At 33.2% G+C, this 72,089-nt stretch overlaps 1 long non-coding RNA gene across 1 annotated transcript; it reads left to right on the top strand.

Moving 5' to 3' along the window:
* The first annotated feature begins 2,829 nt into the window (after positions 1-2,829).
* LOC146997946 (uncharacterized) lies at positions 2,830-17,160 on the top strand. Its single transcript, XR_015040162.1, has 2 exons — positions 2,830-2,987; positions 16,206-17,160. It is a non-coding gene; the product is annotated as an uncharacterized LOC146997946 (long non-coding RNA).
* The last annotated feature ends 54,929 nt before the right edge of the window (positions 17,161-72,089 follow it).

Raw genomic sequence — 72,089 nt, forward strand, 5'->3', positions numbered from 1 at the left:
TCTTCAGAATAGATATGAAGTATTTGTCATGATGACCTGTATTATGTGATGGCATATTTTATTATCATTCCTAATAATTTCTATTTTTTCCGTATAAACTCAGAAATATATATTTTAACTATATCATGAATAATAATTTTGCAGAAATTCATAACATAATTGGTGCTTCTGAGAAATGTGCATTTCCTTATATTAATATATGATCATGAGTAGTGCTTAGGAAACATCAGGCAACTATAATTCAAATATGCATAAGGAAACACCAAACTGTAGTAATTGTATGAATTGTAGTAATGTGTGAATTTATATTTGAAAGTTTGAAGCAAAGTTAAGACTGCTATGTATAATTCTTCGAATCGAAATGATACCAAGAAACGATAATGATAATCCATACATAAAAAAATTATAAAATATCAGACTCTTCATAATTTCGATTTCTATGAGAAAACATCAAAGCTGTAACTTAAATTTATGAATTTTTATTTTAAACTCAGGAGCAAAGATAAAACTATTATCGAAATCGAAATGAGTAATAAAACAATCAATGTTTAGATTTCGAATCATAATCAAAGCATCTTGTATTACACAAGAGGTGAAAAGAAAAAAGTATGTGCGGAGTGGGCGCTCTCGGTTGAGCAATGTTTAAGTTTACAGAGAGTTTAAACTAAACGCATTTGCGTAACAGCCCTAATAGGCCAAAGGCCTGCAGTGCCCGAAACCTACTTTCATGACCGTGGGGTCCGGGGTGCGTAAGCATATGCCCTGAAAAAGTGGTCAGCTTGTCGCAAGACCCCCAGTGTTTAGTCCCAAGCGAACTTGGTACTCATTTTATCTATCCAAGTGATGGAAATCAAGGGATGAAAGGCTGACTCGACCTTGCCCAACCCGGGAATCGAACCCCGGACCTGTGGTGCTGCTGCGCGATGCGCTAGCCACTGCGCCACGCGTCTCTTACAGAGAGTTTAGTGTTGCCATAATTTTTTCATATATTTGCTATATTGTTTATATTTGGGATGTAAATTGATGAGTATATCCGACTATCTTCATCTGTAAAAACTGTTACTGCAAGCAGTTGTGAAAATGGTTCCAATTTTTTTTTTTTTTTTTTTTTGTTACACTTTTGCTCTTCTTGCATGTTTATTCACAAAAGTTATACTAATCTTTAAGACACAAAAACAATAACTCAGTGTTTGAAATCACTAGAAAATATCAAAGTGATTAGTTTTATAAGGAATGTTATTTTAGTTTTAATCTAACCAGTTTTGTTCATTTATTTGCTGAGCTTTTTCTATCCTTCCTCATTTCCATTTCCTTCCAGAATGTTATTTTAGTTTCGCGTGATAAGCAAAGTAGAGTAGAAAGACTCTATTTAAGCTGGCGTCTGAGTTACATCAAACAAAGTGTCTTCTGCCATTCGTCCAAGTTTTTTCATTGATTTAAACTTGTTATTTGACACCGTGCATTTTAATTGCCGGTTTGTGTATGTCGGTGGTACGGCTAAAGGACCAACTCGCGTTAATTACCTCTGTGCAGCTTTAGTTGATTATTTAATTAGTTTCAACTTTATATTTCTGAGTTGCATCCAAAAGTATTGGCGAAGTTTATAAGCACTAGGAGTGCCGTCTGTAAATACTTCTTGAGGGTAATAAAAGGCTCTTTTTACCCTTCGTACGCCTTGTCATTGATAGAGTTTGAACTTAGCGAATAGTCGCCTGACAGTTCAAGTAAAGGTTAGGTTTGATTCGGTTTATTTAATTACAGCAACGCCTCGAGGGCTATCTGCCGAAGGGGAGGGATGCCTTCCTGCAGGACTTTCTAAGGGAAACTGGCTCGTGAGTTCATGTAAAGATCTAGCCAACAACGTAAAGTTTTAGCTAGAATCTTACAGTTTAATTATTTTTTGTATCTTAAGATGAGAAGGGCAACGAGTTGTAAAGCAATTTAAAACGGAATCCTAAGTTTTATGACATTTATTTTGGAAAATATGTAAGACATTATTTTTATACATATAAGATATTATGGATTCATTAAAGAAATGAAGACTTGCTAGTAGAATTATAAAGTATCAAGCGATCGCAATCTATCTTTTAAAAGCTTTTATTTAAAATAATCCCTTAAAAATGTCTACCACAGGCGGCTGTGTCTGTCATACACCAGTACACTACACATAGCACGGATGCCTAGATGTGATTATGTAAGAGTAATGAGGCACAAAAATATATACAGAATAGTGGCTGGAACGTAATGATCCAAACCAACTGCATTTTTAACATCCATGTCTTTTAAACTTAATCACGTATTTTAACTTTTATAAGACTGCAAATTTTTTCTTCAGAAGCAGAACATTTTTAGTCTTATTTATGTTCTAAAAATAGTGACTTCAAATTTTAAAAACTGTAAATCTACAAGGAAATGCTGACGATTTATTTTACCCTGTAGGGGAAAATATTGCGTTTGTTTAATCGCCTAACAGAACATTTTTCTAGTGAGTCAGTTTGCAACAATAAGAAGTTTCAAATTACACACTTTCACCAACAGCTTAATAATTTTCGTTTCCCAAGCAATCAGAAATAATTGCAGCCAATTTTGGCAAGTAAGATGCAATTTTGCTGACAAACCAGGTAATTTATGAAAGATGTACGATACGATAAACGTAATTCGTGACAAAAATATCTTCCGAATCGTTCCATGGAAATGAAAGTCGCCTTTTGCAAAAATGTGTGGAAAATCTTGCTATTTCCTTCTTGCTGAGAGCGGGAAAGATGTAAATCCTTACAACCAATCAGCAAGGAACAAAAGGAAATGCATTTTTGCAGAAACAGGAAATCCTAAATGTTTCCCCCTTTAGAGGCCCTCAAAAAGCGGATTATTGGACGCAAATAAACACAAACTTTTTGCATCTTTGTGAGAGAAACACGGGTAAACAGATACGTTCTAAATAATTTTAGTACGGTGTCCCTGCAATACATAATACTCGCATGCGAATGGTATGTTTGATTTTAATAATAATATAAAAATTAAATATAGTCTATAATCATAATGAAAAAAAATCTGTCTGTGATTTATTTTGTTTCTTTTTAATTAATATTTAGTCAAAAATGTTATGTCCATCCTTCTCTTTAATGTTCGAAATACTCTCAGAGAATTTAAACTTTTTTAGTAAGTTCTGGAGTGTGTAGTTATGCTTTATGATATTTTACTTCTTTATTTTTAATGCTCAAAATATTAGTAGAATATTTTAAATTTTGGAATATCCAAATTATTCTTTGGTATAATTATCATAAATTTTATGATCTTGTACTTGATTGATGTCATTTCAAAACATTTTCTTGAACATACCAGAAACATCGAGTGTCTGTGATATTTTTATATTTTATTATTTTTTCCGATATATAAAGTACCAGAATTTCGTTTGAATTAGTTTGTTAAATTATTCATTCAATTCTTTTGCTGATTCAATTACATTTTTTGCTAAAGTATCAAATAAAGTTTTAAATCTAAATCTGCGGATGAAAATTACAATTTTCTGTATTCTGTCTTTAAGAAAGGGGATTTATGTCTAAATTATCATTCTTCTCTAAGAATACTACATAGCAAGCTGTTCTGAAAAGGATATTAATGCATATTTTAGAAACAAAATCCGAAAAAACGATATGAAATGAATTGGGCTAAGTTATATATTTTTATAAATTATTTAAATTATTATTTGAAATATATGCAAAGGAAAAAACCAAAGTTTCAGATAAAGATTTTACTGGAAATAAAATAGAGTATTGATTTTTTTCGATAATAGTAAGATTTATTATTTACTTTTTACTTCCTTGTACGAAGTAAAAAGGAAGTATTGTAATCGCGAAAAGTTTCAGGCAGCATATTTCAACGAAAATATCCATTTTAACCGCTATCGAATGCAATTTAACGATGTTTTTGCCTGATATCTGTACGTAAGGACAGAATAAAATACTCTTTTACTTCAAAAAAAATATATATATAATTGCTTTAAAATGAATTCTGAAGACAATCTTTGGTGGCATCTCTACGAACGTATGTATGTACGTGCGTACGTACGTACGTTCGAGCGTACATACGTATCTCGCATAACTCAAAAACGAGTAACCTCAGAACGTTGAAATTTTGTATATAGGACTGCTATAACATGTAGATGTGCACATCGTATTTTGGTTGCAATCGGCCGCACCAAACGTTTATAAATATATTTATATATATATCCACTCTGTTATCCGGCTCAGTGATCTCAGTTTCTTTACTCTTATATGTTTGTAAATTGTATATTTTGTGCTTTAAAAATGATTGAATTATGTTGTTTTTATCTTCCGGTTAAGGATTTTATGCCTTTAGTAAATATGTGTGCAATATTTTTATAATTATCAGCAATTTTAAAGTTGTTTAATTGCCGCTAAGTCTTTTTTTAATGGCGGCCATTGATGTTTACATTTGAATCAAGAGACTGGTGGATTTGTTGCCAATCTAGAGAAACTTAGCTTCGCAACAACAAAGATACCGCATTCATTTATTATTGCCAATTAAATCATGCTTAATTCTTTCTGGAATTTTTTCGAGGAAATAAGTGTTTGAGATTTACTTCGTAATTTTTAATATAGATATTTTGAGTTTTTATGTATTTTTGCCTTCTCGCGAAGTGAGAACTGAATTAATTAAATGAGAAATACTCAATCGTCTGTGAAAAACTGTTTCTTTTTTTTTTGTTTTGTTTGCTTAATTTCTTTTTTACATCGTTCTAGCTTTATTATAGTATTTGAAAAGAACATGTGGCAACGATTATATTATTCTTTAAATGATATACATTTTGTGCATTCTGAGTTATAATATGAACGAAATATAATACTGTTAAGTGAACCTTGTGCCCAGAGTGTCGCTATGTTAAACAAATAGAGTGAATTTTAAAGAATGCCTTTATTCTATTGTGGTTTATGCGCTGTCGGCGAAGTAGATTTAATTAAATCCAATAAGTTTAAAGAAATGCAAGAAACAAATGCGTATAATTTAATATTCCGTACAAGGAAGTCTGTGGTGTACACATCAGATTTTTTTTTTTTTTTTTTTTTGTTTGATGCTCTTCGGATTATTATAAAAAACATCTTATCAAAGTGGAAATTTTTTCTTAAGAATATTAATTTCTTTAAAATTGAGTATCTATTTCACTCTGACCAAATGAAAACTGAAATACTTGAAAATTTACCTTTCTTGTTTCATGTGAACATGAAGTTGAAGTTAAATATTAATTTTTAAATGAAAAAAAAATATAAACTATAAACATTTGGAATAAAACTAATTATACATGTTTAGAATGTGCCAATATATATATATATACATATATTATCGCAATCCTTATGAACTGTTGGTCATTGTATAGAAGCATTTAAATCCCTTAAAATGTCAGGATCTTTATCTTTCTATAGGATCAACAATGATTTTATTGTTTTCAGTATTTAAATTTACTTTTTATCAATTTAGCATTTCTAAATTAACAATTCCAATTTAATTAATTACAAATTCCGATTTTTGGTGCCCACAATAGTATACATCAACTATCTAAATTTTACATCACACTTTTTAAGAAATAATTTTTCATTTATATATTCTCCACTAAATTATATATATATAAACAAGAGTTTAGAAGTTTCAAAATTAAGATAATTAAAATTATTCCATTTTGTTATGTTGCTTAGTTTTTGCTTCAGTTTTAATATATATTCATCCTGTTAGATAATTTGCCATCGTTTTTTATTTAAAAATTATCTCTTATGTATATATACATATATATATCAAAATGCAATATTTCCAGAGAAGAAACTTTAAAATTCTTATTTAACTAAATAATAAATAAATAACGTTGCTATTTCAGAGATTTTAGTTTTCTCTAACCATCATATCTTACATGAAGGAGCTATAAAATTATCGTTAACCATGTAACAATTTAAAAATAGTTAAAATATGAAAGCGTGAAATTTTCAGAAGTGCTTAAATTTCAGATATTCAACGGCTCTAAATCTGACGAATCCATTTAAAAAATAATACCAGTAGAATGTCTCAACGTATACTTGAAAGGCGTTCTCGAATGTAAAAGAGATAATTCAAAATTAGGCAACGTAATATTACAGAATTTCTTATACTGTAGCAAAACCCTGCGTAGCAATAACTTCGGTGCAAAACAGTTGAGCGGAAGGAAAAGTTATTTTGTAACAGAATTCGAAACTTTTCCCCATTTGAATCACCATCTTGGATAACCATCTAGTATTACCTCAAAAGCATGCGACCGTGAAGGATTAGCTCCCTCGTTTTCCATTTCGGCATAAGTCAGTTGCCAACTAAAACGTCTGAGATGTTTTGCTACAAATAGGTGTGTTAATTTAAAATCCCATTCTCCTCGAGAACTGCAGTAATGACAGTTTCTAGTTTTCTCCAACCTTTAAGGAAACTACTTCAATATTCAAAATTTAAAATGGCATGATAAAGGAGAAAAATCATGGTAGGAAATGAAAAATAAAATTTTCGGACACACATCAGCTGGCTGTCTAATGTGTTAAAAACAAATATTGAAGTTCACAAAAGTACATCATTTTAGACGGTTCACGTACTCGAGTTGTCTGTACGTCTAGCACCCATGTTTATTTTATGACTCTTTTTAAGCATTTCAGTTATCATCGTTTACTAAATAATACAAGCATTGAAACATAAAAGTGTTGAATGAATATTGCGTTTGTGTTGAACATAATTGCATATACTGATAAATATAATGTATGTTAGTTGATAAGTATAATGCCACTTCTATGAATTTTCCACTGCATTCCGAAATTTACTTTTTTTTAAATCCAAATACAAAATCTTTCCCTTACATAGCGTAATTTAAAGAAACATATCTCTGTTTTTTATAATATGGTGTACAGGAGAGGCAGTAAATTTTAAGCATACGTTTATATGCTGGATGACAAACATCTAAATTAAACATTTATTAAATATGTTCCAAACCCCTTCCATTCACAAGGAAATACATATGATACATAGGATATCAAAATGATATATTTATTGGTAACTACTTTGGAAGTAAAATTAATTTAAATTTAACTTCTTGTGCATGATCTTACAAAATTCGAATATTTAATATGCTTATTAATTTACCACCGGCATGCTTATAAAAATGAAATCGGAAGAAGATGAATTTCGAAACCTCCTACCCTTTCCAACGGTTTGGTTTGGATTATTTAATTATGGCAAAGCACTGGAGAGGTATCTGCCTAACGGAAGGGACGCATTCGGGCACGACGGGTTTAATTTATTATGGCAAAATTCACTAGGGCTATCTGCCTAAGGGGAGGTATGCCTTCGTGGAGAACTTTCTAAGGGAAACTGGCTCGTATACACGTTACACATGTAGGGAACCACGTAAGCACCCATGCAGACAGCCCGTTCACCTGGATTGGAACCCAGGTCGGAACTGCCAGTGTTCAGCGACTTAAATACTCGGCCCCTGGTGTGTCCGCTTTCGAATGGCCGGACTCCTACTTGGCAGTAATTCAACTATTAATTACTCTACTTGGAGTAATTCAACAAGAATGATCGGCCACCTCTTAGTCATCTTAATGTAACATTGTGCAGAATGCACCACAAAGACATGTTGATCCACAAAAAGGAGAAAAGATGTATACATGCAATCAAGTCTAAAGCGGGAGTCGAAAAAACTGTGCCTTTTGTTTCGGGCTAACAGAACAGTCACTGTAGAACAGTCACCGCTAGCGCCACTGTACTGTCTGAGGCGACACAACTCTGAACTTGAGCCATCAAAATCAAGTCACTTCTCTTTTTAAATAAGTTATCTTATTTACTACTTGTTATCGAGCAGCTTAAATACCGCGCTATTAAGTACAATGAATCAAAAGATTCGCAGCATGTAATGAATGACAGCATGAGTAAGACACTCGTGAAACAAAAGTAATTAAACTTATAAAAAGGAGGGATATAATAAATTAAACAGCAATCATTTGAAATAAAAATTGCATATTACAAAAACAATGAACTGTTCGGTACTATTCCGTTTTGAGGACCGTAAAAAATTGCAGCAAAAATGTATGCGCAAAAGCGCCAAATCTAGCAAACGCGCCTGTTTAACAGCGCGCCAAATCTAGCGTACGTGCTGATTTCAAATTGCGTTAAGTTTAGATATTTTTATATTTCTTAAGACGCCATTAAAATACTAGTTTAATTTTCAAATCTTTTTTTTTTTTTTTTTTTTTTTTTTTTTTTTTTTTTTTTTTTTTATATATCCTATGGATTTAATAATCTGGGAACTGCTCATGACGAAAAGTCTGCAATAAAATTTTTTCAAAGAAACGGCATCATTCATTATAGAAAATTATGATTGAACAACCAACGAGATGAATTTATGCTTTAGCGATAACTCGGTAGCGAAATAGAGGTTCAGGAATCCATTCAGTTATGTTTAGCCTTTTTTAATATAAATTATAATAATGATCTGAAATAGTTATTTACCCTTATGCTTTCATTCAGTTATGTTTAGCCTTTTTTATATAAATTATAATAATAAAAAAGTATTATATGAAATTAACCTTTCGTCTAAATTAAATCATCAATCTTAGATAGTTATTTACTATTATACTTACTTTCTTGCGTTAAGGTTGCCACAATTATTTTTGGCAGCACTGGCATCAACAATAGTTTGGCGATTTTTTACGGTCCTCAAAACGGAATACTAGTACAAAATATTCTTTTCTTTTACAAAGTGTCACTGAACAAGCCAAATTGTCACTGAACAACTAGTTTTCAGAATTTTTCGCCTTTAATATTTAATGTTTACTGTCTCTTGCTTAGAAAACAAGCATTATAGCCCTTAAAAGGTGTAAAATATTAAACCACAGTTTAATTTCAAATAATATTTTATAATGCAAAGGCAATGAAACATTCTTTACCTTTACAGATATTTTAACCAAAGAGTCAATGAATAATTAGTTTTCAGATTTGTTCACTTTTAACATTTAATGTTTGATGTCTCTTGCTTAGAAGGCAAACATTATAGCGCTGAAAATGCGTTATGATAATAAGTTTCTTCTTTACCATGATAAGTTGATTTTCTTTTTAAATTAAAAAAAAAGCAGATGATTACATTTTGCACAATTCTCTTTGAAAAGCGGCCAACAGACTACTATTCCGAGTCTTTTCACACAAATATGTATAAAAGTTATGTTCTTGCATGATGGCCGCCTTTAAATAAGCCTTATTTTCATGGATGGAAAAAAGTTCTCTTGGTCACGCATCAGCAACCATTTTGTTTTCTGAATGTCGTAAATTTCGGAAGAAATCTAATATCAGAAAGTTCGAAAAAACATGTATTTATCTCACCATGCGTGAGACTGTTCATCATTTCCCCGCCTTTCCGCAGTGAAGTGATGAAAAGACGTATGTCACTTCAGACAGGCTGGTTAGTTTTATAACGAAACATCAGGCGTTGTTTATATTTTCACTCTTACTTACTGCATTTCATGCCTTGACTCACAAATATTTGGGAAATTAATGATTTAATGCTTACTATGGCATTTCCAATAAGAGCGTGACATTAAGTCACGTGACCAACTTCATCTACTCTGACGTATCTCCGCTCATATTCGTCAACGAGGAATCTTCGAACATACAGTATGGCAGATTACATCGCTCCAAAGCACCAACTCAATTATGGGCATTGTTAATTAATCTTCTGCTTTTAGATCAAAAGTTGAAATTAGTATCTACACTGTTACGAAATGTACAGGCGCGGTAAGATGGCTTCCTCGCAAAGCAGTTTTAGGTTTGCCATAAAATGGCAAGGAAAGGAAGGGCTGCCACATTTGGCGAGAAATCTCCCATTTGGCGACAAATTTGGCGATGTGCCATGGATTGATGGAGAACCTTCTGGAACGAAGTCTTACCGGTTTAGCCCAGAATGTTCTCGAACACAAGCCGAAAGCTATATAAACCCTGCTGGTCCTCAGTCAGTCAGTAGTATTGAGAGGTGTGCTTCATCAAGAGGGCGAGTGAGTGTGCCTCGTCTAGCGAGTCAATTCCTGCGGAGTCGATCGAGTTGACAGCCGGGCAACGAGTGCCGAGTGGGTCGTCGAGTGCACTTAAGGAATCTCTTAGTGTATCGCGGTTAGTGCATCGTCGAGTGAGCGTGTTGAGAGCTCCGCGATCGACTGAACCGAAGAGTCGAGAGCCGTGCTCTGTGTGTCGTCGAGTGCATCGCGAGTTGTAGCGTGGAGAGTCTCGAGAGTACGTGGAGTTCCGAAAACGACCAAGGAGAGTCGAATGCTGTACTCTCCTTGGTCATCTGGTGCTTTGCGGTGAAGCTGTATCCACCGTGGTAGCCTGATAACCTGAAGGCTGTGTCGCTGATTGTTCCAGCTTGTTTATAGTAGTTCATCGACGACTGTAAAACGTGTTTTAGAGCTGTCCTGACAATACTGGCAAATAAAGTGTGTTTCGATACTTCATCAAGTAGTGTCGTCATTATTCACTGCAAATCCATACGAGCCCGTAACGAACGTACCGAAGGAAGAAAATAACGTAACAACTGGTATCAGAAAAACTGTCAAGTAGCAGACGATAATTTATACTTCCAAAAATATAGTTTCAGTTAAAAAAAATTTCCGAGCAAAAAAATGTGAGAAAGCTTTCTATTCATACATGAGAAAGTTTTTGAATGAGATTTAAAATTTCATTCATCCACTAAAAACTTTATCTGTGCTTTCTCGAATGACAGTTGAATAACTGATTTACTTAGCTAGAAAAAATAAGAAAATTTCTATCAACTAATTATTTGAAAATTATTTCAGGTTAGTTGACTTTAAACTAGTAAATTATTATTTGCTTGTATGGAACCAAACAAATAGTAAATTACGAGTAAATTATTATTTTCTGTAAATTATTATTTGTAAACTAGTAAAATATTATTTGCTTGTATGGAACCAAACAAATACAACCGATCTTCAAAAAGGAGTATTAGATTAACCAGCTTTAAGTGCAATAGACAAAAATAAATATTTTACAGACAGACAGTCAGGGACTCGGGAAAAATTTCCGTATAATATGATAAATTTGAATTTATAAATGTTTTATTACACGTATTGGTCAAAATATCATTGATTTAGATTGCTTAGATAAGCTGCATCTTGCTTGTGTAGAACAGACGCTTTAACTAAGCAAGTTTCAAAACTTTCTGAGATATTTGATTCTGAATTTCTTTTACTGGGTTAATTTCAAATCGTCGCTTATAATAAAAATTCAGGAATAAAAATCCAAATACTATGACAAATAAATTCTACGTTAGTTGGAGTTAAATCTCATTGGCTATTATTAGGATAATCATAAACCTCTTTAACAAAAATGTACCAAGCCCATCATTTGGTTGCATATAGATAAATGTTTAAAATATTAATAGTTAAGATCCTTTTGAGTTACATTTCAGTGGTTCAGCAATTCCGTGAGTTCTGCATGAAGTGTAGACGTTCCTTGAAGATCAATTTTGTAATTATTTTGCTCAAAAATTATTTGAAATGTTTAGCGAATTATGCATGAAATATCGAAGTTTTACTTTTAATATTTATGCATTAGCACAACAACATGTAAAGCACAATGTAAAACGCATGCACATGTAAAACACATGCACAACAACATCTATACAACACTATTTGAAACTATGAGTAATTTGTATCATGGCTATCCAGATTAAAACTCTACAAATGTTTTTTCGAAACTGCTTTTATGATTCTTGCAGTCAAAAAATATGATCTCTTATTTATATTATTTTTATAAAAATCGAACAGTAAAATGCACTTCGTGTTTTATGAGGTTGAACTTTCACGCAAAATGACGACAAGCCCTTGACATCTGAGAAGATGTCATGCTTTCGATTTTTGTGCGAAATTGTAGATAGTCTCAAAAGATTATCGTGCAGTCTATGTACACACCTCATTAATCGAAGAGATCGAAGTGAAGATAATACTTTTATTCTCATAATAAAACTGTTGGCGTTATCTTAAATCAAAGTTTTACAAAACTGCTTTTTCTCAGAGCAGGAAGCAAAATATATGCTCTTGTCATAGTGTTATATTAATGAATTTGCTATATCATGCAAATAAAATGCAAAGATACTTGCAAATAAAACGTAGCAGAGTCCCAGTTTTCTAGGTTCTTCTTTCAAAGTCATGTCGAGCTTGTTAATTCATTTGTATATTAATTTTTTTATGCTTTAAATTATACAAATAAAACAGCGCAGCCCATAGTAATACAAATAGAACAGCAAAGCCCATAGAAGTAAATTAATTTAAATGAGCAAATGAGACTCAATGTCGAATGTTTTTTGTTATGATAAAAAATATAATTTATTGAAAGAAAGTAAATATGTGAACCGTATTCTTCTAGTTTAAGGATATAATCTATCAGTTATAGTCATGCTAGTATATTTTGTAATACAAAACACACTGACTACCCAAAGCACTTGAATGTTTAGAACAGTGGTCTTCAAAGTAGGGTACGCCTGCTCCAGGACGTGTGCAAAATGATACTTGAAGGTACGCCAAAGAAGTAGGATTACGAACACTTGAGAGAGCGACATGTATCACGTGAGGGCGATGTTCTGTTATCGGTCGCTGTGTCCAGTTTCAGTACCGTCTGCGAAACTCAACATCATAAATAAACTGGCTTTGAAACACATGTCCATACACAAATATAATATAATATATTTAAATATGATATACAGTACAACTTATAATTATTTTCATCTTAGGTATATGCTATCAAAAAAGTTTGTAGATTGCTATTATAAATCATTACATTGCTCTGGATTGGAACATTTATAGAATATATTTATCCTGAAAGAAACTGTACAAAAAACCATAAAATGATGCTTTCTGAAAATTGGTTTGAAGGCTCTAGAATCAGTTTCTTAACGGCAATTCGTTTCATTTATGCATGGGCTTAGAATTAACTTCCCCTGAATTTTGTCAGTGTCAGTTTGGTAAATCATTGCATTGTTGTGGATTGGAACATTTATACAAGGGAAGTCTATGGTCGTGCATTAATTCCTAGAACGTCAGTTAAAATAGGCGGCTTTGGTATTATTGTCGAAAGATGGCTGAAGTCTGTTTGTCTGTTTCCCTGTCGAAAAAATAAGGTTTGTTTCATCCTTCCACCCCAGGGGATGTGCGGCGGAATTTGCCACGAAAAAAAAAGAATGTTTTAGTTGCTCTTCCAGAATTTAGTTAAAGTTATTGAAAAAATATTATTGAGAACACTGTGGTATACTCAGGCTGTGGAAAAGGTAACATTGAAAAATTAAGAATGGCAAAATTTGAGCATTTCTGCATTAACCACAAATATAATTTTATCGATCTCTGCGCACAAACTATCGAACCCGCTACGTATACTGTTGAAAGGTTATGTCGTAATACGAAATAAACGTCAACGCGGCACTGACTGTACCCAACTAGATTCTTATTGAGTATGGCTGAGGGCAAAAGCGTCCTAAAATGTTCCCAAGGCATTTTCATGCCTCCGCATTAATCTTAATTCTCTAACAGACACTTTTTCTTATTCCTTTGGATTTCGTTCAATTTACAGGTAAAAATATATTCACGGATGCCCCTTGGCGAACATTGGTGATTTTTGGCGGTACATGGATACCGAGTTTGTGCAATTCTTAGACTTTTTATTTTGACTTACTACCGCTACACAAAGCCAAAATAAGAAGTCGAAGAATTGCGCAAACTCGGGATTCATATACCGCCAAAAATCACCAATGTTCGACAAGGGGCACCCGTGAAACAAAGACAAAATAACAACTCAAAGAATTGCCTAAACTCGGTATCCATGTACACATCGACCTATTTTTACTTAAAAAAAAAAATCAGAGAATTGCACAAACTTGGCATTGCGCACTCCCTTTGTCCATGTGCACATCGACCTATTCTGACTTGAAGAAACATCAGAGAATAGCACAACCTTGGCATTGCGCACTCGCTTGACTTTATCTACGTACACATCGGTCTCTTTTCGCTTAAAAAGTCAAAGGAGAAGCCAACAAAAAATATATAATCTCAGTAAACTACATTTTAAATCAAACAATCAAATAACACAAAAAAGAAAATTCATCTTAGCACTAGACGAAGGAAATATCCACTTACCTTGTTTAGAAATTCGCCGGTCAAATAAAATTCCTTAATAGCATCCAAAAAACTTCTTAAAATTATCTGAACTAGAATGTGTATACTAGCGTCGCCACATAAATTCACAAAGATAAGAGTCAAAAACATCCTCCGTAGTGCCGATATCCTCCGACGTTCGACCATATGCATTTGCTTGCTACAAACAGGACACTTATAATGGCTACTAAGTAAACCTTCATTTACACATGAGTCAATCAATGCTCTTTCCCTTTTCGTCGTTCCAAATCGTACAGAAACTTCAAATTAATCTTACCAAATTCAGCCATTATACCGTCTAAACCACAAAATAAGCAATGTACTACCTAACGAACACACACCACAAACCCTTGCTAATCTCCCAACACGTCATAATTGGGTGTCCATAACATTCAACTACTCAGGTTACCATAAATGAAACAACAACTTGGCGATAAATGAAGCAACAACTTGGCGATAAATGAAACAACAAGTCAGAGATAATACAAGGGACACCCTTCAATCTACACTAACGAATTTACACTAAACATTTCTAATTTTACGAATACCTGCTATGTCATTTTTTCCCTTATTTTTTTCTTCAACTTAGCCGTATCTTCAATATTTTATTTATACAGTCAAAAGTCGTTAATCCGGACTCGTCGGGACTTCGGCGATTCCGGATTATCGATTTTCCGGATTATAGATCATCAGTTTAAATCTGGTAAGATTGCATGCAGAAATTATAAAATTGAAAATATGAAACCGTAATTTATGAAATAAAGAACAATTATCATCTAAAGGGTATCAAAATTTACAAAAAAAAAAAGCTTAATATTTATTTGTTCACTTTATTAAACATTTCTTTCAATGTAAGTTGTTTAAGTTGCTTCGTTTTTTATGTGATAATACATTCTCTTTAATTCTATAAACAGACATAATTTCTTGTTCAGTTACAAAGTTCCGCTGTTCAAGTCCTATAATTGCTGTGTCTACCGACTAATTTGTCAATCGAAATCTTTTCGTTTTCAATAACCTCTGTCACTTTCTTCGCTATCGGAAGAGAATTATAATGACGAGGAATTTGATTTAAATCATATCAAAGACGGAGTACATCGAGATGAAATACTACATTTAGTAAGGAATTATAAGCCAAATAAAATAAAAACATCTGCCGTGAAGATAAGGATAGTGCTGACAGATCAACTTCCAATTCATTGCGCGCCGCGGCGTTAAAGATAAACAAACGTTAAAGTTTAGATAAACAAAGGATATGCCTTTATTCATTTTTTGCAGCAATTCCACTTTTTGTTTAATGGACTTCGAAACATACTTTCGCTTTGTAGTTCCTTTACACATTAGTAAATATATATCAGAAATTCTATTTGACATAATCGAAAGTTCAAGCTTACTTTCATAAAATTGCTCTAGCAGTCCGCAAAAAATAATAAGCCGGATCCAATTCGAAGATTAAGGAACAACGCAATCTGCAACATTAACTGAAATAGATAATTAGATAATTTTAGCTTAGCTTATACCTTCCGTTATACATTAAACGCGCATTCGTAAACGTATTTTGCGCACCCGCACACGCATATTCGCAGCCGTAAAGGTCTTACGTACATGCGTCAAAGCGACGCATGCGCAGAAAGTTTGTAGTTTTGAGGTCCGGATTATAGATCATTCCGGATTATGCGTGTCCGAATTAACGACTTTTGACTGTATATCGAATTTATTACCAGATCATCAACTTTTGCCGATATGTGAATCCGCTCCCGATAACAGAAGAGTACCGAAGAATGCTGAGAATTATTTGTTTGCATAAAAAGCAGTATAAAATTTAATAATAAATTTTGGCCGTTGTATTTCAGAACACACCAATTATATAAGTGTTTCTGTAAGCTTTCAAGTGATTTTCACCTGAATAATAATTTTCATGCAATTTACTTTAGATATGTGCTACTTAAGTAATTTGATACTTCTTTTTTTAATTTTTAGATTAACATGGCTTTTACACGAGGTATTTGCTTAATTCTTTTCTTTGCAATCTTGGCGATCTCTCAAATAGCAGTTGTCCAAGCTGGTCATAAAGGACATAATAAAGGACAAGACAACTATGACCTTATGGTAACTGGTCTAATCGCCAAAATGCTTCAGCAATCCGGTGGAGGAGGTGGCGGAGGAGGGCATGGAGGTTTCTATCCTATTTACATCCCTGTTCCTATGCATGGATAGAAGACAAAGTTTCTCATTTGCTGCACTTCTGCTGGATTTAAGCCAAAGAAGATCAGTTGCTGAATCATTCCATTCATATGCACTTAAACGCTTGGATGATTAATCTTACCAGCAAACGTTGCCTCAAAATAACCACTCAGTGATACAAACCATTTTTTTCTACAGAGTGGTCATTGATAATGTAACAAAACTAGCTCTTCTAATCCTATCTTTTATATTTTCCGTGATTTAGTTTTTGAAAGAATCGAATGCAATATTCAGATGCAGAATAAGTATTCAATATTGTGAGCGATTCAGCAGTTTAATGGATCATATAGTTACAATTCAAATCATAGCGATCGCTTGCCTTTTTCTCTTCACTGCGAGGGTAACTGAGGATTTCATTCTGTAATTTATTACCTAATATTTTTAAATCTTGGATTCCATAAAAATAACAATTATGGCCTTCCTTAGCTCATAAAAGTTAATTTTCTTGCAACCAGCATGGTTAAAAGTTGAGGCTTATATTTAATGAAAGTTATATTGTTTGTATTATTTTATGTACAGAGAGTTTATATATATAAAGCATATAAATAATTCTGTAAATAAGAAAATTATTTCATTCTCATATATTGCTATCATTTTCATTTTTTCGTGCAATTTGCATTTAGCAAAATGAATCATTGTAAATATGTACCATATGAATATTTCCAAATAAAATTATATTAATATTTGTCAAGTAAGTGGTTTTTTATTAGTAGATTTATTTTGTTCTAGGAATAACATTAAAAAATTATGGAAATAAATTTAACAAAGTATAGTGGAACCTCCATTAACGGGCACTCCAAAGTAGCACATAGTTCCTGGATCTTTGTGTTGTCAAAAAAAGAAAGGACATGATTGTCCTATTTAGAGAACAATTCTTAAAACATACAAAACCATTGTTCTCGTTAGAGTTCTCTAGATTCGACTGTATGTTGAAAAATTACATTAGTACCTATATTTAAGAAATGAACGAAATATTTTCGTTTAAAAAGTTATTGTATATTACATTATATTAATATTCGTTAAATACTATATTCTTCATGCCCAAGAAATTTAAAGAAGATTGTTTGACTAAATACCTCTTGAATGGTTTGTGGAAGGCCTGCCATTTTTTTAAAAGCAAAGAGGGTTCTTAAACTGTGACGAATTTAGCACGCAGTACCTTTTAGTAAAAATATCCAAATTTTAAGTTTTTCTCTATATATTTATTACATTTATATATATATATGCGTGTGGTATTTTAGCAGTCGTGGACATGAATGACGAAGCTTGGCATCAAAGCCCGGCATTGCTGTGGCTGGGTGTTAGGCAGCAGGATGATGACGCAGAAGTATTTTGCTTTTAATTGCACATCTTTATTCAATTCCAATGGCAGAAAATCTTTCTTTTAGATGAAATGACGTCATAACTATTCTAACAAAGGGAAGAAAGATGAGAGAAGCGCAGCAGCGTAGTTCTTACTAGCAGAGGGAGAGAACAGCTTCTGACGCAAAATGGCGCGAATTCTCTATTGATAGAAGCGGTTACGTAATAAGCTCGAATGTACTGGGAAATACTGGTCTAGGGGGAAGATCCTGAATTGCAGAAAGTTAGTTAAAGGTTGCTGGTTCGCATAGAGCAAAGCCGTCCTATTTTTTTTTTAATATTTTACATATATATAATGTATATAATAAATAATATTAAATATAATATTACATACATAGATATAATTTAAATACACGTGTACATACATATTTCACATATTTCTTCTTTGTACACGATTTTTACTGCACTTCGAATGCAAGTCGAAAATGACACCAAAAATTGCAAATTTTGAAATTAAATGGTCGACTTTTATCGTACGGGTGTCAAGCTTCTTACAATTTTATATTTCCATAATGAGTGTAAAACTTTCCCAAATATTAGTCTAGGAACCCGTAGATCGCATTCAAAATTAGTTTTCGTTATTTGAAGAATTTTTTTTTAATTTGACATTGCCAAAACACGAATATTTTTGTTATTAAAACACTTCTGTAATTGGAAGTGTATGACTATGACGATGATCAACGACTGCAAAAATAAAGGCCGAGTAAGGACTTTTGGTACTTTTCCGTTTCGCCGACGCAAATCTCGCCAAGCTGACTTTATTGGCGACAACATACAGTATACACATTAAAAAATGTTAGCTCTAATAAATTTTTATTTTGAAGGCATAAACATTTTAATATCGTTTAAAATTTTGTAAAAATACTATAAATAAAGACAATAAATTTGTAAAAAGACATTAATATAAGAATTTACTATGCTTTCATGGTACAACATATTGATTCACCGTTTCATATCACGTGACCCCAAGTGATCTCATTTAACGTAAACTACGTTACAAAAATCTAATTGTCTCAATAATTATCTACAATAATTTGAAGTTAAATCTTAATTTGGAATACAAGTTTAAATGAAAGAATTATTTCAATTCGTGTACGAAGAGCTTACTCAGAAATTGTGTAAAACTGCAGTGCATTTTCATTAGAATTGATGAATTTAACACTTAACTTTGCTTTTCCTATATTTTAGCCTTCGGGTGAGCGATGTGATTGCATCCTAATTGACTTAATTACCGCGAATGACCTTAGGGCATAAATTTGAACTATCTGGTAAAAATTCTATGTAATTGTATGCTAGTATTGAGAGAAACAATCAATCTGATAAGAAATGGCTGTGACTTGTTTTGAAAATGAAGCGTAAAAGGTTACAGAGAGGATATTCCGTTTGCCATTGGTTGTACCATTTTTGGCGACTTTATCGCTTGCGCCGGCAAAATGGAAAAGTACATCTTAAAAGATAACTCCAATAGCTTTACTTTTAGCCAATTTAAACTCGTTAGCAGAAGAAGAAAAAAGGAAGAAATATACGCAATAGAAAATTTTTACCCACTTTAAATAAACAAATATTACTTGCACATTTTAGAAGTTTATTTAATTCTACCAACTTTCCTAATAAACGTATTATATGGTTGCATTCCTGTAATAATAAATTTCGTATGCTTCTTGGTGATTACTTTCTTTTTCAATGCACAAATATTCAGCTCAATAAAAACCAAGTTCCAGATTATTTTAAATTCAGACTCTCTAACACCAAAATTCCACACCACAAAATTTATTCTACGATTAATTTCCTGCATTCACAGTTTGATAATTTACACTTCTTTCATATTATCAAGAAATGTCAAGTTTTCTTCGTAGCGATTAATACCAAGTGGGTTGTTACACTTAAATTTCAAAAAAACTTTGAGCGGCTTGCTCACCAATCACCATGAACTATATAATTCTACAGAATGACACTGCAGATTGCCACAGTTGCACAACATTGCCACCAGCACATAGTTACTTGCAACTCTGAAATCATCCAAGACGCACAACTTAAAAATCTCATGAGCTTTCAAAATACAGACCACTAAAGTTTCATTAGCAAAAGTATTTGCATCAGCAAATATAGGAAACAACCTCAAAGAATTTATTGTTAAGTCTAGCTCTCAGCTTATTTCACCAAATACAGCTTTTTGAAGTGAAGGACGATTACAGCAAATAAAACTTATGATTAATCAAGTAAACTTTTACAGCAATTTAACTTGATCTCACCTCCTTTCTAGAATATTAAAGCTTTGAAACAAAAATTTACAATCACTAAAATAATTATTCACACTTATTTGAAAATTTTACTACAAAGTATTATTAGCACAGAACTACTAAAAGCTACAGCTTAGCAACTTACTAATGCTACAGAAACTTCAATAATCAACAAAGCTTTTCATAAAAGACTCAAAATTCCTATAGTACCAGGCTGTAGCAGATTTTCTAACCTTTAGGCTCTTCCAAAGTTCCATAAAACATCACTAAAATTCAAATTTATTGTGAATGACACTAATGACTACAAGAAAAATAGAGAATATTTTTTTGCACTACAGCTTAAAAACTTTGTAATTTAATATTCGCTACTACACTGACTAAGAATAAGTATTTGGACACCTGTGATAGAAAAGAAAAACTAACTTTATTCAAAATCAATAGTTGGTAGAGCCTCCACGAGAGGTAATTACAGCGTGGACCCTCCGGGGCATACTTTCCACAAGTCTTTGTATGACAGCTAGTGGTATTTTCTTCCACTCGGCTTGGAGAAGACATAGAAGTTCCTTCACCGATTTTGCACGGATAGTGCACCCCTGAATTCGGCGATGCAACTCGTCCCAGAGATTCTCGATAGGGTTCAGGTCTGGACTCTGGGCAGGCCAGTCCATTCGATGAACTCCATTGGCACCATACCAAGCCTTGGTTAATGTCGAAACATGACAACTGGCGTTGTCGTCCTGAAAGTAACAGAGTTCCAACCCGTAAAACTGCCACAAGGTAGGAAGCACATTGTCATCCAAAATAGTGCAGAAGGCATCGGAGTTGAGCTTAGCATGAATGGGGACCAAGGGTCCCAGCCCATACCAGAAGAAACATCCCCAGACCATAATTCCACCTCCGCCGAACTTGACTGTTGGCACAATGCATTCTGGCAGGAGACGTTCTTCAGGTAGACGCCAGACCCAGACCCTGCCATCCGAACGGTAAAGGGTGAACCTTGATTCGTCACTCCAAAGAACCCGTTTCCACTGATCTACGGTCCAATTTCGATGCGCTTTGCACCACATTAACCGAGCAGCGAGGTTGGACTTTGTGATCAAAGGCTTATGGGCAGCAGCACGACCATGAAACCCAAGCAAATGTGCTTCCTTACGGATTGTATTCATTGAAACAATACTCCCGGATGCCTGTTGAAACTCCTCGCGGATGAGGGCCATCGGTTGGGTGCGGTTCTTCCGAATTTTTCTGGACAGCACTCGTCGGTCTCTATCTCCCACTTTCGCTGGTCTGCCGACTCGGGGCACATTCCGACAATCACCGCTCACCTTCCACTTCTTAATCACATAAGCCACTGTCTATTTTGGGTACTTCAGATCCCTAGATATGTCCCTTAAGAATCGGCCACATTTGTGATACCCGATAATTATACCTTTCTCGAAATCAGAGAGCTCCGAACTGCGAGGCATCTTGCATGCGACTAAAGCCGATGCTGTTTTCTACACGATATATACCGGCAGAGTCCGTGACGTACCTTAGGACCGCAGATATCGTACCTTAGGACATAGGTGTCCAAATACTTATTGGTAGTCAGTGTGTAAGGATCTTAAGTTTTACTAACGTTTATTTTATTTTAAATCTTTACTATCACTTCTTATTTTCTACTTCCGGCCAGAATTATAAGCGTGAAGGAGTTTATGCAAAGTTGTCTGGCGAACGCCAAGTATTTAAGTGTGGCCTTTTTGCCAAGCAGAAGAGAGGAAGCCGTGAGTTCGAAGCAGACCGCTTACCTTAGAAGTTACGCAGTTGCTACTTTGCCTTCCAGGCCAGAGGTTTTAATCCTCTTGATAAATTAAACGTATTGTAGTGTTCACAGTCTCTGTGCTACATACGCTTTCTGTTATTATAAGGCCAATCTTATTCTAAAGTTAAATTAGAGTTTAGTTTTATTTTGATATCTTTTAAGTTAGACACCGAGTGGAGGGTCATTGTATTCCGAAGTACGGAAGTCATTGTATATAAAGAAAAAATAAAGGGTTTTGTATACCCTTCGTCTGTATCCTGTCTACTTACTACAATTAGTGAACATAGCTTTAGTAAGCTCTCTGTTCTAGTCAGGTCATTGTATGTTTCCGAAGAAGGTTAGAAGAAACATTGAACCTGATAGTGGCGCCCGACGAAGAATAACCATGGCCGAGTTTCAAGAAGAACCTGTGCTGCCTGCAGAAACAGCTCAGAATCCAGAAATGCCAGCTGCCGCCCTGGAAGGATTTGGGTATATTGTCCAGACCATGCGCGCTTCGATGAAACCAGAAGCAACGTTTAATGGAAACTCACAGGTAACCAGTTTTTTGGAAAAATTGGATGACCACTTCATGCTCTACCCCGTGCACGAGTTTCAAAAAGTTACCTTAGCTACCAGCGCTTTGAGGGGCCAAGCGCTTAACTGGTTCAAATGTATCGGCAGAAGTCTCTTGGGTCAAGCAGGAAGTCCCACCTATACCTACGAAAATTTCAAGACTGCCCTACTAAAAGCCTTCCCTGTTGTAAGGGATCGTGCGAAATTAGAAACAGAACTTTTCAGTATATATCAACAAAGAATAAAAAACCTCTCCAGTTTTATTTTAAGAAAAATTCACGTTTTCAAGCTCTTGTATGGAAACCGTCCGGATCCTGAAATAATTCAAGTGATTTTGCCGAGGTTACTACCCCAAGTGCAAGACTTTATTGAATTGAGAAATCCGACTACACTGGAAAAATTATTTGAGCTAGCAATCCAGTTTGAAAGTAGAAGAACGGCGGACGTCGAAAGAAGACGCCAATATCAACAGCGAAACCAATTTGGTACGCCAAGACTACAGCAAACTCAAGCACATGGCTACGGAGAAAAAGCGAATCAGTGGGCAAGGAAACCCGAGCATTCAAAAACAGCCGGCGAACGTCGACAGTTCAATAGCAACCCAGGAAAAAAGTCTCAAGGCCAGTGCAGAAAGAAGGAAAGCACCGAAAGAAAAAATAATTTAAACTAAAACGGATTTCTGCGGACGAGAGGGTGCGGAAATCCGAAGGCCACGAAAACTCCTCTTCCTACAAGTTAAATACAGTAATGGTGAAAAATTTAACTCTTCCGAAGATTGAAGTCTTGGTAAATAATATCCCGGCCACCGCACTCCTGGATACCGGCGCGCAGTGTTCCTGTGTGGCAGAAGTCTTTTTTAGAAAGTATTTTCGCAAATACCGTATATATGATGCAGATAATACAACAGTATTAGCGGCGCAAGGAGAACAATGTAAGTGCGTAGGTAAAGTACCTTTGTACATCCGTATCAAGGACGAACAAGTAAAGGTGATGTTTTTTATAGTAAAGAATTTGCAAGCACACTTAATACTAGGAATAGACTTTCTTTCAGACGCACAAGCTACACTGGATTTTAATGAAGCGTCTCTTAAGCTGACGATGAAACCAGTGCGTGTAGAAAAGGTTGAACCGCCGAGGTTAAATCTTGACCACCTGCCTAATGACGAGCAAGATAGAATCCGACAAGTGGTAAGTGAATTTGCTTCCTTATTTAGTGATATTCCAGGATTTACCCAGGTTACTAACCATAGTATTGACACCGGAGATGCATTGCCGGTTCGTCAAAAACCATACCGGTATGATAAGAATAAGGAAAAAATTATAGAATGGCATATTACCGATATGCTACGTAAAAAGATCGTAACGCCTATCTCAAGTAGTTATGCTAGTCCGGTGGTTTTATGTAAGAAAAATAATGATTATCCTTTGGAGCATCCAAAAAGGTGGAGATTCGCTATTGATTACCGTAAATTAAATTCCATAACGAAATATCCGGTATATCCGTTACCGATTATAGAAGAAATTTTAAGGAACATAAAATCAACCAAATTTATGACAACTTTAGACTTAACGAATGGTTATTTTCAAATAGGGATCAGGCCTGAGGACGTGCCTAAGACTGCTTTTATAACCAAGTCTGGCACTTATGCATTTTTGCGAATGCCGTTTGGCCTTTCAGGCGCCCCAGCAACATTTCAGCGATGCATGGACATTGTGTTAAGACCTGTTCTCGGAAAGTCCACATTTATCTATTTAGACGATATCATTATTACTAGTGATAATCTAGACCAACATGTACAGGATTTAAGACAGGTGTTTTCTTTATTAAATGAGGCCGGTCTAAAAGTTAATGTCGAAAAATGCAAATTTGCAGCCCCTGAATTAAAATATTTAGGTTACAAAATATCGCAAAAAGGGATCGAGACAGATGAATCAAAAATAATCGCTGTACAAAAGTATCCGACTCCAAACACGGCGAAGAAGCTCTCTTCTTTTCTAGGACTTTGTTCATATTATATGTCCTTTATAAAAGATTTTGCGGCTATCGCTGAGCCATTGTTAAAATTAAAAAGGAAAAAGGCAAGATTCTCGTGGACGGCCGAAGCCAATAGTGCTTTCGAAAAATTAAAACAAGCATTAACGCAAGCCCCTGTGTTGAAATTTCCTGAAAAGGATGAAAATTTAGAAATTTCAGCGGATGCTTCGGATTATGCGGTAGGAGCGGTACTTTCGCAAAATCAGCAGCCAGTGGCATTTTTTAGCCGAACTTTAAATCAAACACAAAGAAACTATTCCGCGACCGAGAGAGAGGCACTTGCAGTTCTGTTAGCAGTGCAAAAGTTCCGAGTCTATTTTGGAAAGACGCCGATAACAGTATATTCTGATCATGCGGCGGTAACTAGATTGTACTCTGGAAAAAATTTATCCCCAAGGTTAATAAGATGGGCACTCAAGCTGCAAGAATATAATCTGGTAATCAAGCATACCCCCGGAAAGGAAAATATCGTAGCAGATGCCCTGTCACGAATTAAATTAGACGAACAGGGTAATACCGTAAAAGTTGCAATGCTGACAGCGTGTACAATAAATTCCCGAGAAACTGTAATAACCGAACTGGGTAAGGATCCTGAGTTTGGAAGTATTTATGAGTATTTGAAGGATCCTGAAAATTTTAGCCACCAAGATATTGTGGCGATAAGAAATAGGGCGGCCCATTACGAACTAATAGATGGTCTATTATTTTATACAAAAACTACGAATTCCAACAACGAATTTCGACCTGTTATCCCAGCTAGTCTTAGATTAAATATCCTGCAAGAGCTCCATGACAGCCCTTTAGCTTCTCATGCTGGTATTCGAAAAACTACTCAACGCGTACGCGAGGCAGTCTACTTTCCTGAACTGCAAAAGTTAACAAGGGCGTATGTCCAGTCCTGCCCAACATGTCAAGCCGTTAATTATATTAATTTCCGCCCGGCCGGGTTTCTAAATAGTATTAAATCCGAATTTCCAAATGAAATAATCGGCATCGATTTATTGGGCCCTTTCCCAAAAAGTCAGTTAAACAAAAGTCGCTATCTCCTTGTTATAGTTGATCATTTTAGTAAATGGACCGAAATTGTTCCCTTAAAACGAGCCTCCGCGAAATTAGTTACCGATTCTATTTTAAATAAATATATTTTAAAATACGGGGCGCCCCTAAAAGTTATATCGGATAATGGTTCTCAATTTGTAAGTAATATATTTGAAGACATGTGCCAAAAACTGGGCATACGTCATTTAAAAATGGTCCCGTATCGGCCGCAATCAAATATAGCGGAACGGGTCAACAGAAATATAGTGAAAATTATCCGTAGTTATGTTAAAAATTTTCATAAAAGCTGGGATAACTATGTCAATGAATTTGCTTTCGCCCTTAGGACCGCAAAACATGATACAACGGGCAAAACTCCTGCTGAGTTATTTCTAGGCAGAAAGGTTATAACACCGTTAGATAAACTATTTTATGTGCAACAAAGAGCCCCAGAATTTAAAATGGGTGATATAGAAAAACTAATAAAAGAAGCAAAAAAAATACGGAAGTAGCACAAAGAAAACAAAAATTGTATTATGACTTGAAACGACGGGGAGTAACTTATAAAGTAGGGGATGAAGTACTAAAAATTAAGCATTCACTTTCTTCAGCACCAGAAGATAAAACTGCCAAATTTTTTCCACGCTTTGAAGGACCATATGTTATAGAAAAAATAACTCACGCTGTTGTAGTGTTAAAGGCAAGAAATGGTGAAACCTGTTCCGCAAACATTGACCAGATAAAACCATTCTATGACCGTAATAAAATGCAAATCTTTTCAGATCTTTTGCAGGATCCGTTACGGCAGACACCGCAGGTACAATTTCCAGAGGTGGGAAAACGACAAGTACAAGGGCAAGCCAATGAGAGACAGAAGCAAGTGAAAAGAAAATTGCCCCGCGGAAAAATTGAAGGTACAAAGAAAAAGAAGCCGTTCCACCGTCCAAAAAACAGAGTGCACGAACACCCCCAGAATGAAGAAGGGAGAAGGACGACGTATGTGGAAAAGACCGGGAGAAAGGACGGCAACTATAACCCGGCTGTGAAACGGAAGATTGACTCATCCGACAGAACTCTCCGCAGCAAAAGTCGCCGAACTGCGGAAGGGCCATCAACGGCGGAGGAAAAAGTACAAGAAAAATTTGAACGGCCAACAACGAGGTCCAAGCAGGATCACGACAGAAGTTTCCCGGTTCCACCAAGACCAGCTGCCTTCAAACGGCCAAGACCACAAGCAGAGGACAGAAGGAAGATGTTCAAGGGTGGCCGTAGTGGTGAAAAACGGAAGCTTCCAGAGGAAAGCACTGAAGGGCGAGCCCGTACAAGAAGGAGGATCAACCAAGCTACGGTCTGCAGCACCTTTAAAGACTGGGCCCAGAAAAGGATGTCTGAATATTACAAAGATAAGTAAAATTTTATGTTACTTTACAAACTTAAGTTAATCTTTCATTCTTACTGCAAGTGGCAGATTTCAAGAAGTTTTACCTCATGCGAGGTCTACCTTTATCGCCAAAAGGGCGAGAAATGAGTTGTGACCGATTTTCTTGTTATGTTTTTCAATTACTCGCGCGTAAAACTAAAGTTGATGTATAATAGCGTTGTATAAAGACTTAAATATTGTAAAAAGTTATTGTATAAATTTTATTTAAAACATTCTAACAAGAAAGAAGTTTTAGTCTGAAAGACTTTTTGAAATGTAGTATTATTTCAATGTAGAAAGAATTGGCACTTGCTTTGAAAAGAATAGAAGTTAACAATGTACTACTAATGTATGTTTTCAAATGTGTAAAATTAACGGCATCTTGATATGTTCTTGTATACATGTGAACTGTTATTTTGAATGTTTAGAAATACCGTGATATGGTAAAAGTGAAAGTAATGTTAAAAATTTGTTATTCGTGTGACTGTAAAGATTAAATCATGGTGAATATGTGTTAAAGGTTGAATGATGTAGTTAGGCTCTCTGACGCTACACTTTAGAGTTAGCCACTTTCAGAATAGTACCTCAGGGTCTAGAGTTGAAATTAGGGTGTGTTAAGAGGTCTCGTATGTTGAATTTTAACACGTTAGTGTTTTGATTGTAGGAGGAAGTGTTGAACACATAGACAGAAACACATTCGTGTTTGGTGTTTTTACAACACATGTCAGAGAGCACGAGGAGAGATAATTAAAATAGTCATGAATGAAATAAGAATGTTAAGAAAAGTATATTCTATATGTTATTTTCAATGACATTCTGTAACATTTCATTAAACTAGTTTTCCTTCCAGATCTCTGGAAGGAACCAGAATTGAATAAAGCTCCTGTTTTGATGCAGTACAGATGAAAAAGAAAAAAGATTGTTGTATATTCCGGGAGCTGCTATTGTAACAAATTTCTTTCTTTTAAAATTTTCTAGTTTCTAGCTAAGTTATGATTGTTAAAGGTTGGCCTCGCGTTAGTTTCTAGAGCTAAAAGTTTTCAACAAGGTCGTTTTAGACCTCAGTTTCAAACTAATTAACTCTGGCGGGAAGTATGTAAGGATCTTAAGTTTTACTAACGTTTATTTTATTTTAAATCTTTACTATCACTTCTTATTTTCTACTTCCGGCCAGAATTATAAGCGTGAAGGAGTTTATGCAAAGTTGTCTGGCGAACGCCAAGTATTTAAGTGTGGCCTTTTTGCCAAGCAGAAGAGAGGAAGCCGTGAGTTCGAAGCAGACCGCTTACCTTAGAAGTTACGCAGTTGCTACTTTGCCTTCCAGGCCAGAGGTTTTAATCCTCTTGATAAATTAAACGTATTGTAGTGTTCACAGTCTCTGTGCTACATACGCTTTCTGTTATTATAAGGCCAATCTTATTCTAAAGTTAAATTAGAGTTTAGTTTTATTTTGATATCTTTTAAGTTAGACCCCGAGTGGAGGGTCATTGTATTCCGAAGTACGGAAGTCATTGTATATAAAGAAAAAATAAAGGGTTTTGTATACCCTTCGTCTGTATCCTGTCTACTTACTACAATTAGTGAACATAGCTTTAGTAAGCTCTCTGTTCTAGTCAGGTCATTGTATGTTTCCGAAGAAGGTTAGAAGAAACATTGAACCTGATAAGTGTAGTAGCACATAACATAACTATAACTATTAGCTGGATTATCAATAATAACCATCATATTATTAACACTATTCATTCGCTAGATGTACAAAATATTAACTGCTATGACTTTGAAACTTTGTATACTTCGCTTGGATTAGAAGAAATTTACACTAGCCTTTTTTTTACAGAACTTTTTCCCAATATACTCACTGTACTAGACTTTAATAAATGCAAAACCCTCCTTAATTACACTATTTTTAATAACTTCAGAAAAATCTGAAAATCAGCTGTTTAAATAAATCAAAGAAATACCTATGGGAGCACATATATCGTCTAGTCTTTGTAACTTCTAGTTTATTAAAGAGTTTAAATTCCAGATATCTTTAAAACAAGAGGATTTAATTTCCCACACTATTACTTACAGATACATAGATGGTCTAATTGCTTTTAATAATTTTAACAAAATAGAAAATTCCAAAACTTACACAGATCGCTTAATGCTTAACAAGACGAATTCCTTCCAAAAAGTTGTCAACTGTCTAGATCTAATACAAATAGTAAATTATACTCAAATTCAACTCTTTGACAAAACCCGTAGTTTTAGTTTTACTACTAAGAAATAGATTGATTGGTCTTCTAACATTCCCCCCAAAGTGATTAATAACACAATAATTAGTCAAATACATCGAACTGAGAAAATTTGTATAGATTCATTTAATATTCAAAACGAAATTCTACTATTAATTAATATTCTACAAATAATCAGGTGTCCAATATTTTTTTTTATTTTTGTCTTACATAAGCAGGCGTTGAATACTCAGTCTTTTTACTGGTAGAGATAAGATAATATTACCCTAAATCATTTTGGCCGATCAATTCAATGATTTGTAAATTTCTGTAATTATTGTAAATAATGTTATATACTAGTTTGTATTCTAGCCTCTTTACTTTTATTAACTAAATGAGCCAATTTCTTTTTTCTAATAGACTTGTTTGGAGGCTGATACAAGTGAAGATTTTCTGCATTTCTATATTTATTTTCAGTTTTCAAACCTTTAGCCAGAAATCAATTAATTTCATTTGTTTGTTACTGTCTGAAGATAGTTTAGCTTAAAACGTTTCTCGACAACATTTATGGTAGCCCGAACATCCTCTAATTTTACTCTTTTTTTAAAATACGTCCAATAAGCTACATTTTACACCCACACTTCCCCAACACCACTTTCTCTTAACATCCAACTTACAGCAAATCCTAATAGCGTTCCAATGCAGATCCATCGAACTACGCTGCCCTTTTACTGTCCACTTAAATTTAGCATTTATGTAAGTTTAATTTATTTCTGGCCATCTTCATGTATTATTTTTGTTAATATAAAAGACTTTTCATTGTTATAAAAATTTCATGTAGACACCAAATGACTTCCTTGTACGGCCTATTACATTAATTATATGCATTTCTCGCTGCATTTCGTTTAAACTTATTTCTCCGAGTTTCATTAGAGACAAATTTCTCATTCAATCAAATAAAGTTCTCACTTCGCCGCAAGGCAAAAATACATAAAAACTCAAAACATCTTCATTAAAAATTGTAAAATGCAGAAAAACATAAAGCACCAAACACCACAACAAAAAATTAAACCATGAGAGTTTATTTTTTTCTACAATTAAAATTAGAATTTCTAAGCAAAACACAACAAATTCGTTTAGCGTGCAAGAAGACAAATTTTCCGGTGCACGAAACTGAACGTTTACTTTTTGTTCCACTCGGCAAAAAGACGCTGAAGTTGGTGAACAAATTGACTTAATGCACTGCTCTACTATGAGTTTCAAACGTAAACAAATGGGGGCTTCGTTAGGTTTAGTACCACTTAAACAACTTTTAAATTGTTGATAACTCTATAAATATTGCATGCAGATCAACATAAAAACCTTATCCGGAACAGAAGAACAGCATAATTCGATCACATTTAAAGCAAAAAATGCACAATTTGCCAACACGTAAGAATAAAAAATGCTGATCTCCCCCAACCAGGAAACAGGGTGGGTGTATATATATATATATATATATATTAAACAAATTTTAATTTTAATTTTAACAAACACGTATAAAAGTAAAAAAGCAAATTAAAAGCCAAAATAAAGGGGAAAAAAAGCCAAAATAATTTTTAAAAAAAATGCGTAAACATATAAAAGATTTAATTCTCTAACTAATCTACAATATCATTTAAATTCAGAAGCATAAGCAAATCAAGTGCAAAACCAATCCATGAAAATAAATTCACTAATTTAGCAAATTAAAATTAAAATTAAACCAAACAATTTCTTAAAATGCATAAGTGAATGACTTGAGTAGGCAGGAGACAGACTTATCAAGGGGAAGTTGCCCCCAAACCTAACTCTTCAATCATTCAATTCGTGTTTCGTCATTCATGCAAGCAAGGGTAAAAGTCAAAACCAAAAGTAAAAAGAAATACCAATAAAGTGGTACCCTTAGAAATTAACATTTAAGATTAAAGTTCGAAAAGGAAAAAACTAATGAATTCTTTTGAGAAACAAGCAAGTAAAGTCAAGTATTAAATTAAACTTTAATTTAAAAAAACTAAATTTTTTAAAAAATAAAAAATCTAGAAACCAATGTATTTTAGAAACCCTTGTCTACAGAAACCTCTGCGACATGAATATGCATATCAATAAAAAGAAACTAAAAAAGAACTAGACATAATCCATATAAACCAATAAGAAACAAAAAGAACTAATTCACAATTTTTAAAAACAAATATATATTTAAAAATATAATTTCATATTTAGAAAATACTTAAATACTACATAAAAAATTTTAAAAAATACATAAAGCAAGTAAATAGTAAGTTTTAATTCTAACTTACCTACTATATGAGTGTTGGGGTCTGCAAAAGTGTTTTTAAAGAGAAGTAAGTGTATTTTTCAGATTATATAGATGGCGCTTATGTAGGAATGATTGAAGAGTTAGGTTTGGGGGCAACTTCCCCTTGATAAGTCTGTCTCCTGCCTACTCAACAGTCATTCACTTATGTATTTTAAAAAATTGTTTGGTTTAATTTTAATTTTAATTTGCTAAATTAGTGAATTTATTTTCATGGATTGGTTTTGCACTTGATTTGCTTATGCTTCTGAATTTAAATGATATTGTAAATTAGTTCGAGATTTAAATCTTTTATATGTTTACACATTTTTTTTAAAAATTATTTTGGCATTTTCCCCCCTTTATTTTGGCTTTTAATTTGCTTTTTTACTTTTATACGTATTTGTTAAAATTAAAATTAAAATTTGTTTAAATTTAAATTTCATTTCTTGCAGCAATGGCGCAAAGACTATTTAACTAAATTTGTATTTAAATTAAATTTATTTAATTAAATTCAATTTATTCTTATAAAATATATATATATATATATATATATATATATGTTTGGTGCGGCGGGATTCCAACCTAAAAGGGAGACATACAACTACATGTTATAGCAATCTCATAAGCAAAATTGAAACGTTCTGAGGCTAGTTGTTTTTGTGTTATGGAAGCTACATACATAGGTACGTATACGGCGAGATACATACATACTTACAAACGCACGTACAGACATCACGAACAAAATCTCTTCTGAACTCATTTTAAAACCATTTTGCAATACTTTTTGGGGAAAAGAGTCCTTTATTCTATCCTTACGTACAGATGCCACTCAAAAAACATCATGCAAATGGATTTGAGAGCGGTCAAAATGGATATTTTCTTTGAAATTATAATACCCAAAGTTTTCTCCAATTATAGTACTTCCTGTACGTATGTATGCACCTCGCGTAACTCAAAAACGAGAAGCCTTCCAAACGTTGAAATTTTGTATTTGGGACTGTTATAACATATATTTGTTCACCTCTATTTTTAGCTGCAATCGACCACACCAGACATATATATATATGTCGCAATTAATACTCAAACCATAGAAAGACATTAGTCCATTTAAGACAAAAAGAACTAGTTAAACAAAATAGCAAATAATCTTGAAATTAAAGTTTCTCATTAAGAACACAGTAATAGGCTTTTTAATTTACTTTTAATTACTTCGTTTTGAATATATGTATATATAACCCACTCTATTCCCCGGCTCTGTGAGCTCAGTATTTTCTACTCTTATATGTTGGTAAATTGTATATTTTTGTCTTTCAAAGTGATTGAATAGTGCTGTTCTTATATTACGGTTAAGGTTTTTATGTTCACATTTGAAACTCTTAACGGAAGAGTGAATTAAGTTAGTTGGTGCACCATTTTCAGTTACTTTTTGCCCAATGAGACGAAAATTGAACTTTCAGTTTTGTGTACAGAAAATTTGGTCTTCCTGCCCGTTGGCCAAATTGCTTGTTAATGCGTACAAACTCTAATTTTAATTATAAAAAATTTTTCTTTAATTGTTTTTATTGTATTTAGTGTTTTAGGTTTTTCTGTATTTTACAATTTTTAATGAAGCTGTTTGAAATTTTATGTATTTTTGCCTTGCTGCGAAATGAGAATTGAATTGATTGAATGAGAAATATACCTCTAATGAAATTCGAAGAAATAACTTCAGTAAGTTCAGTAAAAAAAGTGTATAATTCGATAGGCCATACAAGGAAGTCATGTGGTGTCTAAGTCAGACTTTTTTTATTTTGTTATTATTATTGTTACCAATATTTCATCTGTTTAGGAAGATTAAAGTACTTTATCATGACATAAGCTGGCAAACATTTTCCAATTATATTCCTTAAAGAAGTTTTTTGCATATTTGTATAAAATTTATCAATTTAATTGTCTGGTCTATGCCCTCAAGAAAAGTAGACTGCACGCAAATGGTTTGAAGATTAACCTCTAAAGAAAGCACACAATTTACTGATTCATCCTGTATGAAAAATTAGCATGTTGTTACACACGTTTTCAGATGTTGAATTCCCTGCTTCAGTTACGCTCGATAGCATCTCAAATCCGCCGTTGATTCTACTTTCACGTATGAAACACGTTCTGGGATAAAATGCGTGTTGTCTCTTGACTTTTCAGTTCACACAAAGTTATGCTGTCGAGGCATCTTTAATATAAGAAGTAAACTACATCTACACTAGAATAAAAGTAATTTCTAATATGATATACCATAAGTCTTTCTTTAACTGTACTTCAATTCTTTAACTTCAATTTTTTTCAATGAGTATCCAAACATGCTCAAAATTTCTCTTTCGCCTGAATTTTCGACTGTGAAATACAAGGTGTTTATAAAGTCCCGGACCCATTTTGATGTTTAATAACTCATAAAATAATAAAGATAGATTAAAATTAATAACAAAAATGGTTAGATAGACTCAAAAAGTTTCATGACCCTTGTCAATAAACTTCCACGTGTGAACCCTTCGTCGCACGGAGAATATCAAATCGATATTCAATTTCACGCCAGGTACCGGCTAGCATTTCGGCATCTACAGAGGCTATTGCGGTTGTAATTCTGGCTTTTAGGTCATCCATGTTCGACACTCTCACTCCTGTAAACGTTGTCCTTTACAAATCCAAAAGAAAAAGTCCATGACATTGCAATAGTTGCCAAAAACAAAAGAGAGAAAAATGCAATTAAAAAGCAGACAATATTTAGAAAAGTACAGATATTTAGACTGGAAAATGAAATTATCTGAAATTAACCACACGCGCAGACGATATTTACAAAAGTAAAGATATTCAAACCTGAAAAGGAAAATATAGAAGTCATTCCATCAATAAATGCCATAAGTTTGTTTATATCTTCATTATTTTATGAGTTATTAAACATCAAAATGGGTCCGGGACTTTATAAACACCCTGTATATAGAGATAAATCATTTTTTGAAGAACTATGTTCTTAAGTATCGTCTATTACAATTATACCACCTCAGTGTGAAGGCGATCCCTCGCATTTTTCACTCTGAGTTCCATTTTTACTGCGACTACATACGTTGTCTTAAAAGACTAAATTGGTTTTAAAACTCCCTCTCTCTCTCTTCTCTCGTTAGTATCGCCCAGGGCTTCGAACCGGAACTGAACCGAAAACCGGAAAAAAAAACGTTATTTTGGTCAAACGGAACCTAAAAAAAGTATCGGTTTATATATCTTCAGTCATTTTGTTACTGCAACCAACTTATCGGTATTTTCTAATTTAATGTCAACCATATAATTATCATCATTACATGTACATTGCTTTTCGATTTCCTGTTTTGATATTCACTAGTACTTTTCTTTTTCAGTTTCGCATGAAACTGCTTGTAGAAGACAGATTTAATTCAGTTGAATGAACTAGAAGTATAGATGATTTTTTAAGAAAAGTATCATTCTGAGTTATATTTTTCGCATCTCAGCATGCGATTATCCACGGATGTTTGAGTAGACTGAGTTAGGCAAACCAGCTACTCAGCAGGAAGTAACCAGTGCGGCACCTCCCTAGAGATTGTGATGTATGCGTAATAATAATACGTGTCACTGTCTAATTGGTCAGGAGACGGAAAAAGGCTAGTGACAGTCGGTATTAATTCATTGAGAGTAAATATGCAATGGTCAACTAGAAGCAAATAGTCAAATTTTGTTTTCCACGTCACAAAAAGTCCAGGCTGAAAATTCCATTTCAATCACAAACGACGAAACACAATCTTTTTCTGAAAGCGATGAAAATGAAAACGATTTGGAGACTTTTTTTTTAAATTAAAGAATTAGCAATAAAAACCCATAGATTCCCTATTTTTACATTGTCACTGAATTCATTTTAAATAATTTTGACAATGTACGAAGGCTCGATATATAAAACATAATATTTTTGATTTGTGGGAAGATAATAAAGTTACCTATCCGCACTTGTATAAGATTGGAATGGTGGTTTTGGCAACTCCAGCTATACAAATTAGCGTTGAAAGGGCGTTTTCAGGTTTGAAATTTATTCTGCGAGACAACAAAAGTAACCATGTTAGAAGATGCATTAATAATTAGAGGCAATTTTCATATGTTAGATAAATAAATAAACATCTTTTTTACATAATTATTGCAAGGCCAAGTGTACGATATCAAGCGACGAGGGTACAGATGATCGACGTAACCATGAACCTAGTTGTCAAATGCGATTTTGATAATGGATAATAATGCCAATACTCGCCATTCTCTGCTCACCTTTCGTATCGTACATGCTGGTTAACTGTATCAATTCACATGCCAATTAAAAAAAGTACAAAATCTTCTACAGTTTGATAGAATTACATTTTTTGTTTATGATAGAATTATATTTTTAGTACAAATAGGAATATACATAAAATAAAATTATTCACTTATTTTAATGGAACGAAAACCGGAACTGAACCGATAAATTTTTTTTAGTTGAACCAGAACGAAAACAGAAACGTAAAAATTACGGTTCGAAGCCCTGGTATCGCCTGCTGAAAATCGGTATAATCCCAAAGTTTCAAAATTCGAAAGTTTCCTCATTAGTGTTACTTTCCCAGTATGAATGAAGGCTGCAAGATATGCCTCGTAATTTTTGTCAACGTCAATTCGGCGCCACAATTTACATCAGCAAGTCCTCTTGCTTCTTCATATAATGACTTATTCTCATACCTTGAAGAAGATGGACCAAGCAGCGCATTTTGTTAAAACATAGCTGGACACTTTTTACTTACTTGTACGAAGTAAAAAGGAAGTATCGTAATCGCAAAAAGTTTCAGGCAGCATATTTCAACGAAAATATCCATTTTGACGGCTATGGAATGCAATTTAATGATGTTTTTGGGTGATATCTGTACGTAAACACAGCATAAAAGCCTCTTTTCCTCCGAAAAAATTATAAAACTGCTTTCAAATTAATTCTGAAAAGAATTTTTTGTGGTGTCTGTAAGTACGTACGTATGTTCGTATGTATCCCGCATAACTCAAAAACGAGTAGCCTTAGAACGTTGAAATTTTGTATGTAGGATTGCTATAACATGTAGATGTGGCCTCGTATTTTGGTTGCAATCGGCCGCACCAACCGTTGTATATTTATATTTATCCACTCTATTACCCGACTCAGTGATCTCAGTTTTTTCACTCTTATATGTTTGTAATTTTTTGTTTGTATATTGTTTGTGCATTTTTTGCTTTAAAAATTGAATTATGTTGTTCTTACGTTCCGATTAAAGTTTTTATGCCTTTAGGAAATCTGCAAGCAATATTTGTAGAATTATAAACAATTTAAAAGCTATTTAAGTGTGGTTAAGCCTAATTTTTAAATAACATGGCGGAAATGTTTGTTTACATCTGAAACAGCAGAATAGTAGATTTGTTGTCAATCTAGAGAGACAACTTCGCAACAACAAAGATAACGCAAAGATGCATTTATTATTGCGAATTAAATTATGCTTAATCCTTTCTGGAATGTTTTCGAGAAAATAAGTGTTTAAGATTTACTTCGTAATTTTTTATAGGTATTTTGAGTTTTTATGTATTTTTGCCTTGTCGTGAAGGGAGACCTGAATTAATTGAATGAGAAGCACTGAATCGTCTGTGAAAAACTGTTTCTTTTTTGTTTTGTTTGCTTAATTGTTTTTATGCATCATTTTAGATTTATTATATTATTTGAATAGAACATGTGGCAACGATTAGATAATTCTTCAAATGATATAAATTTTGTGCATTCTGAGTTATAATATGAACGAAATATAATGCTGTTGAGTGAACCTAGCGCCAGAGTGTCGCTGTGGTAAAAAAATAGAGTGAATTTTAAAGAGTGAATTTATTCTATTGTGGTTTATGATCTATCGACGAGGTAGATTTAATTAAATCCAATAAGTTTAAATGAAATGCAAGAAAAAATGCGTATAATTTAGTATTCCGTACAAGGAAGTCATGGAGTGTACACATCAGATTTTTTTCCTATATTATTCCGCAAGTATGAAGTCGATGGCAACGTTTCAAGATTCCACTTCCTTCGATGTTCTTTTTTCTACGATGAACACACAAATGGCATTAAAAATTCTCTTCACTCTGGCTCTCCATATAAATCACTAGCCTTTGGTGCCATAACTCTTAAATTTTGCAATACGCAGTTATAAAAATACATAACAGGACATGGCCCCTTCGCAACTTTTTATTATGCAGAAGCTGTTCGCATAATTTTTAGGCGATTTGCACTATATTCACAGAAACATTTCACCTACAATTTCTGTGCTTTAAATATTGTAATTGATAATCCTTATGTTTCACTATCTTTCTATACCGTGATTTCCAAAACAATAAAGTCTTTTATGGTAAGGGAAAAGGTACTTTATCCCATTCCTCTTAAACAGCTTTCCAAAGTCCAAGGAGGGTTGTAGGTCGACGTGTGGACAATCCGCTTTTTAAAAGTCCAAAAGTGCAAAAGTCCATGAGTAATGCATCAGCAGATTTAGTAGGGATATGAATGAAGGGTATGGCCTTAACACCCGGTTTCTTGTTCCATTTTTAACAGTGGATTTTGACGAGTGTCTGCTTGCTTATATTGATGCAGTTTTACTGATAGATGGCACTGCACTGTGGGTAAAAGCAAGGTATTTCATGTTTGAAAACTGGGTCTAAAATATATTCCTGATAATATATGGAGTTGACCTTAACAGTTTTCTCCACTCTAATTTTTTATTTGCTGTTATATGAGAAACCAGCAAAGATCATAAATCCCTTTGCAAAACTTTCTTTAAATTCTTTGAATCATGATTTTAGATTTTTTTTCAAATCAACATTAATCACTTTGCTTACACTTGACAGCATTTTAATGATTTTTCAACTCTTTTTTGAATTGGCGTATTTTCTATTGACATTAAAGATCTCATATTTGCAGCATTCAAAACATTCTGTTTCATTTTTCATTGGATATGGAAATGGAACAATTTTTCCCCATAAAGCCAAACCTTCTTTTGTACTTTTAAATTTTTAAAATTTTGTTTTTACGCTTTGTGTTGCAATATGAAAATACAGCTAGTTTTGTTATCATTATTTAAAATTAAAATATATTTAGTTAACGATGAATATGGTGCAATACATATTGCAAATATTAGGTGTGCCCATTCATGGCAACTGAAAGAATATTCCGAATAACCTGGTTAAGTCAATACAATAAGTTGTTATTTATGTTCCATGAGATGAATCGTAACCACCAAAATATCTAACCAGCAAACAAACAGACACATAAACAATTTTACGTTTATTCTACCTCACCATTTGTGAGTGATTAAATTAAAATATGCAAACAAAAAATTACCAGCCAAGCTGGACCCGATTTCAATGCAAATTGTTATTTCACAATTTACAATGGCTTAATATTAAATTATTAGCAGGTTGTTAATCTAACCTGATCGGAGATTACAAAGTTTACCTAAACCATGACAGAAATTCAAACACACACTAATAAAAATAGGATCTAACCTCAATATACAAATCTCGCAGCAAGACCAGCATTTGCATCCTCAACAGACATTGTTTTAATCTTCCAGTCAGCGGACCGCAGGCCAAACTCTCACATTCTAATCCGCAAATCTTTATCGTGAAACTGCTTACCACTTAAATTTACATAAATTCTCGAATGAGGGAACTTCATCGAGAAAAGAGACAGAAAGGAAAGAAGTAGCATTTCGTTAGTAAAACACTTAAATATAAAAGACAAGTAGTAATGAAATAATATGAAATGGAAAGACTGTCCGGAGATCATTTCTTACTAAATTTTCTTGCCAAGGTATTCAAAATTAGCGAAAAAGGTTTAATCAATGTACGACCTATGGAAAATCATAGCTGCTCAGTTTCCAATTTGAAATGTTCGCCATAATGTTTTTATTGGTGCCTAAAACGCAGATTGTCTTTAGAACGCATATTGAAGTTAAAATATCATAGCAGAAGATGATTAATTTATCCGTCTAAAAATTCTGTCAGGTAGGAGGCTTTTCTGAAGCTACTGTCCATTAATCGTTTGGTTTATTATTGTTATAAAATTCAGGGATAACAAGAAGAAGAAAAAATTTGAGTCGACAGAATAATGGGTCATTTCAACTATGAAATCAACCGAATAAGAATTTACGAGTTTTCAATTGATAAAACTTCAGGAGTTATAGCTGTATTCTAAAAGAGTGTAAAAGTTCAGTACACGTTGCTGTGTTTTTCCGCATAAACTGAAGTAAGTTTTGTGCCATAATATTTCTCAAAAAAATGGGGACTCAAAAACTTTATCAAAACTGTCTGTCTCCACGAAACGTCCAAAAACATATCGGCTAAACACCATATACGTAAGAAATTATTATCTTTAAAATTGCTGATTTTTCAATGAGTAGCATATTAGAATAATTATAAATGAAATTTAGAATGATAATATGACACTAAGTACGGCGAAATCAAGTAAAAAACGTATTCAGAATAAAATCTTCTGTTTTAAGCTATTTAACAAATACGGTTACTATAAATATGGTCTTAGACAAAACGTATTTTCAACATCTGAAAGAGTATTATTAGTTTCAGAGTGTTCCCTATACCTGGAATTCCTTACCTGCTTAGAGTGTTATATCTGAAAGCCCTCACCAGTCCAGTGAGTCATATTTAGAACTCATTACTGTCTCAGAGGATTATTTACACTTTAAACTCCTTTCTCGCTCACAGTGTCACATATACTTAAATGTCCTTAGAGTATCCTTAGAGATTTTTGTGATTCGAATCTGTGTTATTTTTCGCAATTTTAAATGAATTTTTATATGAAATCAGCTTAGAAATAAGATACAGTTAAAAAAAGTTTTTATACAAAAATTTTTCATTTAAAATTGATATGATAATTAATACGTTAAAAGGAGAAAACAATTTATTATACATTTTAATGGGGAAAATAGATTAAACAACTCCATTTACAGAATGCATCTACAATTTCATATCGCGAATAACAAAAGGTGAAGCGCATAAAGAAATCTATAAATTTAATTGCATTGTTAAAATTCATAAGCCATTATCTTTTTTTAACTTATCATGCACGTTGCACGCTTTTATTATTCCCGATATAAAATTGTAGATGAATACCATAAATATAATTATTTAATCTATTGTTCCCAGTAAAATTGTACTGTAAATTATTTTTCTCTTTTTAGTGCATAATCCAACTAAATTACTAGATTTCATTATTTAGGAGCCTCACGCTTTTATTATTCGTGATATACTGTAGGGTTTATATTTATTTTAACTAACATTTATTTTAAGCTATCTTTCCTGTCAAGCCTTGACTTTCCCCTAGAATTGCCAATGCCAGAGTATGTAAATTGTAGTAGAACGCGCATTATATTCAAATTTTAGCAGAAGTAAGTTGAGTTTAAATAGAAGGGAAACGAGTTTGTAAGGGTGCTTCTGGAATCGCTAACGTGAAGGTTGCTAGGTAGAAATTTAAGAACAGCGCGTTTCGGCCTGTGTGCCTATCTCGGCAGTTCGTTGAATCTTTCAACTGCTTAATCGGTAAGCTTGCTGAATCTCAGCTGTATTTTAGAACGCGGTTAAGTTAGTTACGATTTCAGAGCCTCGTAGGTAGTGATCTAGTTGTTTATTCATCCTATCATTAATTTTTAGTTTCACAGTTCTGTTTTTGTTGAACCGCCGGGTCGGCGTAGTTTGTGAGCGTCAAGTGAACGCAGCTGTTATTTCTAAAGTGGAATAAAAAGGGATTTAAACTCTTCTTACGAGTTTGTGTAATTTACAGTTCATAGCAGTCACTAACATAGTTGCTGACAAGTTGGAGCCACGCAACACTGCAATACAATTGCAACTAAATAGAATTATTTAATCTATTATTCCCACTAAACTGTACAATAAATGATTTTTCTCGATTTTAAATTATCATATCCATTTTAAATAAAATGTGTTTAATTTTTTCGTTTGGCCTATTGTATAAATTTTTTAATAGAATTTTATTTTCTGTTTTTTAGTCTCAGTTACACGTTATCAACGATGAAATTATTAATCATTATTAAAACACAAGCAAAAAAGTAAAAGAAAATTTTTAAATAAAGAAAAATAACTAAACGTTATTCGGAGAATGGAGAAATAATCGCTTTGATTATTTAGTTTGGGAAAATGGATGGAATAAACATATGGAATAATGCAACGAGCATTTTACTTGAAGCTGAAATGAGAAAACGAATATCACCATTTCGTCATTAAGTTCGCCTAAAGGGCAAACTTCGTCATTAAGTGTACCAGAATGACAGTCTCAAAAGCGATTTTTCCCCCCAAAGAACGCTTTTTTTTTCTTCTGTCTGCCACAAATTGCAACACGTTTTTCAGAAAAATGTAGAAAACTTCTCAGTATCTTTTTTATCATTCTTATTTTTAAAGAGGGCAGAAGGTTTGATTTTAGACGCATTTTTAGATGTTGAAATTTTAAAATCGTAAATGTCAAATAGTCTAAAAAGTCGAACGCTTTTCAAAAATTCAGTAATTAATTTGCAGTTTTCAATGAAAAGATATTTTCCGCTCTATTTCATGGTACAAACTGTAAAATACGTTTAATTTGTTCATTCAAAGAGGATATGCGTGAAAAATCATTAAATAAAAAAAATTAACATACAAAAAAATAAAAATTTGAAAGATTTCAGATTTTAAATTACGTCCAAAGGGGCGTTTTTTTAACATTTTGTCTGTTACCTTTATTTATTAAATATCATGTTCTTTGCACTTAAACCATAAAATTCAATTCAAGAGCAATATCGCAAAATAGTTTTAAAATGAGCAAAGCTTTATTAGAATTTCCGATACAGAGACTCACGCTCTGGAGATAAAAATACTATTTTCTGTACAACGTTGCCACTGCTCGCTTTGAAATCCTTGAGTTTGTTAATCAAAAATTCGTTAAAGTTTTACAAAATATGAAATCGATAATAAAACAAATTCCAAGTTTCAAATTTGGGCTTCCATATGCCCATATTCGCACTAGGATTACGTCATTCAAAATTCGATGGCTCTATTTACCGTTGATTTATCACAATGCGAGAAATATACATACATTTATGCAGATTTTTCATTATTTAATTTCTTCAAATCTAATGCAGGATTCTAATATTTGATGGCAACAGTTTGAAAAGTGAAACGGACATTTATAGTGAACCAACGCAAAATTTCAAAACGAAAACAATAGTCCTTCAGGGACAAAGCCCCTTTGGACTAAAAGCTCTAAATCGAATTTTGAAACAATCATGTCACCAAATTGCATTGTCAGTCACTTATACCAGGTATCTAAAATAAGAAGGAACTTTACAAAACTGTAACTAGAAATATTACGTAACCAAATTTATTTTGGGGCATTCAAAACTATAGCAAAAGATTGATAAGATTTTTCAATTTTTGGATGTCATATCAGTCGTTTCTGTATCAACTAAGGAATGAAATATCGGCTATCACTGATAATATGTATGAAAGTGGGCATCAGTTATGAATGCAGGACGATGACCAGCAATCACGATCTGAATTAAATTTAATTGACCTAACCTTGAAACTAAGTCAACTGAAAACACTATAATAATTCGATCAAGCGGGAAACAAGTTCTATTTTTTCAGTCTCTTGCTATTGCAAGGAATCAAAGAAACGTTCAGATTTCTCATCACGTTCCAACATCTTGAGCATGAAAAATTATATTGTTTAGAAGATGTAAGGAAAGGGTTTTTTTTTTCACTTAAATCATCATGCTCGTACACTAGATGGTTCTGAAAAAAATTATAAGATTATATCGCTACAATAACAATATAATGATTCGGAAAAAACTTTGCATAATCTTTGGGATCCATATATGTATTCAAACGAGCTTGTGGAAGCCATGACATTTTTGAAGCAAAGATGTGCTGGTCATTATACAAAAGCAAACATGGGAAGAATGCATTTAATTCCTTACATTGCTTTCCCTAAATGTGATTGGGTAAGACTCCCACTTCATCCTTCAAGTTTAATAATGAATCTTATCTGGAGAGCTAAAACAGCGTACTTTACCATTTTCAAATATAGTTGTGGTTTGGTTTATGTGATTACGACAAAGCCTCGAGGGCTATCTGCTAAGGGAATGCCTTCCTGGATGAATTTCTAAGGAAACCTGACTCGTACGTAACATACGTAACACATGGGGAAAACCACGAAAAGCACATGGAGGCAGCCCGTTCGCGGGTTTTAAACCTCGGACCGAATTACCAGTGTTCAGCGACTTTACCCTTCGGCCGCTGGTGGGCGCTTTTCAAATATAGAAAGAGAGGTGTTTGAACAGGCAGTGCGTAAATAAAGTGAATTTACATTTGCCTCGAATCAAACTCAAAACTTTGACGCGATCTACTAACCATTACGCCACCAGATCATATGAGAATACTGCCTTTAATTCCTCAGAAATTTACTCGCTAGCCTTAAAATGCAGCTTATACAAACGATATAATACAGTCATTCTAAGAAGAATGTAATTCGCATAAATTATTAAAATATTAAAAATTAGTTTTAATATTTTGTAATATACTAACTAAAATAGAGTTCCTTGAAAGATTCGTTTAAGATTTTTATGCCTTTAGTAAATATGCATGAAATATTTTTAGAGTTATCAACAATTTAAAAGTTGTTTAAGTGCGGCTAAGCCTAATTGTTTTTATGTTTATTTACATTTGAAACTTGGCTGATTTGTTGCCAATCTAGAGAAAGTAAGCTTCCTAACAACAAGGATAACGCCTTCTTTTATTATTACGAAGTAAATCATGCTTAATCCATTTTGGAATTGATTCAAAGAAATAAGTGTTTAAGATTTACTTCGTAATTTTTAATATAGATATTTTGAGTTTTTATGTATTTTTGCCTTGTCGGGAAGTGATAATTTAATTAATTGAATGAGAAATACTCAATCGTCTGTGAAAAACTGCTTCTTTTTTGCTTTGATTGCTTAATTGTTTTCATGCATCATTTTAGATTTATTATATTATTTGAATAGAACATGTGGCAACAATTAGATAAGTCTTCAAATGATATAAATTTTTAAATTTTGTGCATTCTGAGTTTATGTACAAGATGTAAGACTGTTAAGTGAACATAGCGTTAGAGTGTCGCTATGGTAAACAAATATACTGAATTTTAAAGAGTGCATTTATTGTATTGTGGTTTATGATCTATCAACGAAATAGATTTAATTCAATCCAATAAGTTTAAATAAAATGCAAGAAAAAATGCATTTAATATTTAATTTAATGCATAAATTTTATATTCCGTACAAGGAAGTCATGTAGTGTACACATCAGATTTTTTAAGATTCATGGACGTATACTAGCAGGTACGTATCAAGTATGGCCGTAGAATATCAAGCTTAAACTAACAGTAACAACGTCGTTGAAAGGCAGAACACGCTCACCTCTCAAAGTAACTCAGACCTCAGCTTAAATACTCATTTCTACCTTATTTGAATGAATCGTAATACTGAAAACTCATTCTGCCGGGAAGACGTAGGTGGGGAAAATAGAAGGCAAAGGAAAGGCTTGGTCGAAAATAAAAATAACTCTTAGGAAAAGGCAATAAATTCCTGCAACTTTCCTTAACGAAGAAAATTGTAACACTGAAAATGAATATCCATAGCATGAATATGACTCCAATTTTAGGTTATTTGAATATGCCAAAGCCCCAAGAGCTATCGGCCTTACAGGAGGGATGCCTTCGTGGACTACTTTGTGAAACTGGCACATATTCACGTTACACGTGGAAAAACTTCGAAATCCAACCATTCAATTAAACCTTTCACGTGGATTTGAACCCAAAAGCCTGTCAAACAACCAGTATCCAGTGGTAGTAACTACTCGGCCAATGATGAGGATTTAAAATAATAAAAATTAAAGATATCTGGATGTGAAAAATAACGAAATATATTACTATTACAGATATCCAAAAGATTGCAAAAGTGTTTAAGCATTTTTCAATCAGTAATTGCGCAAGGAATGTATGGCAATACGAAATGTTTCGAAGGCAACGAATGAATGATTTTAAGGATAAAAATTATCAATTAAAAAACTAATTTATTTAATTTTGGGTAATGTGGGGAAAGAAGATTCCACAAAAATTAATAATGTTTTATTGGAAAAATTAAAGCTTGTCAGTATAATTATCAAATATTTAAGCAGCAGCGCTAAGAGCTAACTGAAACTGCATTCGTAGTTTTAAACAAAATTAGCTTTGAAATAAAGAAGGAGCTTCTTATTGAAATAAAAAATGAAAAAAAAAAATAAATAAAGCATTGTATCGAATTATAAATTTATTCAAAAGCCAGATTATCGAAAAGTATTTATTAAACATTTTTCCCAAAGCATCTGCAAAATAAAGAAAGAATTGCTAAATATGTTCCTTCTCAGCAATACATAATAATTCAGATTTTGAATCGGACCAAAATAATTTTCAGAAAATTCTATCTAATGAGAAGACCCTTTTCCTCAAAATCGCATATGTTTTCTTCAATTAAACTTTCTAAATCTCAAGAAACGAAATGTTTTTGGTCACCAGAAAAGCATCTTTAAAGGAAAATTCGGATCCAAAAGTATTTCTGTAGTTCTCCAAAACTCGTTACATTTTTATCCCAAAGGGCGGTAGCCCAGTAGGGCTTTTAATTTCGTTTTGGCATTTTGCGTTGAGTCACTAAAAATTTCTTTTCACTTTTCAAATTGTTGCCACCAAATATTACCGCCCTGTGTTATATTTAAAGAAATTAAATAATGAAGAAGCTGCATAAATGTGTACATGTTTCTCGAATCGTGATAAAACAACGGTTCCTAGAGCCATCCAATTTTGAATAATTTAATCTTCCACCGAATATTGGCATCGGAAGCCCTAATTCGGAATTTGGAATTCGTTTTATTATCTATTCCATATTTTGTAACACTTTAACGAAGTTTTCCTTAACCAACTCAGGCCCACCAGCGGCCGAGCGGTAAAGTCGCTGAACACTGGTAGTTTCGGTCCGAGGTTCGAATCCCGCGAACGGGCTGGCTGCATGGGCGTTTTCGTGGTTTTCCCCATGTGTAACGTGTATACGAGCCAGTTTCCCTTAGAAAGTCCTCCACGAAAGGCATCCCTCCCCTTAGGCAGATAGCCCTCGTGTGCTTTGCCATAATTAAAATACACCAAAAAATACACACCTTAACCAACTCAGCGATTTCAAAGCGAGCAATGGCAACGTTGTACAGAAAAAAACATTTTTATCTCCAGCGCATGAGAATGTGTATCGGAAATTATAAAAATATGCTCATTTTAAAATTATTTTGCGATATTGCTGTTGAATTGAATTTTACGGTTTAAGTGCGAAGAACATGATATTTAATAAAGAAAGGTAACACACAAAACGTTAAAAGATGTCCCTTTGGGCGTAATGTAAAATCTGAAAGCTTTCAAACATATTTTTATTAAATTATTTTAAAAATTACGAAGTTCCTTCATAAATTAAATTTACTGTACGTAGTAATTTAGTATTATAATGAAGCATATATTACAAAACTCTTTTAAATGGCATAGTTTTACTTAAATGCACTAAAAAATAAAAAATAGCTTTTAAATCAAGGACTGAATGTTTTATAGTTACAGCCCCTAGAAGCCTCGCTTTGCTTTTACTTATTACTGCCAGCTCTGTGAACGTTATTCCGGCTTTAGCGTCTTTGCTAGCCTACGTTTAAAATATGCACTGGTAATTAATTATCCTTAACCAGTTTAAGGAGTCTACGCTATGTGTGGTGTCAAACTACGTTATTTGCATTGGAATTTATCTCTTGTTAATTGAAATACCTGCCAGTAGCGGAGGATTATCTGTCGCACAAGCAGTGTTTTCAGCTCATTAGAGTTATATAAAAAGATCATTTTAACCTTATTTGCTTCAGACTACAAAGCAAAACTCTCTTCCAGTCTAGTCGGGTCTTAATTAAAGTCTTAATTGAATTTAAATTTTTCAGAAAACTGAAAAGTTTCAGATTTTAACTGCCTCCCAAAAGAGTTTTTACCCTCTCGCTGAACTCACAGTGTAAGGTACTCACTCTTGTATGCTCTTGTACTCACTCGCGCTAATATTCCCCCTCTCTCTATTTTTTTCTTTTTACTTCCTTGTACGAAGTAAAAAGGAAGTATTGTAATTGCGAAAAGTTTCAGGCAACATATTTCAACGAAAATATCCATTTTTACCTCTTTCGAATGCAATTTAACGATGTTTTTGCATGATATCTGTACGTAAGAACAGAATAAAAGACTCTTTTCCTCCAAAAAAAAAAATTATAAAACTGCTTTAAAATGAATTCTCAAGAGAATTTTTCGTGGCGTCTGTACGAACGTAAGTACGTACGTACGTATCTCGTATAACTCAAAAAAGAGTAGCCTCAGAACGTTGAAATTTTTAGGTAGGACTACTATATCATGTAGATGTGCACCTCGTATTTTGTTTGCAATCGGCCGCGTCAAACGTATATAAATATATTTATAAATATATCCATTCTGTTACCCGGCTCAGTGATCTCAGTTTCTTTAATCTTATATGCTTGTAAATTGTACATTTTTTGCTTTAAAAATGATTGAATTATATTGTTCTTATCTTCCGGTTAAGGGTTTTATGCCTTTAGTAAATCTGTATGCAATATTTTTAGAATTATCAACAATTTAAAAGTTGTTTAAGTGCCGCTAAGCCTAATAATTTTTTTGATGGCGGCCATTGCTTGTTTACATTTGAAAAAGCAGAATAGTGGATTTGTTGCCAATTTAGAGAGTCTAAGTCAAAAATAACGCCTTCATTTATTATTGCGAATTATATCATGCTTAATCCTTTCTGGAATTTTTCGAGGAAATAAGTGTTTAAGATTTACTTAATTTTTAATAATTAGTAATTTTTAATACAGATATTTTAAATTTTTATGCATTTTTGCCTTGTCGCGAAGTAAGAACTGAATTAATTGAATGAGAAATACTCAATCGTCTGTGAAAAACTGTTTCTTTTTTGTTTTGCTTGCTTAATTTCTTTTATACATCGTTCTAGCTTTATTATAATATTTGAATAGAACATGTGGCAACGATTAGATAATTCTTTAAATGATATAACTTTTGTGCATTCTGAGTTATAATATGAACGAAATATAATACTGTTAAGTGAACCTAGCGCCAGCATGACGCTATGGTAAACAAATAGAGTGAATTTTTAAGAATGCATTTATTCTATTGTGGTTTATGCGCTGTCATCGAAGTAGATTTAATTAAATCCAATAAGTTTAAAGGAAATGCAAAAAAAGTGCGTATAATTTAATACTTCGTACAAGGAAGTCATGTGGTGTATACATCAGATTTTTCTTTTCTTTTCAGCTTTATTACTAAGCATTGTTTTCTTCGCACTTACCCCACATACATTTCAGCAACAAAATCGCGAATTTTTAAAAGTTTCATAGCAACTTGTGTTTAGAATTCCTAATGCCCTGTTAAATGTTGGTATACACTTTTACATTTTTTCAGTCTTTTCTCAGTTCATCTAATAAATATTCAGTTTTCTTAGTAGTAACATGGCTAAAAAAAGTACTTTTTATCTTTTTAACTTTTTATGTCTTAACTTTATTTATTAAATATCGTGCTCTTCGCACTTACGCCACATATAATTCCATTCAGCAACAAAATAACAAAATATTTTTTAAAAAGCATATCTTTTAGAATTCCCGATAGACAGTCTGCCGTGGTGGAGATAAAAATGTTCTATTCCTTACGGTATTGCCACCGTTCTCTTTTAAATCGTTGGGTTTGTTAATCAAGGTTACTTTAAAGTTTTACAAAATATGAAGTAAATAATAAACCAAATTCGGAATTAAGAATCCGGGATTCGAGGGGCACATGTGCGGGTGGACGACTACGTTACTCAAAATTTGATGGATTTTTTTTTTTTTTTTTTTTTTTTTTGTTTTGATAATGTTTTTTTCACAATACGATTAATATGCATACATACATACATACAGATTCTTCATTACTGAATTTCTTTAAAAACAGTACAGGGCGATAATATATGGCGGCAATAATTTGAAAAGTGACACGCCGTTTATAGTCATTCTACGCAAAATGCTGTTTCGAGACTAATATCCCAATCGGATTAATATTCCTTTTGGGCTAATAAGTTAACAAAGAAATCTTTAATAAAATATTTTGACTTTTTTTCAGACTTTTTTGGACTAATAATTAAAGAAAAATACGGCCGAAAATATATAAACCTTTCTATATTATTGAACTTGAATCAAAGTATGCAGCATAACTTTTCATTTTAAACACCAGCCTCTATAAATATGAAGAATAAATACTGTATGAAACAAAACCAGGAAATAGATTTCACATAAAATAAATGTCATCATTTTACCCAAATTTTGATAAAATATCGGTAGTAAATATCGAGATATGTGTTCATTTATTCAACCGCCGTGTTTATCGTGACTTCACCCATGCATGAAATACAGTCAAAAAAAGTGAAACGCTGAGGATTGTTGCGGAACTAATGAGAGCTTAATACTGAACAAGAGGTTATTTCTATCACTGCTTACGGCGTTGGAGGAAAGTAAGAAACAAAAATGGTGAAAAAAAATCCAACATGCGAAAAGGAATATTCAAGTATACGTCATCGACAGCAAAATACTATTTAAAAATAACCTTACTTCTTTGCTAAATTGAACGCGATTAAGGTTCATGCGATATATTGTCCCTAACGGCGATGGCACTGAAATAGAACACTATTGGAAATCATTTGATCAAATGAAAAGAAAATGGTTCAGTAGTATCTTTTGTTTGCTTCCAAATAGTCTTATTTGGAAGAGGTTCTTTTTTTTATAAGAGTTTTTTTTAATATTCTTTTCTTTGGATTTCTTTAATTATCCGGCTACCTAGAAAAAAATCTAGAGATAATCAAGTAGACAGACTTCAACTCAAATGATGACAATGTTTGTCTTTCCCGAATTCTGAAATTAATTCTATCGAAAAATAGTTAATCTTGTTCCTAAGACCGCCTCTCGTAAACAGCTATTTCTGAGAACAAAATTAATATCTGTGTTCTTTCTGGAGTTTTACTTAATTTGCAGCTATTAACCGCATAAGACGGGAAGTGAGTTATAGCTATGCCTAAAGTAACTACAAAGTAATGAAAATGTTTTAAAAACTTTAAAAAAAAAAAAATCTGAAATGTTTCAGATTTTAAATTACGTCCAAAGGGGCGTTTTATTAACGTTTTGAGTGTTACCTTTATTTATTAAATATCATGTTCTTTGCACTTAAACCATAAAATTCAGTTCAAGAGCAATATCGGAAAATAATGTTAAATTAAGCATATCTTTAGAATTTCCGATATACACAGTCTCGCGAGCTGGAGATAAAAGTATTTTTTTTTTCTATATAACGTTGCCATTTCTCGCTTTTAAAGCATTGAGTTTGTAAATCAAAAATTCGTTAAAGTTTTACAAAATATAAAATCTATAATAAAACAAATTCCAAATTTGGGATTTCAGATGCCCATATTCGCAGTAGGATTTCGTCATTCAAAATTCGATGGCTCTATGTACCATTGTTTTATCACAATACGAGAAATATACATACATTTATGCAGATTTTTCATTATTTAATTTCTTCAAATATAATGCAGGACTCTAACATTTTGTGGCAACAGTTTGAAAAGTGAACCGACGTTTATGAGTCCGACGCAAAATGCCAAAACGAAAGCAATAGTCCTTCGGGACTGAAATCCCTTTGGACTAATAATCTTTTTATTAAACAGAATTTTAACTTAAACGCACTTTCTTGTGCTACCAAATCAACCACAGCTTGTGGTGAGGCAACTAAACAGAAGCAGTCAAACTCAAGTTAAGCATGGAACAGTAGTCAAAGACTGCGCAAACTAAATCTACTCCAATGTTGGTTCAGTAACTCTAACCGAAACGTCAGAATCAATTTGTCCCAGTGAACAACGCAAAATCACAGTCACTCCGAAACTTGCAACTATCAAAGCTAGTAGGAATTCAGCGTAGCATGAACGCGCAAGCCAGAAACCAGCTCTGTCTTAAACTCAAAAAAAACCTAACTTTAAATACTATCTAACTCATTTTTTTCTGGTGAGGAAACGGAAAGAAGTGAACAGGCTGAAATTATTAATAAAATTATTAATATCTAGTTAATTTAAGTAACAACCTTACATGTTAATTAGAATTTTCTCTCTTCTTTTCTTTTAATCATACAGACATTTACAAATATGTAGTAAGGTTCTAAGTAATTTTCTTCTTCCTTACGGCGAGCCTTTGTGGTGTAATTGGAAGCACTTCTATACAGCATTTGGAAGTTCCGAAGTTCAAATCCCTCCAAAGACTTTTCTGAAATGTTTCTCTACATTTTTCTTGCTCCAACTCTACTACTAGAATCCGAAATAAAACGTGATGGACATCACGTGTGGATTCATCAGTATTTGGATTTGATGACTGGATCTCCTCCTCCCCATTCGCCACTTTAAGGAGAGAGAACATAAGGCATGTTCACCTTCCGTACAGCGTGTCCCCATGGTGAAACTGAAAGCACGTCTACTAGCTGACAAATCACGTGGTTTATCAAGGGGCACTGCTCCTTTCACACATACTTACAAGAAATCTCTTTTCAACTGATTCCTGTACATGTGCAGAAATGGGTCATCCCGAACATCATCTTTTTTCCTGCCAGTTAACAGAGTCCCTTCATCTAAGGAAGCCAAACTCAGGAGGGGATTTATTTCTCTACTCATATATGTCTGTAAATTGTACATTTTTTGATTTAAAAATGATTGAATTATGTTGTTCTTATCTTCCGGTTGAGGTTTTTATACCTTTAGTAAATCTGTATGCAATATTTTTAGAATTATCAACAATTTTAAAGTTGTTTAAGTGCCGCTAAGCCTAATAATTTTTTTGATGGCGGCCATTGCTTGTTTGCATTTGAAACAGCAGGATACTGGATTTGTTGCCAAACTTACCTTCGTAACAACAAAGATAATGCCTTCATTTGTTATTGCGAACTAAATCATGCTTAATCCTTTCTGGAATATTTTGAGGGAAATAAGTGTTTACGATTTACTTCGTAATTTTTAATGCAGATATTTTGAGTTTTTGTGTATTTTTGCCTTGTCGCGAAGTGAGAACTGAATTAATTGAATGATAAATACTCAATCGTCTGTGAAAAACTGTTTCGTTTTTGTTTTGCTTGCTTGATTTCTTTTATACATTGTTCTAGCTTTATTATAGTATTTAAATAGAACATGTGGCAACGATTAGATAATTCTTTAAATGATATAAATTTTGTGCATTCTGAGTTATAATATGAACGAAATATAATACTGTTAAGTGAACCTAGCGCCAGTGTCGCTATGGTAAACAAATAGAGTGAATTTTAAAGAATGCGTTAATTCTATTGTGGTTTATGCGCTGTCCGCGAAGTAGATTTAATTCAATCCAATAAGTTTAAATGAAATGCAAGAAAAAATGCGCATAATTTAATATTCCGTACAAGGAAGTCATGTGGTGTATACATCAGATTTTTGATATTTATCGTTGTATATACGACTTTGACATTAGTTTGAACTCGAAAGTCGTGACAACAGGAACGTTATTTTTAAAGTTACGGAGCCCAATAGGCATGGAATACTTTGAAAGAATCATTTCAAGTGAAGGTAAGTCCAACATTTCGTTGATAAAGAAAGAATTTAAGCGTATGCATAGACTATTTGACGATAGAAAGTAGGAAAACGGTGATGAAGAAAGCGATGATTTAAGAAGACGAAAAATCGTGGTAAAAGCGATAGTCATTCCGCGGTAGAGACAGAAAATTTAGAATAACGTGCATAGAATCTGAAGACTTGCCGTAAAGAATACTGTTTGTATCCAGCGAAAAAGCCCCAGGACCTTCATAAAAAAATCATGAGATTTCTATGAAATCGTTTTCAGTTAGCCGTAAGAAATTCACCAAATATGTGGAAAATCGTGTCGCATTGCTGGTTCGCCCAAGTGCAAAAGGTCTCACGTCAGAGGTTAACGAAGTGTGGGAGTTTTTTAAACATATAGTTAAGAATTTTGAATATATGTAAATAATTTTGGTGAAAGTAAGTGTGGTATTTTTCGTACAATATAACACGAAATGCTTGAATAGACGAAGCTGTGTGTAAAAGTAAGATTACAGGGGTAAGTCTATTTTAACATCGAGGTAACGTGGCTATCTCGCTAAAGCTGGCGATTACTTTAGAAAATTATGCGAATTATTCAATTTCGAAAGGACTAGGTTATAATAAGAACATATTAAATAAAAATACTCACCCGGATAACGATCCCAATATTACTTCTTTGAAAGAAATCTACATTCCCATAAGAATATATAATGATATTAGCATTACACTACCTAATAGGATATCTTCATTTGTACTTCCCTGTACTGAATCTCGACCGTTCTTATTGTTGTCTCTGCTACTTCTTAAGCCTCAAATTATCCATAAATGTTTAGAGAAGCTGAATGTGCAACTTACTGGGAGAAAACGGGGACTATGTTAGTTCGTGTTTGCTTCATTGAGTCGGTTTTCGCATTAAGCTGCCATTCCAACAGTTAGAAAGAAACGCTTCGACGTGACCTACACAAACATTTTGCGAAGGTTTGTCTTTGTTAGTAAGACGAACATAATCGCTAAGTAGAAGAAACCATTTTAAAATTTAGGGGAGCTCGCCGTCTGAATGTGCTGAGGAAAATGTTTTTAAAATTTTCAGAATCTGGTACTAAAAGGTTGGGAGGAAAATAGGCCAGGAAATATAATAAACATCATAGCAACTCTAAAATGAAAAAAATATATAAATTAAATTTTTTTCCGAGCTATTTGGATTCAGCAGTGTGAAATCTATAGAAAGCATGCAAAACATTAATGAGAGAAAACAATTTCCAGATGCATAAACATTAATGTACTTTCGTTAGAAAATATGAAGGTAATTTCTTAAAAACATTGTTCTTCTAAAGCTATTAATATTTGCTCGCATACAATCGGTGGACTTAAAAATGAGAAACTGTCCAATCTTTTGCTATAGTATTTCAGATAAAAGAAAGTTCCAAAGTAATATGAGATATTTGTAATGTATATGGTAAGCACAAAAACAGTCCCTAATTTCAGAATGACATCAAATTAACAATTACATGACTATGTTGATAAATGTGATATCCACGACTCAGTTGAAATTATTCATTTCTTTTCTTTACAAAATCGCTAGGCAGGATTTTGATTGCTAGATGGCAGAGACATCGAAAATGGCGTTCACCCCACAGCAACGAAGCTGGTGCGTGTTCCAGTTTGCAAAAAGAAGCAGTGTTGTGATAGTGCAGTGTGAGTCCAAAACGAAAATTTGGTGTTAACCCAGCTACACACAAATCCAATTTGAAGTGGAGTAGAACATTTAGTGAGACAGCCGGCATTTTTGATAAAAGAAAAAAGACATTCTGGCCAGCCTTCCATCTCGAAGAAAATTGTGGAGCGTGTGAAAAGAAGCCTTTGTGCGTAGCCCGAAGAAATCAACACGTAAGGCTAGGAGAGATTTGCTAGTGCCACAAACAACAGTAAGCAATATCTTAAACAAGCGTTTGGGATTTCACCCTTACCGGCTGCTGTTGGTTTGTACCCACGAGACAAAGTAAAGCTACGTAAGTTTCGTGAGACTATCTAAACTTTAATTGAGGAAGATGAAACCCTTTTGACGAAGATAATTTTCAGCGATGATGCGACCTTTCACTTAAGTGCTATACTAAATAGGCACAATGTCAGGTTCTGGGCAGCCGAAGTGATTCCCAAAATCACCAGACCTAATTTTTTGTGACCTTTTTTTTTGTGTGTGTGAAGTTTTCTGAAGGCCCAAGTAACTTGCTCTAAAAAGGGAAAAAATGGAATTGGCTGATTGGCGAAATTTATTTGCGTTTTTCATGTCTCGAAAGCGCGACTTAGGACATATATTAGATTTATATATAGCAATTGTTCTTAAAATAGATATTCTGACACAAAATCGGACTTATTCTGAAATGACATACGTATTGTTTTTTCCATATTTTGATTCTATGACTCAAATTATAACAAAGAAACGCGTTTTCTAAAAATCGCACGAGCAGTTTTTAAAAAATTAGTTCTCCAAATTTTAGCTCCTCAGTGTTAATTGAATTTCCTATATATTTATTAATATTCATTTTTTATTTAACCTTCTTGATTCAATCCAAGCTGATTCAATTCAATCTAGCTTCAATCCAATTTTTCGAAAAGCTTTTTGAAATATAACCTATAAAACTTTTACCATCACCCTTAGAGTAGATGTATTTCTAGGTATACCTACAAAAAATTAGATTTATTTTTCCAAATTTCCCAAGATATACGTGAATTTATATATAGGAGCGTTTCGAAATTTGGCGTATTTGTTATAAGCGATATCAATGCCAAATGCGGCTTACGAACTTCGTTAAAAATTGTTTAAAAGAATGAAAGATGAACCTTACTTTCCGCTAGTGCACGGCGAAAGGGAAAGAGAAAAAGGTTACCATAAATTAAGAATTTCGCCAAGTGAATTATTCTCGGCGATAAACCGAAGGAACTGCGCCAAGTTAAATTTTTAATATCGGTAGTTCCTCACCAAATTTTACAAGTATCTATGATTATAGATTACTGTGAATTAAGTGAATTTTTTATTAAATGCTTACGTAACTGGTAATATATTACAAATAAGTGTTCAAATAGCACCTAATACGTTTCAGCTCTATTTTGACAAGCTGCAACCGATTACGTTTCTAAGCCAGTAGTTGAGTGTGAATCTGCATGTTGAAGGAAAATTTGTAAATTGATATTCTTAAATTTTTTCGGCCCACCAGCGAACGAGCGGTAAAGTCGCTGAACACTGGTGGTTCGGTCTGAGGTTCGAATCCCGCGAACGGGCTGGCTGCATGGGTGTTTTCGTGGTTTTCCCCATGTGTAACGTGTATACAAGCCAGTTTCCCTTAGAAAGTCCTCCACGAAGGCATCCCTCCCCTTAGGCAGATAGACCTAGTGTGCTTTGCCATAATTAAATACACCACACTACACCAACACCTTAAATTTTTTCTCTTCGCTCCTTAACAGAAACTCGAATTCCATTAGAAAGGTACAACTATTAAGAACATCAATATTAAAATAGCTAAAACATTATTACATGAGAAATTGAAAGACTGAAGTGTAATAATTTCAAATTGGAAAAAGAGTGTCTGAAGCCATAAATTACAGCTTGCGCTTACCAACGGCTGAGTAGTAGAGTCGCTGAATACTGGTAGTTCGGTCCGGAACTCGAATCTTGACGAACGGGCTGGTAGCATGGGTGTTTTCGTGTTTTCCCCATGTGTAACGTGTATACGTGCCAAGTTTCCTTAGAAAGTCCTCCTCGAAGGCATCTCTCCCATTATGCAGATGGCCCTGGAGAGCTTTGTGATAAGTAAATAAACCAAATCAAGCCAAATTACAGTCTGTGATTCTGTACAAATTTCAGGAGAAGTTTGTTTATACATGATTTCGTGACATTATCCAAAATTATTTGCAGAAACTCTTTCTTGCTATATCTGACTGTTGTAATGCAGTTATAAAGAGGTGGAACAACGGACTGTTAATGCTGCGTCCTCGAGTTACTCGTATTTTTACTGAGTCTATAAAATACAAAAAGGGTCTTTTGTTGTTGTTGTTGTTGTTGTTATTGTTGTTTTTTGTTGGTGTTGTTGTTGTTATTGTTGTTGTTCTTATTATTGTTGTTGTTTTTGTTGTTATTGTTGTTGTTGTTATTGTTATTGTTGTTTTTATTGTTGTTATTGTTATTGTTATTGTTGTTGTTGTTGTTGTTGTTGTTGTTGTTGTTGTTGTTGAGTGTATCAAAACAGTGTCCCAACTGGGATGGTGGTTAGTGAATCTGACTTTCATACCGAAGAGCCCGGGATCGAGTCCCGGAAAGGGCAACGATGTTTTCAAATGTATAATGTCCTTGCAGCATGGGAGCATGCTATATGTGTAGCGAGCAGAAAGTCCTCTCGAGAGGTTTGTGGCAGGAAAGAAAGGGTGACAGACCCTCGGATCCGTCCCTCCCCGTTGCTCTCTTTCAACATTGGCAGCGGAGCTGAGCTAAAATCAAGCTGTCTCTTATATGATGCTAAATGCTCTTGCCAACGACAGGCGCATATGACTCCTTGCCCGATGAATGACAAAAAATTGTGCTGACCATTATCAGACAATTTAGATTGGGAACAACAACAGCGTATCAAAAGATTGCATTTTATCTTTCCACGCAATATTCATTTATTTGCTTAACTGAATATAAAAATGCCCTCGAGGGCTATCTGCATACGAGAAAGAATACCTTTTTGGTAGACCTTTCAATAGGAAACTTACTCGTACTAACGTTACCTTTGCAGAAATCCACAAAAATACCTGTGCAGCCAGCCCATTTATAAGCATTAAAATCCAGATTAAATTACCAATCCATTCTATCACTAGGCGGCTCTATTTTAAAGTTTTTTATGTGTAACTGTATGAAAGTGTCTTACTGTTTTTGCTGAGTATCTATTTTGCGTTATTCTTCAATTAATTTTTGCGCGCACTTTTTCAATCAGAGCAATGTCTGCTACTATTTCCTAGAGTAGATTCCTAAATATTTATGGTGCCTCACTTTAATGCAGCATTGTTAATGTACCAAATATCTAGCCAACAATTTGGTTTAATGATTTGGAGCCTTTTCCCTTTCATGTGCATGACAATAGATTAACCATTAATGTTTGCAATAATTTTTAATATATGTAGCATTTAATTCTATATCTGCGCAGAAAACTAGATGCTTCAGCCACATTTTGATAAAAGAATTGTTACCTGAATTTTCGATTTGCTCAAAATTTTCCCGCTCCTTTTGTTTTCGATCTATCGAAATTCTATAGAATACGAATTTTAAAAGATTGATGCTTTCTTTAAATAGTTATTTCTGATACGAAATGGGTACTATTACATATAGGGATCAAACGCAGTTATTCAGTTAAAGTATCAATTAGTTATTCAAAGGAACAGACCCAAATATCACCAATCGATCAAAAAGTTTGAGAACTTTGAGCAATTTCTCGCCAAACTTGGCGAAAAAATTAGTCGCTGAAACCATCTCCAACTTGGCGAGATCTCGCCACTATTTACTTCAGTGTTAACCGTTTACTTCAATAGACATGCCCCTGTTCGACATGCCCTGAAGTTCGACTTTTTAGATTTTCGTTTTACATTGTACAAAAATACTACAATTTTAAACATACTTATATAAAACACTAAAATTATTTACATATGTAGACAATTCGTAACACTACTATAAGTTGCCGTTTTTTATTTACTCCGCAAATTATCACTCAGCCATAAAATGTACTCTTCTATCAATACATTAAATAATCCTACCTTATATTATTTCCTCCTCCAAGCAAGGAATTTTTGTTTTATAAACATTGAACCCATAATTGCAATCAGTTACTTTGTATTAACATTATGATGTATGTTTCGTTGTTTTTTACACGTAAGTTTCAGCCCAAAGGGGCAGTTTGCCTAGAAATGCGGCTATTTATTTCGTTGGTTCATTATAAACAGTGTTTCGCTTTTCAAACTGTTGCCGCCAAATATTAGAGCCCTGCATTATATTTAAAGGCGTTAAGTAATGAACAATCTGCATGAATGTAGGTATCTTTCTCGCACTGCGAAAAAACTAGGGTACCTAGAAATGTCAAATTTTTGATAACGTAGTCCTCCACTCGAATATGGAAAACTGGAAGCCCGAATTTGGATTTTTTTATTATCTATTTGATATTTTTTAAAATTTTAACGAATTTTTTATTCACAAACTCAACGATTTCAAAGCGAGCAGTGGCAACACTGGACGGAATTTTTTTTTTTTTTTTTTTTTTTTTTTTTTTTTTTTTTTTTTTTTTTTTTTTTATCTTCAACGCGCGAGGCTGCGTATCGTAAATTCTAAAGATATGCTCTTTGTAACTTACTTTCTGATTTTGTTATTGTATTGTATTTTATGTTTTAAGTGTGAAGAATATGATATTTAATAAAGTTATTGATAAGATCATACACATCTTATCAATAACTTTATAAGATCATACACAAAACGTTAAAAAAACGACTTTTAGGCGTAATATTAAATCTGAAGGCTTTCAGATCATTATTACTATTATTATTATTAGCATCATCATTATTATTATTATTATTATTATTATTATTATTATTATTATTATTGGGAAATAAATAGCACTTCCTTTACCCTTTACATAATAAAACGTAATTTTTAGCTGGAGAATCCTTGTTGAAATCAAATATGAAAAGCGAAAGGTAGGGAACCTGTACAATAAAATACATTTCGAAAGACAAAAGATAAAACTAGCAAAAAAAGAAAGAAAAAGAGACCATAGATTTTTAGAAAATCCAAACGGGTTGTGGTTAAAGTTAGTTCGAATAATTTGAGTTCTATTGAATATACAGCATTGCATGGATAAAATGTCACTTAACTGTACTGACAATATCTTTTATGTTCGCCATTTCAATAAATTTTTTCGTTAAAAATTGAGATTTTTGCGCTCTGATCATCTTAGAGATAAATATTTAAATTCCTGTTTTTTGATTTTTAGTCTTCGTCAGTCTACATAAATTTTTAATCTCTGCATTAGATGACATAAATGTGAAACAAGTTGACAATTTTCATAACATTCTGAAGGTAAACATTAAAAAAATCCACCATACCGGAATTTATCTCCTTTTAATGATGTTTTGTATTGCTACTGTTTCGACAATATTAAAGAAAATGTTTAATCCTTAAAGCAACTTTTTTTATTAATACTTCATGCTTTCATTTTGGTCGTTTCTAATCTTAAAGTTGTATGCTTCTCTGGAAGGATTAAGAGCAAACTTATTTCCTTTCCATAAATAGAGATTTCCTGTTAAGATCTAAATAAGATTTTAATTTCTTTGCATTTCAAAACGATTTCAAACATACATAAAACAACATACATAAAACAACATACATAAAACATTTTCATAAAACAACCCAGTTGATCACGCTTTGCGTGATTTCTCAAGCAAAGCAAAACAATCTAAATGTAAAAGACAAAAGGATAGAAGAAAGCAAGATAATATGAAAATATACGGAGTTACTTGTTGTCAATTAGTTTAGGGAAAAGTATCAAAAAATCAAATCAATATGAGTCACATCTAAGGAAAACCAGAGGTTTGAGTTTGAATACAAGAAGATACTAATTGCTTAGTAATTAATTCCAAATCGAAATCATTTGAATATCATATGCAAATAAAAATGCAAACACTGAATAAAACTTTTTATATCCCTTCATTTTTGTTTCCTTGCACGAAGTAAGGGAACTATTGTTATCGTGAAAAATTTCGAATATCATATTTCAGCGAAAACATCCAATTTTGACCACTCTCGAATCTATTTGAAAGACTTTCTCGTATGTCATCTGTACGTACGGACAGAATAAATGACACCTTTTCAAAAAAATTGTTAAATTGATTAAAATGGATATTTTTGCGGCTTCTGTCAGTATGTATGTATTTATCTGACATAAATCAAAAACGATTAGCCGTACAACGTTGAAATTTTGTATATGGGATTGCTATAACACAATTATGCACCGCCTTTTTTTGTTGCAACGACCGCGACAACATATATATATGTGATGACGATAAGTTTAAAAAACAGGATCCATTTATTATTATTCAGGAGAAATAGCAGTTACAAAAATCAGATATCCGGAGTAAATAAAAAGAATTACTAATAACTTTTTGTATGAAGTTTACTGCATCGTGACATTTAAAAAAAGCCCCGATATTCCTTTGGCGAGTCTTTTTATAGCCTCTGGAAAGGCGGAGCTTCCAAGAAATGACGTCAGCCTCATCAGCCATTCCATTTCGCTTAAAATATCTCCAGAACATTCTAAAACTGTACGTGTAGAAAAGGCGGGAAAAACAACTTGACTACGGGGATGTGGATTTAATTCCACGTACTTTCAAATAAGAGAACGTCGCCATTAAAAATGAAAAGAACATACAGTTAGAATTTTAAGTGTATTTTTGACTATGGAATTTTATTATTACAAATATATATATGTATATATTATGTATAGGATGAGGTTAGGATTAATAATGAAGAAGACGGTGGAATTTTAGAGGTACTTAATAATGAAAGAATAAACATGATGAAGGTATGTACACAGTGAAAAGAAAGAAAAATGAAGACATCATTTAAAACAGAATAACATTACATCATCAAAGAACGGGTTATACTCCTTTCTGATTCAATTAAATCGAGTTGCATCATCGATGCTTCTTGCGCAGCGTCCTAAGCTCATCTGCCGGGATCTTCTAACGCGGAGAATGACGAATTTTATCTCATAGCTTTCGGAGTCATCTAGCTGCTGCTGCCGTTGCCAGATGTAAGATGATGGGAGGAGTTGTAGAAGCAGATGACCATATGTATACATATACAGGGTGATTCTAAATTTTTTTTACATTTGCATGGTCTCAACCATGCAAATGATTGCAACAAGTTAATTATATAATCAAGGGTTGAATATTATCAACTAACACCAACTTCCGCTGTATGCCGAGATTAGAATGAAAGTTCATGCTGCGTTCCGGCTGTCAGAACTTCGTGTCCCATAGAAGGGCGCATTCTCAAGTAGAATATTCCCAAGTAGCGCATATTCTCAAGTAGAATGAGCGTAGCACAGTAAGTCCAGGAGGACAGAATAGAAGATGGCGAGAGGAGGGAACTGCTACATCGATAGTATCAAACCCACCTTGAGTTGGAGTTAGTTGATAATACTCAGCCCTTAATTTGATAATTAACTTGTTGCAATCGTTTGTGAGGTTGAGACCTTGCCAACCAAAGATGTGCATTTGAGTGTTTGCCATCAAAGTATGAGCTCGAATTAACACTCGAAAGCCAAATTTTTAGTTTTATTCGTTTTGTGCACTCTCTGTGAGTTTTTCACTAAACTGATTGTGCAACTTTTGGTCTCGTTCATTCGCTTTCCCAACACTGTTGTAAGTTCACATTGAAATTCTAATATTCCTCTTTTCTACCTCTCAGAGTGGAATGCGACCCTATGTTCTATGGTAATTATTGTTCATCTGGATGAGTAGTATTACCCCTCTTAATGTGTAAAAACAATTTAGAACCAAACTGTATACCCACTCTTTTACCCTACTGAGCTCTATTTCTTTATTTTTAAAATCCGCATTTTTTGTTTTTTTTTTTTTTTTTTTTTTTTTTTTTTTGAAAGTGATTGAATTATTTTGTCCTTATGTTCCGGTTAAAGTTTTTATTCCTTTAATTCATCTGTATGCAATAGTTACATATTTATGAGCAATTTAAAAGTGTAAATCGTGCTAGATCTAACGAGGCGGTATTTGCTTACATTTGAAACTCATAGTGGTATAGTGAATCAAGTCAGTTGTTGCACCCCCTTCGGGATCTTTCTGTCCAGTGAGACCAGAAGTTAACTTTAAATTTGTGTGCTCCGAAAAATACTCCTACCCGCAGGCCGAATTGCTTGTTTTTACATAAAAACTCTATGCCAATTTTTTAAACTGCTTTTAAATGTGCTTTGTGTTTTAGATTTTTCTGTATTTTGCAATTTTTAAGAAAGATATTTTCAGTTTTCATGTATTTTTTTCCTTGCCATGAAGTGAGAACTGAATTTATTAAATGCGAAATGCATTTCTAATTAAATTCGAGGTAATAAGTTTATATGAATTGCACTAAAAAATGTGTATAATTTAATAGGTCGAGCAATGAAGTCGTGTGGGAGGAGACATCAGATTTTTAATGAAAATATTATAGTCTGTCTACTTCACGTCTTGAAAATACGAATAAAAACTTAGGTTTTACAGGTCAGTGTTTTAGACGAAGGGATAGTATGAGGTTACTTGTACCGCATCCATTCAAGGTTGCACAACGAAGCTAGCCTATTAGTTACTCCCCATCCCAGGCAGGGATTCTTGCTCTGTAATAGAGTCTGTAGTAGTAGACTGGCGGTTGAATCCGTGATTAACAGCAAGCTTTTATGTCGCAGAAAATAAAGACGCCAATTCACAATGAGTAAGAAATTTGGCAATCAAGGTATATTTAATTTAACTTTTATTTTATATATATACACGGATATGTTCGTTTGCTGCAACCGACTGCAGTGTACATAGCTAAGTGTTACAGCAGTCGCATACACAAAACTTCAACGTTCTACGGCTACTTATTTTTTGTTAACGCGAGATACATGCATACGTACATACAGACATCACGAAAAAAATCCCTCCTGAACTCAATTTAAATCCATTTTTCAAACCATTTTGGAAAAAAGAATCCTTTATCCTTGTCTGTACATACAGATATCACGTAAAAGAATCGTGCAAATGGTTTCCAGAGCGGTCAAATGGATATTTTCGTTGAAATATGATACCCGAAATTTTTCGTAATTATTATACTTTACAAACAGTTCAAATAAACAATGTAAAAACAAAGTAACAAAGTGAAAACAGTACAAATTCCAATCCAGTTTTGCTCTGATAGCAGAAACAAGTAATGGTAACAATGCAAAATAAAATAAAAAAATAAATTCGTTTGAAATCCTTCCCACATTCAGTTTAGAATAAACCACATGCAGAAACGAAAAACAGATGCACGGTGGTAAACCTCAAGAAGTTGCGAGGAAAACAATTCCAAAACAAAACATGAAAAAGATATTTACATCTTTTGTTGCATCGTCATTGGTGCAACGAAAGAAGTAAAATAGCGTGCTTCTGAGCTGACAAAGGAACAGAATGATATTTAAAAATAACCTTACGAAAACAATTAAAGTAATATACGTCTTTAGCAGTCCAACCTCTACAGTCCGAAATAAGCAGTATAAAGGTTTTGTAGCATAAAAAAAGGGACAAATTCAAAACGATTGCGAAGTAATGGACAAATTTTTAAAAAATTAAATAGATGAAGTCCAGAAACAAAACTAGCAAAAATTATAATCTTACACTCGAAAAAACAAAACTAGCAAAAATTATAATCTTACACTCGAAAAAACAAAACTATACCCAAATATTTTAATTCAAAATTGGGAAACCTCAACTAAATGTAAATTTTGGAAAGTAAACTTGAAACTTGAAATGAGTAACTTGAAAACGTACATCAAATTACCTGGTTTATAAATCCAAAAAACGTCAGTTTGAGTTGAAATATTGATTCGCTGGAAAATGAATTCCAAAATCATCTCAGTTTCAGTTCAAGAGAATTATTCATTCGCTTAAGCTCAACGAAAGGGAAAAGGTGTAGTTTTTACACCAGCGAACGGAATAAGTCATATCGTTTAAATAAAAAAGTTTTTAATTGTAATATATTTTGCAAAAGGTTTTTGAAAAAGTAAAAAATATATAAATCATGAAGAATAAATCAAAAATTTAAATTGTTATGTGGTAAGGGCTGCATCAAATAAACTGTGAGCAAAGTTGGGAACAAATTTAGAGAACGTAAAATGGGAATGTAGAAAAAATGTTATAAATTGTAGCTCACTGAAAAGAGAATAAGGCAGAAAACGAAAGAAGTTATGAATTGTTACAGAATACTTTCTTGAGACTTAGAAGCTGAAGTAAGTCTATTTTACTGTTAAAAGAGAGAGAAAACTATTAGAAATTCTAATCTAAATTATAACCAATGTTAGATTTTGTCAAGAATACCAAATTCAACTGTATTGAAACCCTCTAAGCGGCAAGGCCGTATATATACGGCCTAGAATAATTATTGCGATATCTGTAAGAACGTATATATACATGCATATTAAAATATTTCAATGAAACTAAGACAATATATCAAAAGAAAACAAATCCAGGTAGGAAATACCAGGAGAGTTTTTGCATTAAAATAAAAAAAGTAATTTGTTCTCATAGTAGTTTTGGGAAATTTGTGCTTTCTTGAAAATTTGTGCGAAACCCCTGGCCGCCCAGAGGGTTAAGTACTTATAAACTATACCGCCATGAGTTATAGCTCGACATGAAAAAGAGCGGTTTGGTGTATGGAAACAATAGCGTATCATTAAAAACAGAAGCAAGTAGTTTTTAGATTGAAAATTGTATTTTAGCAATCTGTTTATTCATGAAGATAAGCGGAATTTTATCTTTGTTACTTCAACTTATGAGCTAAGCTCTTTTGCAAAATCATTGTTGTTAATGCAAAAAATGTTTTATTCTTTTTATTTGATTAATATTAGTGTTAGCAATAATTTTTCTGGAGAAATTGGATTTCCAATTACTTAATTTAATTATTTTGAATTTTAAAAGTCTTCTTTTATCAAATATTTTTGAAATTGTAAATTTGTAGGTGAAAATAATCCGCTTCATTTTCTTTGTTAGTTTTACTGAACTGAAAAGCATTTAAGATAAATATCTCGTTTTTAAATTTCAATTTAATTATTAATGGCAGTATGTCATCAATGTATCTGTACTAAATGTAAACAGTTCTGTTTTATGGTAAGTATTAATAAAATTATATTCCTTAACGAAGGGGAATATGATACAGATGGCAGTAAAAGAGTTGATTCGCATAGGAATGCTGTTATTTGTAGAAAAATATTAAACTTGATATTTAATAAAATTGTTAATAAGTGTATAGTTACGATATGAGCCCCATTTAGCAAGATTAATTAAATTTTTAATGCTGGGAAATAGGTATTAGTGCTCAATTAAACTACTGTAGATTTCGTTAAGTGTTAAGATGTTGTACAAATTCTCAAAATTGTAGCAACGAATAATAAAATGCATTGTTTATTAACAGTTTTTATAACTTTTTGATTATTACTAAAATTACACCCGTTATGTAATTCAACTTTAGTTTGCTCAATTTTTTTAAAAAATTTGGTGAAATTAATACCGAATCCTTTGACGTAAGTTTTTACTCCATAAACAATAAATCTGAATTTGAATGGATTTTATGAAGTTTAGAAAGTGCATACAATTCAACTGGAGAATTACATACAACTGGAGCAATTATACATACAACTGGAGAATTTGTAATAATGTGGTTTACTGGTAATTCTAAGTTTATTCTGAAATGCTTTAAGTAAGTGACTTTAATAATAATGACTCTATTAATATGTAACTTTTCTTGACTTTTATAGGTATGGTAAGTAATCCAGGTACTTCGGTATTATAGTGGCCCCCAAGACTGAATCACTAATAAAACGAAATAACTCGAAATATAAGCATCGTGTTTCATTTGTGCTAAGGCTTATGAATTAGCATTGGTTTACACATACACACATACACTGTATATATATATATATATATATATATATATATATATGTTATACTTTATATATATATATATAAAGTCTTTTCCTTTGACTTTTCCTTTGTTATATATATATATATAACAAAGGAAAAGTCGGAACTTAAAGGATAGCTTAGAATTCCTTCTCCATGAAGACCCAAACCAATTTTTTCTGACTTAAAGTTGTAATCCAAACGAGTACAAGTAAAATTAAACTCAAATACGTATACAATACTGAAAATAATAATAATTAAAAAACAAAAAGTATTAATCTCCTCTGTTTAACGCTTCAAGCAGAACTTGTAAAGGGAAAAAAAGTGTTTTGAAGTCTTAAACCAAGTTGATTAATAAGTTCCGAATACATGTTTTGTTCCTCTGAATCATTTGAGACTCTTAACCGCTATTCTCGAATCAAATTTTTCATTTGAAACAACATTTAAGTGGCTGTCAAATGTTCAGACCTTTATCTTACATGCATTCGCAACCCCAGGACTGCAAAAATAAAATACATACGTAGAAACCCAAAATAAAAACATAAATTAAAAATCGAAAAAAAAAAAAAAATCTTTAGGCAAAAATCTGAAAAAACAAGATGCTAAAATATACATATATTCCTTGCTTTTTCTGTGAATATGCAGTTCACAATTTTTAATTTACCAAATAAAGAGGTGGATGCCATATCATTTTCTCAAGAAGTCTTTTACCTTTCAAACAAGTACGCGAAAATAACGACAGGAAACTATATGTTAACGGCGACATGATTTGGAGGTGAAATGTTAAAAACCGCGAATGAAAGGCCTCCATGTTGAAAATTGCTTCATCGGTTCCAGAATATCACTGGTAACTGCTATTACATTTATGTACTGTTAGGCAGAAAATGGTGTGACAAGCAACTTAATATGTGTGAATATTATGCAATTGATTGGAACAATTACATGTGGGAAATGTTCCCTAGATCCGATAGAAAGATTCAATCGGCGAATAGGCAGCTCCAGTAAAATAAATGAAATCGATGACAGTTTGTTTTCCCGATGAAACAACATGAGCGGTAGAGTACTTCTACAACAGAGGATTTTTAGAGGAATATGCCGGGATGATGGGAGTGTTTAGTCATTCAAATCTAGAACACGGATTCTAGTACACTAATGGAGAAAATTATTCAACTTATAAAGTCTAGTTCTCTTAGGAAGCATACAGTATAGACTTTAAAAAGACTACTGAAGAATTATCTTCTAACCTTGTGAAACAAAACAAAAGTCAGAAGAAGGGTGTATAAGACCCTTTCATTAGAACCCAAAAATTAACAATTACTCAGCTTGGGTTTACACGAGCCAAGCCAAGAAATACGTAACGTTGAACACATTCAAATGTAGTAGATTAGCCTAAAGCCTCACAGAGTAATGTAACGCGAAAAAACCATGGTTTGTAGAAAAAACGGCGAGACAAGCTAAATGGCTAGAAGCACTCAAACGCCGTAGAATCAAATCGCTAATAATCACGGCCGTGGCCAGGAATAAGCAGACAAGCTCTAACTTCCGAAATTCTTGTTTAAATAACACTTCTTTCTATCTTAATCTAATAAACTCTCGCTATCTCATTTACATTCAGACATGAAAAGTGGGGGTGTAAAGAGAATGACAGGAAAGTATTAAAACTTAAAATTAACTATTAGTTATAAATAAACAGATAAACCCACAAACTTGTACAAGATGAGTCAACGATCTATTCAGATTGCTGACACACGGAGGGGAACACAACGGAGCATCTTGAAGAAGCTGGTTACAAACCCCTTAAATGACTATTAAAAATATTCTTAGCAAGTAACACCCTAAGTATTATCGTTATTATTATATATTATGTCGTTTAATTTCTACATTCGCGCTTCACAGGCGAAATAATAGTTAAGTAAGTTTGGGGGCCGCTATAATAAGAAAGTACCGTAATCTTATTATTAAATTATTATTTTACAAATAATAATAATACAAAAATTGTTGTTAGCTTTATCAACAGTGGTAATAATAAATTGGGTTTTAAGCTCGTCAATATTTTTCCTACGTTCCTTATAGTTAAAATCGATGCTATTTTATATTATTGAAATATGGTTTAATAATATTATTTTAGTGCCATGGTAAATATGATGTTCCCATTCTTCAAAGGAGTTAATTGAATAACTGTATTTGTAACTGGCGGTAATAATAAATTAGTCAAGGTTGTGTTTGATCTTTTTATAACAAATATTCTTACTAGGATTACTGTTAATTCTAAATTCGATGCCCAATTTCATGAATTTAAGCTGTTTGCTTTTAATAATGTTAAGATCTTCCTTATTAATGTCTTGTGATGCTGGTCAATGTATTTGCAAAGCTTGATTCATGACACAAACAAGGTGGGCCAATAACTGGTTCTCTGTCGCGGTTGGTAATAATACTACTTTATTTTATGTTGAAGCAGATTTTCATGATAGAGTCATTTAATTGAGAAAACGTGCTGGCATTTATTGAGTAATCTGTTAAATTCAATAAAGTTAGAATGTCGTTATCAGTTCAAAAGCAGGCTGTAGAGTTTCCCTTGGATCAATTAACCAATTATTCAAATTTGTGTTATCTTTTCTGAACTCCTCAACTTCCCCTCGTATTTCCTCAACAGGATGCAAATTTAAAAAGAAGTGAGTATTTAAACGGGTGAATCTTGGACTATATTCAGGGCGTATTTTCGCTGGCCAGAAAACGTTAGGAATCTGTCTTTGCAGTTAAGCGGAATTGCTGATACGCCTTTTTGGCTATAAGGTATTTCTCCCACCTTCTTGGCCTGCTTTCGTGGTGTAGTGGTTCTGCACGCTGGGCCGGTATGTCAGAGGTCCGCGGTTCGATTCCCGACGAAGGCGGTTGCTAATTTTTCATCTCTCCGGCTTTTCCAATTAACCTAATGTCTCTACATGGCCATTTAAATAATTATCACGCCGGGTAGGTTGTCGACTCAACCTAGTTAGCCTTAACTTGTGCGAGTCCAGCACGATTCTTTAACCTTGAATTTATTGTGTAACCATTCTCAAGTTCCACCGCAAGTTGTCGGTATTATTGTAAGCTTGAACGGCGTGCTTTTCTGCTCAGAGTTGGATAATAATGAAGGGTTATTTTTCCTTTTCTTCTCTGTTGGTTTCCTTTACGCCTATGCGAGAAGTCGCCTGGTTCCTTAGTACGATCTAGTAGAGTTTCCTTGGTCAAAGAGAACACGATCCTACAAAACTCTTTTACTTCTTTCGTTGTACCAACCCCTGATGATGATGCATCGAAAGACGTAAATATCCTTTTTATTTTTGTTTTGCCTCCCTGTTTCTTTGGGTTTGCCACTGTGCTACTGTTTTTCAGTCTTTTATAAAATTTCTTCAAGATAAAATTATTAAACTTAATTGCAAGCATTTGCAACAGATCTTCAAATTGGGGAAAGTGCAGAATCGCCCAATGCTTGGTGCGTTTTTAAGAATTGCGTATACTCGGTATTCATGTACACATCGACCTTTTTTCACTTAAAAAAAACATCCCAAAATTGCACAAAAATGGCATTGTGCACTCCCTTGACTTTATCCATGTGCACATCGACCTATTTTCACTTAAAAAGTCAAAGAAAATTGACAAAAATCCAATTCTTCTTACTCTTGTAAAAAGCGCCAAACAAATAAGTAGGCGATTCTGCACATTAGCCCTTCAAATTCATAAACTTTAATTAAACACATCGCTGTTTCAACGATTCGCTTTACACCATTTTGCAACACTCTGCCGCATGTTACGTCACTCCTTCCCCGCAGTCTGTCTACACTGAGACATCTTTAATCCAGTCGCTTTTCAGGATTAATACAACAATTTTCCAGCTATAAATACAACCGAAGAATGAGTATGCATTGCTTTTTCTCGCTTGCTGTTGCCTGAATAAACCATGTCTCTCGCTTCGCCTTCTTCTTCATTGTCTAAAATGTAAACTAAGTGTATCGAATTTATGGGATATGTTTAGCTGTTCGCTTACGCGTCAAAATGAACTATTACGCTACAAGCGTAACACGGACTCTAAGAGGCTACTAAAATATTTTAAAGTATACATTTATTAACGTAAGTAAAACATCACTCATGTACATAACGTGTCATTCTTTAAAGAAGCCTAACTACATAAACATATATTTTTGCTAATTCTATAAGTTGTTTTGTTGCCACCTCTGAGAAACTAAATTAACAATAATTATTAGTGGCCAAAATACATTAAATAAAAAATTAAAGGAAAGTAAGTAAACTGAAGCATGTATAAAATAAAAACTACGTTCATTTGAAATCCAACACTAACACCCGTAATGTTGTACCAGTTTTAAGCAAAACTATATTTCTGAATAATTGTTCCTGTGAAAAATAAAAATGAAACTTTAATCGTTAAGCCTAGTTTTGATTTGAGCATCATTCTTCATCTAAGTAATAGTCTTCTCGATCATGACTCAAGCACAATTTGGGTTTCATCTTCCCCTAAAAACCCACATCATCACAGAGCTGATATAATTTTTAAAACCTGTGCAGCTGACTCCAATGGATTTCGAGTAAAAGTATCGGGGAATTACTGAAAGTTTTATCATCTTATGTATACAGTTAGTATCAACGATTGAGTGAGTGTTTCAAAAGAAAACTGGCTCAAATTTGTTATATCTCTCAAGAAACTGTCTGTGCTTTGAATTGGGTGTTTAAAAGTTATGCTCCTCGATCTACAAATCGAAATTCATAAAGCGTGTGTCCTTCATATTCTACACGTTAAAAAATCATCTGGCTCGAAAAGTGAAAGATTACCTCAAAAGTGTGATATGTACATCGGCTTACAAATTTTGAAATTTGTTTTGGTTTTTCCATCGCGCAATGCTTTGAAATTACTTTTCTGTGTTTTAATTTCTACGTAAGTGTCTGAAATTAACATTCCTCTTTTCGTTCATAAAAAATTATCGGAGGAGTAAACATTTTACTAATTTTAAACTATCTTTTTTTAGGTGTTAATATTTATTTTGTTAATAATGTATAGTTAACATTTTTTTTTTCATTGCTAGGAAGTCTTTTCATACTTCATGGCTTTTTAAAGTGTTTTATAATGTTACGTTGGTAATTAA

The sequence above is a fragment of the Stegodyphus dumicola genome, chromosome 3 (genome assembly GCF_044657685.1).
Source record: "Stegodyphus dumicola isolate Sdum_Otavi_A_Nest chromosome 3, ASM4465768v1".
In the NCBI taxonomy this organism is placed as follows: domain Eukaryota; kingdom Metazoa; phylum Arthropoda; class Arachnida; order Araneae; family Eresidae; genus Stegodyphus; species Stegodyphus dumicola.